Here is a 61901-nt window from a genome sequence, read left to right on the forward strand (position 1 = left end):
TTAATTTACTGATAGTTAGGACGCGTGTGCAAGCTGTCACCCTAATTAAAATGTGATCTTGATGAAGGTTTGAATTAATACCGCATTTACGAGTGTAGTTCCCGTGAATGTTTAACATAGAAATCTGTGTGTTATCTTAACATTTTTAATAAAGAAATCTGTTAGTTATCATAACATTTTATAACCCACGTGCAATGACAAAATTCATCATGGAATTTCTAACGGGATATACGTGTACCGATGCTTCACATCGACACGTGATATTTCTTCGCTAACCAAGAAATTTATCATGCATTTGTTTTGCCACTTCATTTGTTTTGATGTCGGCACAACATTGATGCACAAAGCGATGTTGTATGATACGCTGCACTACATCGCTCCTCATCAGAAACGTTGCCCTTCATCAGGAACGCTACCCCTCATCGGGAACGTTGTCTCTCATCAGGAACGTCGCTCCTCTTCAGGAACGTCGCCCATCATCAGTAACGTCGCCCATAATCAGGAACGTTGCCCTTTATCAGGAACGTCGCCCTTCATCAGGAACGTCGCCTCTCATCAGGAACGTTGCCTCTCATCAGGAACGTCGCCCCTCATCAGGAACGTTGCCTCTCATCAGGAACGTCGCTCCTCTTCAGGAACGTCGCCCATAATCAGGAACGTTGCCCTCTATCAGGAACGTCGCCCCTCATCAGCAACGTCGCCCATAATCAAGAACGTTGCCCTTCATCAGGAACGTCGCCCATAATCAGGAACGTTGCCCCTCATCAGGAACGTCGCCCCTCATCAGGAACGTCGCCCCTCATCAGGAACGTCGCCCAGCAGCTGCGTGTTGCAGGAACTACAGCTGCGTGTTGCAGGAACTGCTGATAACGCCTGGTGTAGGTGTTGCAGGGCAGCTGCGTGTTGCAGGAACAGCTGTTATCGCAATTGGGTGTAGGTGATTTATTGAAATAGAAAAGATCTCACTGATGCTATGGAATGTTACGGGCGTTTTCTCCCATGACGTGAACGTCTAACATCAAAAATACATCGTTGTTCAAACTAACAAAAATTAAGTTGTAGTTTAGGCCCATGTGAATGAGGTTTAATTTTGGGTGAAATGTAGTCCAAAGAAACCTACTTATGCGCACATCTCTGCTCGAGATGAAATTCATTATCGCTCACACGTACGTATACGTTTGTGTATTAAACATTTTTGTCACTTGGAGTAATTTTGCTGTGATTTTTACAGCCTCTTTTCTGTTCAGACATTTGATTTGAAGTCAAATATTGAATAGAATTTAAGGAGGTATATAAGTTTGTATCTTGCTTGGTTTCAAGTTATTACATGAAAAAAAGGAACATGGTACCGATTCTAAATTTATATACAAATGAATAGATTTCTTACAAAGGCTTCATATGGTACCTATATTTTGTTTTGACCTGCCAAAGTCCACAAACAATCAAGCTTTGACATGAGTCTCAAGAACTTAGCAGAACGGACTGCAGGGATTAAAGTCTGAACATAATATATGCACCATTACGTTTAGACTTCAAATCAGTTGTGGTATCAGTCTCACATCTAAGATTCAGTAGTCAGTGGTCTGTCCATCATGAAGTAACATCGCTGTGGATCGTTCCCTGTAATGAATGGCTTCATTATTCACCAAAGCTCTCTTGCAAGGAGCAGAGTTGTCAATTAACATATTATGTGCAGTGCTCATTTAGATGAGTACAGTCAGTATACAATCCTGGACCACATCTGATGGAGGGCAATCAACGAAATCTCGGCATCCTCTTCATGATCTCGTGCAGCGTTGCTTGTATAATAACAACCGCTGTTTGCAGACGAGATGAGGAATGTTGCAACTGTTTAGATGCACTACTTATTACTTAATAATTTGTGTGTTAATTTGTAGCCTGGGCACGTGAGTTATGTTCTTCAGAGTTTTCGACGTCCATAAATAAGGAACTTTGGCTATAGGTTAGAAAGTTAGGCAATCACAGAGCTAAAGAAATCAAGCAAATGAGTTATACGTAGTTGGGAGCAGTGGGTAAAGGTTACCTTTGCCTCAGATCTTTACTTGACTGTCATTTGCCATCCTGAATTTGAGTTCAGATTGGTATTAGCATGAAGTTTCCCGAAAAAACTCAAATGAACCGACAAAACTCAATTCAATTAAGGGTTGTTGCGGAAGCAAACCATTTAGTTTTAAATTACTGCAGATTATCATGAGGTCACGGGAAAGTAATTGAAAATTCCCAGTGATGAAGATAGCATAATGTTTCAGAAAATATATTATCTCCTCGTAGAGTTTCATATTATAGTAATTTAAACCAAACTAATCATGTAAAATTACGAATTAATAACTCGATGAAAGTTTGACAGCATTGAAAAAGACAGAAGGCATCTCCTTCGAGCGAGTAAATAACATAAATCGTTATAAGCTTATTATCCGTGATCCGAGGTTTATTATACAACTGTAATGAGTTAATTTATTTTGAATGCAGGAGAAGAAGAACATTCTGAACTTTTTCTTACATTCGGCTCCTGATTTTAGTTATTTTGAATGAAGATCACATGAAAATTCTTTCAATTTTTCGAGCAAATTTTCTAGACACGCTATTTTAAAGCCAACCAGCAGCAATACTTGTTTTGCCACTATTCCAAGCGAACCTTTGCTTCAAGTCAACAGTAAGCGGAGTCTGGCAAAATACTGAAGAAACTACGCGTGCTAAGTACCTTAAAGGTTGGGAGATCGAGCTCGTATGTACTCCGTGTAATGCTGCAGCAGCACAGCCTCTGTGATGCGACAGTTTTTTACTGGCGATGGTATCAGACCGGAGCCTTGCTGAACACCCGCGCTCCGGCACCACTGGCTGGACCGGCGCCAGCTACACCATGAGGCGGTGGTTGCTGCAATCCGGCACAAGCGGTGCGTGAGGAGCGGTTTTATAGGGCCGGCACAAGAGGTGCGTGAGGAGCGGCTTGATAGGGCCGGCACAAGCGGTGCGTGAGGAGCAGCTTGATGGGGCCGGCACAAGCGGTGCGTGAGGAGCAGCTTGATAGGGCCGGTACAAGCGGTGCGTGAGGAGCAGCTTGATAGGGCCGGTACAAGCGGTGCGTGAGGAGCAGCTTGATAGGGCCGGTACAATTAAGCGGTGCGTGAGGAGCAGCTTGATAGGGCCGGTACAATTAAGCGGTGCGTGAAGAGCTTTCTTGATGGGGCTGGCACAAGCAATGCGTGAAGAACTGATACGACTGCCGGCCATGAGGTAAGGCCGGTAAAGCCGTGTCAAAAATCGAGGCTATAGAATTCAATTTGCATTCGTCCTAGCATTTTGCTACGAGTTACAAAGCTGAAGGTCCCCGCTAAGGAATAGTGGGGTAAGTGACATTACCTTATCCTACTTATTACATTTAATACACACGCAGAGCGAGGTATGTATGTGTTGTACGAAAAATTTTCCTTGGATGAAGAAAGATTAGACTTCATCAAAGAATTTGATTGAAGTAAGAAGTTGCAACAAATAGGTCATGGAGTTTTAAGTACATCGTGCAGGTAAAGGAAAAATACCCTGCGCAACTTGAGGGCCTGCAGGAGAGTAAATGATATCAATTCATCGTTTTCAGTTAAAGGAATTGAGAATACAACATGGCAGTTATGGCGAAAATGATTACCAGACATTCCATTCATATAATCTATTACTAAACCAACCAGTCGTTAGGATAGACCTGGAGATAATGATTATGAATCTAATGTAAAAGCAACGTAAACTTCCTGAGCGGTGTTGCCAGGTAAAAGGAAAGGTGTAATTTATCAAAGTAATAACACTCGTAGTTTTGATACAATACAGACACGACAGACCAAACCAGGTAATTACAGCCAGAATTTATGGTTGTGCTCGGGTCACTTGTTCAGCATCGTTGAATTCCCCTTGAAGGAAGAAGCGTCGTGTGCTGTCGGTGAGACCAGCGAGACCTGACAAGCTCAGGCACATGATGGTGCTGCTGTTGTGACAGTACTGTTACCAGGCTACTGCTACTCAGGCACATGATGGTGCTGCTGTTGTGACAGTACTGTTACCAGGCTACTGCTGCTCAGGCACATGATGGTGCTGCTGTTGTGACAGTACTGTTACCAGGCTACTGCTGCTCAGGCACATGTTGGTGCTGCTGTTGTGACAGTACTGTTACCAGGCTACTCCTGCTCAGGCACATGTTGGTGCTGCTGTTGTGACAGTACTGTTACCAGGCTACTGATGCTCAGGCACATGTTGGTGCTGCTGTTGTGACAGTACTGTTACCAGGCTACTGCTACTGCCGCTGTAGCTTGAGCTTCTTTAACTATGGTGGACTAACTGATAAGGCTTATACTCGTGCAACTGCTGCATCTGATATTATTCACTAATACTGAGGTCGTTAAATATACATAGACTGCTACGTGCACGCTAGTACATGTAGCGATTTTTTTGTGTATATGTACTGTACATGTACTGTAGCCCCTGAATGAGAATCTCAGTCAGGATATGGCAATGTGTACTGGGCCGATAAATTTAGATCGAAATCTTGTTATCAGCCTTTAAAGATTGTAGGTTGGGTCGCTCGTCTCGCATATTTATTGCAGCCATTACGCCGTCTGAGCGTTGCATCTAGGAGCAACGACTTTATAGAATTTCTACAAAATGTAATCTCACAATTATCATGCACAGTAAATGAAATAAAATGACACTTACCGGAGAAATTCCTAATGATAAGACTCTGAAAAACAATAAACACGTTTCTTTTTTTCATTTTGATCCTCTCAACCTAAAAAAATCAATCCTCTCAACCAACGCTACATTAATTTGTTCACTTGCTGTACTGAGCATCATATTGGGAAAAGTTTAAGCCTGCTATAGTTTTAGTCGTTGCGTAAGCCGCTGAGATCTTCAGCGCATACAAACTAACTTCAAATTTATGCGGAGCACGAGTGCTTGCACGCTTGACCTACTGCAGCACAGTGCATTGCACGAGCCAGTCACTGGATCTAACTGCACGCACCTACTGCAACACAGTGCATTGCCCGAGATAGTCACTGGGTCTAACGGCACGCATGCCCACAAATGCAATAAAACAGGTTATTTTTACGACTTTTGTTGGTACGTCGCCGCTTTCGGTATTTATTCATTCATTACAAGTTGATCTAATCAAACAGAATCTGTCTTGCAAATCGTATTTCCGCGCTCCAAATAAATTATAGGCAATTAACACAATCAAATTATGATTATAAACACAGCTGCCAGTGCCTGGGTGCAGCTGTAACACGCAACGGCGCTTTGACGTTGCGATTACCTTTTGCCTTAGCTAGCAACTGACCACGACTCGTATGGAATAATTAGGAAATTATGTTATGAATTTCAGCGTGGATTGATTTGGTGATTTATCCTAAAGTTATAATTTTCACTGATATAATAAAATTGAGCTATGGTTGGCCTTGTGTTTTCTACCATATTACAGCAGCGACCTGCGGGTTTGAAACCGCAAGCAGAGATGAAAGTTCTGTTTGTAACCGGCGAAGTTATCTGAAAATTAAAAATTAGCGATATGCCAATATTGCCCAATAAATGTAGACAAAACCATACTATTGTAATTATTATTTTTAATAATATACTTTAAGTCAGCATTTTTAACCAATCCATTGGTCACCAAAGCCTAAAATTAGGCGTACGTATTTCTGCACACTTTGTAGCGTTGACCAAATTTAAGGTTATAGGTTTCTATGCACATTTACTTATTTGATCTCAGAGACGAATTAAACCTTAATGTGGCCTCCTAATTAGTTGGGTGTGTTGAACTTAGAGATACAATTTGGTCCTGATGCAGTGAGGTTGCTGCTTGCGTTGAAAACAAGCCCTAACACGCAAGCGTAATTCGCTAATAATAAGGTCTTTACATTCTCATTAGGATATAACGATCTGTGGGCCCAAAAGTCTTAATACAAATAGATTCAGATATTGTATCTCTTTGAGATGCTAAGAGGTAAGAAATTATTTAGTATTCTAGGCTACAGAGATTAAACCATTTTATTTAAAACGGGGAATAATCTCTCTATAAGGAATTATAGAAGTAATGTCAAAAAGTCGGAATTTTGTTTTTATTCTCATAATCAAAGTTCTTAATAATATTAATAATAATAACGATGATGATAATAAATAATAATAATAATGATAATAATAATAACAAAAAACATAACAGCCGCATAATATTGTCTTTATTACCAGCGCGATGAGTGCCTACGTATGATGGCACAGCTTAATCCTAAATTTACGGTGAGCGAGAAATTTATAGGAGATTTGTTTTGTATTTTGCATTTCACCTAACCGAACTCTTCGTGTGTGCGGTCCGAGTTTAGGGAGTAACATGCGTATTTGCTGCAAATAAATCAAGAGAAAATTTTGTTTAAGTACTAATTTCTAAACTTCCCTCTTCTGATCATTTTAATTCTAATGATTTAACTTGTTCCTGCGCAGGCGATGCTGCGGACGCTGGTGCTGGTGGCGGCGTGTGTGGCGGTGGCTCGAGGCTCGCCACAGCCGCTGCCGCCGCCGCTGTGCCGCCTGCCACGGTCGCCACTCGGCGGCCACGTGTCGCTGGGCCGTGGCGGCGCCGTGGCTACCTTCACGTGCCGCAGTGGCTACGAGCTCACTGGCCGCCGTGTGGCGGTCTGTATTGGCGGACGATGGTCATCTCCGCCACCTGTGTGTTCATTACTCACCTCGGCAGGTGCGTGCACTCATTACTCACCTCGGCAGGTGCGTACACTCATTACTCACCTCAGCAGGTGCGTGCACTCATTACTCACCTCGGCAGGTGCGTGCACTCATTACTCACCTCGGCAGGTGCGTGGACTCATTACTCACCTCGGCAGGTGCGTGCACTCATTACTCACCTCGGCAGGTGCGTGCACTCATTACTCACGCTGAAGATCCTTGTTTTTTGCCCCATCGCTAGACTTACCCTGAGATGAGTCATCCAAACATTCTCTGGCTGTCATCCTGTGATCCTTGCCTGCTCATTCCTATCGTAGACAAGATGTAAGCTATCGCATCCACAAGCTGGTCGTAAGTTTTGCGACGTCAGGATGGAACGAATAAAACAGATTGCGATACGCCTAGGAATTCACAATGGTGATATACTGAAGGGCTCACTCACTGCGGGATTTATTATAGAGTTTCACTTGGTTATTCTTATTTTCATGCCAATAATAATTTTGTGAATCAGTTGTATAATATACAAATATTGTACGTAATTTATTCGCTGGCGCAAGTTTTTGGTTGTTGATTGAACATCAAAGTGCAGCGCTTGACACCGTGGTGAGCGTCAGAGTTTGAATCACATTGAAGCGATAAATAGCACATCAATAGCCGCTTATTAGTAGCAGCTAATCAATAACAGATCCTCAGTAGCAAATTGTCGTTGGCAGGATGAACATTAAGTGGCCGGATGGTGTGACGACGAATGCGGAATGCTAATCGCAACGAATGTGGAATTCATCCTCATACAATTTTGGAACGCGCACTCTCTGTTTAAAGTTTGACTATGGAGCGTTAACTGATATAATTAATGAAGTCAGACGGACGGATCACTATAATGCTAATATTGATTTGGCAGCTTATAAGGGCAGAGGCTAATTCAGGTACAATATGTGTTGGTAGTGAGCGGAGGCCGTCAGAGAGAGAGAGAGAGAGCGCCGCTCCCTACCTCGAACGATCCCTCGCATATGTCACTGTAGAGGAGCTGTATTGATGCATGCGATCCCTGCGAAGATATGACAGCGGTAGACCGCTCTGCACAACCCGACTATTGATTATAATTGATCTCCAGACGAGTATTGCACTGTCCGCCTTCTAAATCAGGCGGAACAAAGACCAGCAAAACTCCCGTGGACCCAATGCATAAACAGCGTCGTAATTTGCGACTTTCAGTATCAGATAAGCTGCCGATTGCATACATTCGAGCTTTGTAGTCCACTGTGATCACCACGTCCAGCACAATTAATTGAGCAGTGTCTCCTTTCTTGGGAAGGAGACTCTATTGTTGAATAACTTACCATGACTCGTTTTCAATTAGCTATACGACCCAGACGATCAGTACTTTTTTGAACGAAGATTATTCGTTCAAACTTCAATTAGCTTTGGCCATTTGATGGTAAGCACAGATCTAGCCTTGCAGACGTAGGAGATCGTATTTTGTTTCTGCACGTGAGTCGAGTGCATTGCTGGGCGTAGTTTCGGAGAACTGACAGGAAGTAGCTTTAAATTATAAAAACATTACCAGAGATACATAGAATTGCAGCGATGGTTAGCGCAGCCATCACAAATTTGTTCCCCTGCACTAATAGGACTGCATTTCAGTAACGACTGAGCGTGGCGAGGCCTGATGAGAATTTTTAAGACCGTATACCCGTGGGACGAGACTGGTGCTTAGCAGCCCCCGCCTGCAAGCACCACATTTGTATACAAATTGAAGTTCACTTCAATAACATGTAAAAACTATGAGACGTGTGAGCTCGAAATCAAGTTTCCCTGAGACTAAACTCGGATCAAACCAATATTGTTAACGATATTTATGGTCGCTTATATGCGGCAGAAAATAATTTCTGACCTTTAAATTACTGATCAGGGCTGAGGATAATGAAGTCTCAACTTGACTTAGTCCTAAATGAAGGCAAGGATATATATCAGTCTATTCATTGAGGTCTATAATGAGAAGTGGTATTCTGTCGAAAATTTCCCTTCTATTTACGAAGGCCGTTAATATAATGACGGAAAGTGAACGAGTAGTTTAGCGATCATATATCTGCCATCTTTGTAGTAATTCAGTTCGTTATTTTTAAAACTTATTTGTCGAAGTTGCTGTTTTCAGATTATCTTCGATCAGGCAACATTTCTAATGTAAAGCAACATTTTATAACTAAGACAATGTTTAAAGATAGTAATGCTGTGAAGGTGTTTATAGGTGTTTAAACACCTTCACACCTTTTCACACTACTTTTAAACATGTTTAAAGGTGGTAATGCTGTGAAGTCTACACTAAAGGTGGTAACTCCAGGCAGACTTGCTGCCGGTCTCAATGAATATGTATAATATATCTTCGTAACTAATGAACGCCGCTCAATAAAAGGTTTTACATGCAGTTCTTAGAACCTTAAGGTTATGTTCCTCTCGTGATCATTTTTTTCGATATAGCCTTCGTTTCCAAGTTATGCGGTAAGTTTCGTTCAAATCCGTACTACAGCATAGAAGAAGTATCAGGCTCAGGACTAATTTACAACACTTCTCTTTAACTTCACTTCTTGTTGTTTGTTTGTCTGCTACAAATATTATAATCGATATTTAACACACTTCTATCTCTCCAATCGATCTGAAATTTTGCACACTAGTGTAAAGTTGGAGACAATGCATGAATCAATTGAAAGAATGAATAATTTTGAAGATTTAGAAAATTACATTTTTAATATTAAAAAAATTGAAGAAATAATCGTGACTGCTACATATCTTATAATCGATATTTAACTCTGATCTGAACCTGTCCAATCGAACTGAAATTTTGCACACTTGCGTAAAGTCGAAGACAATGCATGAATCAATTGACGTAATAAATAATTTTGAAAAATGTAAATTTATTTTAAATTTTAAAAATAAAATTCAAAAATTTTTTTTATATATTTGATAACAAAATTAGAGAGTCATTGTACATGTGTAACATCGGAGATACTGGATTCTTTGGAAGTGTTGTCCTTAGAAGGTAATTTTTAAACGCATATTATTTTTCACCGCATGACCGTATTACTAGGAGACGAAATTGCTCTCTCGGAGAATACACGGGTGCTCTACACACGCACGCTTCGTTCGTGGATTATTATGAGTGCAACAATTTTTCATTTCATTATGAATAAAACAATTTAAATAGAACATCGGTCAACTTACATTCATCCTCATAGTTCATACTAAATTTTACAAACAAGTTACTCTTTGTGAACTTCTAGCTTTCTAAATCCATTATCATAAAATACGTTAGAGTCCACGCGAGAAATACTTAAGCGGTGCGGAACACGTTTCAGTTTTAAGAATCACTAAAATTGCATGCCATTATTTTTATTTTTATATTAGGAAATCTGAATGCGCGCTTTTTGATTGCGCGTGCGTTGGCAAGTTTCTCGGGCTTGGATTGCGCGTGTGTTGGCAAGCTTTGCAGTCTTGGATTGCGCGTGCGTTGGCAAGCTTTGCGGTCTTGGATTGCGTGTGCGTTGGCAAGCTTTGCGGGCTTGGATTGCGCGTGCGTTGGCAAGCTTTGCGCTCTTGGATTGCGCGTGCGTTGGCAAGCTTTGCGCTCTTGGATTGCGCGTGCGTTGGCAAGCTTTGCGCTCTTGGATTGCGCGTGCGTTGGCCGGCTATGCCCGACGGTCGTTAGAAGGTCGCCGGGTAACCGGTTGTCGGTCACGCCTTGCGTGCTCTGATATGGCAGCTCTCAAGTGACAGCTGAGAGTCTCCAGCTAATCTGGAGCGCTGATGCGCGGGATAACCTCTAAACTGGGCAGTCTGGACCTGTCCTTACTTGGTCACTGGCGCCGGGGCCTCTTCTACTCTTAAAGATACTTCAAACTTTTTCTGAAATGTTGCAGCCACACACAGTCCAGTCAAGAGTGGGTCTGACGTGGGACAATGTTTGAACACAAGTCATTTCGTTTGCCTCTCGAAGTTTAAGTGAATTTTGTGCGTGCCAATGTGCGCATCCAGATCACTGAAGTGCGTTGCATTCGGAATAGCCGTAGCGGAAAGCCGTTACATATAAGGCAGTCATTATCTTGCTATATAGTCAACGTAGCGCTGTATTCTCCTTAGAATCCTTTACATTTAACGTCATACGTTCTCTGATACATTTCAGCGATCGTGGTCAAAAAGAATTAATCAACCGCAATTTTTTATTAAAAGTCTTTCTTGAGTACGATAAAATAAAAAATATGTACGAAAATTCTTACACTGGGAATATGAATACCGAAAGTAACCATGAATATCATGGGGATACCTTGGTATCTTTCGTATGTCTGATTTACAGGCTTCATTTTCCGAGTCTATTTCCTGTAGCTTTTCTTAAATTATCTTCATCAAATTATCTAATATCAAACCAAATTCATTGAAATTTGGTTTGATAAGTCATAAAATTCAGCATATATTCTCACTAAATCGCAAAGCTTTGTTATAACTAAATTTAAAATGGGTTGTTCTGCAGCGCTACGAACTAAAACGTTAGTGTAAACTTCTGCTCAATTATGTACGAGAGAAATGAATAATTAATAAATCCTCTTGGGATAGTTATTTCTGAAACACTGAGATACTAATCTCATTCACCATAAGATAATCGAAGCATTTCAATGAAATTTTTATCATTTATGGTTTAATCGATGCAATTCGTAGCAAATAAATGGCATTAAAAAAATTTTATACTAAAATTTGTCGTCCTAATTACGATTCAAAAAAAGGAACTCGGTAACTTGCCATTTATTTAGTGAGTGATTCAACCCGGCGAAAACTCTAAAATTCATAAAGAGAGACAAAGGTTATTTTGGCGCTGCTGCCGCGAAATAAGTATTCAAAGTGAGCGCTGGAGTCAATATAAAGCGTGCACACTCGCGTCTTGAGGTCACTTGCTTGCCGCTCACTTGAATCCGGTAAAAAGCGCTGTCGTAACGTGCACAAAATTGACATGAAATTGCACTATTTTTATATAAATAATTTCTTAGATGCATTGTGTTTGTTTTTTGTATTCAATTGCCAACTGGATGAGACTTTATTTCAGTAATTTTAAGAAATGAATATTCCGAGTATTGTTTACTTATCTCAACATTAGCACGAGTTTCGCGTTCTCATTGGTGTGAACCTGGTTGCGGTACAAGTAATTGTTCAAAATGTTCGGCACAATTTGTTCCATTTCCTGTCCTTACCAATCATCACCATTTACTTTAAATTCCAAAATGACTGAGGATTTGTAACTTAATCTTTTCAGATTTTCCTATTCTAAGTTAGCTAGTAGCTCATTAATATTTTGCTGAGAGGGTGTCCGAAGTTTTAAAATATGAATATGTAAAATATAACTCAATAATGTATAAAAATAGCAGTATAAGAGTTAAATAGACCATTGACTCCTAGATACGGATTTTTATTTAATAAATTCGCCAATTTCATAGTTAATGACGAGTATGATAGCCGTCTCGTGTGAACATCGGCTACGTATTTGAAGGCTTCTGTTCTGCCGGCTGCTGTGCGACTGCCGCGAAAAAAATTTGAAGCCAAGTGAATAAGGTTCCCGTTAAGTGCATGAGTAAGTCAAACTGTCTGAATGCCCGTGAGTTTGAATACAGCACCAGATTCATTTTTTGGCGTTCGATATGATTCTAGATTCAAATTGGAGAACATGAGGCCCAAAAAATTGGTTTACTCCTATTAACGCCAGCCAGTCTTTGTTGCCAGGGCTTGTCACCTTCCCATACATGCAGTGCATGTTTGGGTCTACAGTGGAATTTATATCGTGCGTTGTTTTGTTGTTACTTATTCAGCGATTACAAAATCCCTACTATTGGTTCTACACTTTTGCATATTGTCAATCATACCAAGCAATACATATACAAGAATTAACTTAATACAGGTAATGCTAATTCGATGAGACATAAGTTTTAAATGTGTAATGTGATAAAGTATTTCCAGCTATTATATATTGTTCTTTATAGAAGCTATTCGCAGCACAGACTCGTTATTTCTTCAACTGCAGCATCCAGATTTAAATTATTTATTCGTTATCGCAATTTTCAAATAAAGCCTATAAGAGATCGCGTGATTGCTGGAACCATTTGATGCGAATTGTCTCAGGCAAAGAGTATTTAGATGTCGCCCATGTCCTTGGTAGGTGTTTTATTACGCAGCTTAAATAGCTCAATCATAGAGCTGGGACGCATTTTATATCAGTTTAATGAGGTTTTCATGTTTACTGCAGGGACAATAAAAGCTGATGGGATTCGCTGCACGTCTCCATACTGGCAGCAGACGCACAACAATGATATTGCATTAATTAATTTTACCCGGCGATGCCTTGTGCGGAGAACGCTGCATGTGGAGGTGCTGTCATAGTGCAGTAGTATGGAACATTTTTTCAACTTTCGTTTGAGTTCACAATAATACGATAAAGTTGTGGATGTGCAAAATAAACAATGTGTGCAAAATATCAGACATTTAAATTTATTTTTTTCATGACTCGAAGGTCGTTTGAAAGTTTCAAAAATGTGAAAAATAGCATAAATAGGAAAATTTCCTTAAAATTCAGATATCCTCTTTGAAGGTCACAATGCGCAAAAAACATCATAAAAACGTCTTTGAAATATGTGTTCCAAGTTCCAAAGATCTATCTTATTATTTTCATCAATAGAGAAAAATAAAAAAATATGAGGGTAAAAGCAAATGTACTGTATGTGTATATATTTCAAATTTTAGCCGAAATAATTAGTTTGGTTACTTGAGGTTCGCAATATGTTAAAAACATTACTCTTTCATCTTTATAATACATATTTTAATTTAAATCGTTTAACATAATCGCCTTCAGTTCAGAGGGTCACTCCAAAAGTGGCTAATACTCCAAAGATTGTATTTTGAGTAATTATGCGAACAAAAGGCGTCAGAACTCTCTTTCTTTACTATTATCAACCTAAATATTGGATTACAAACTACTGCACCTATATAATATGAACTGGTAACGTGTTAATACCTTCAAGACGTAATCCAGAGACAAAATTTTCGAGAATCAAGTCATAAAAAGAAAAATACTACGTGGCATATATTTTATACGTATGCTTTACAATCATATTTCCTTATAATTCTGTAATAATGGAGATGATAAGGTAGAGCTTTGAAACTCGGAATATATATTCTAAAAATGTTTTTGTGATGATTTTTGCAAATTGTAACCTTTAAAAATGATATATGAATTCAAGGCAAATTTTTCGTTTATGTGCTAAATTTTCACATAATTGAAAATTTCGAGTGACCTTCGCTCGAATTATGAAGAAATCAACCTATGAGTTTGAAATTAAGCACACATAATTTCGTTTATTTTGCACATCCACAACTTTTCCGCACTTGTGAAAAGTTGAAAATAGCTCCACCCTGGTGGAAAGTTGTAAAAAGCTTGGGATATATTAGAATATAAATGATATTTGATAATTTAAAACGAGTATTGGACGAAATAATTTGTATATCCGTAGCGACATGAAATTAAAACGTACATTCAAGCTAGGTACCTTGTGGAATTACTACATCAGTTTTACTTAAGGTAACACACAAGGAGCACTTAACACTGCTTCCCATTTAATTTTCGTTCACACTTGAATTTCTTCATAGTTAATAATACACTGGGAGCTTTTTACTTCTTCGTGTTCCACAAAATCAGATTTTTCGTCTGCTCTCCAGCCCAGAATTGGGAATAATCGGATTCTTGACCTCATGACCTGGCCGCTGGATTGTTAGTACATCCCCACCAGGCAAAATGTCTTTGAAACAATATTAATTTCAAGTTCATTATGTTGTAGCGACGTTGACTAAATGTCGAGCCAACATCATGTACCTTTTGCCTTGTATAACATACCACCGGCTAAACACTTGACCTCATGACCTGACAGGGGATTGTTGGTGTACTAAGGAAGGTGCCGTTGAAACAACTTTGATATCGAGTTCATTTATTTAAAGCAACGTTCAATAAACAGCAAATCAACGTCATGCGCCTGGTGTGTTGTAACACATCTCAGGCGTAAAAACTTGAGCTCATGACCTGGCAAGGGATTGTTTATTGGTGTACGCAAGAAGGTAGGTGCCATTGAAACAACGTTGAAATCAAGTTCATTTAGTTCAAGCAGCGTTGCAACAACAAATCGACGTCATGGCTTGATGTAACACACCCCCGGCTACAAACTTGAGCTCATGACCTGCCAAGTGATTGGCAATTGGTGTACCTATTCATGCAACGTTGATATCGACTTCACTTAGTACAAGCAGCGTTGGATAAACAACAAGTCGACGTCATGGCTGATGTAACACACCTCCGGCTACAAACTTGAGCTCATGACCTTACAGGTGATAGTTGGTGTACTCAGAGAGGTACAATTATGTACGAGTTCAGCCCCACGGAGTGCCCGGCAGGTTGAGGTGTCAGCGGTCGGAGTGGGTCGCTGGAGAACGCGCTGGTCTGGCAAGGTCGTTGCAGTTTGTTCGGAGTGGTGCTCGTTTTTGTGGCGCCTTATTGGCGCTGATTAATGAAAGTGAAAGGGTGGCGGGAGGTACGGCGCTTCACACCAACGAATGCAGCTGTAAACTATGGACTTCATTAACCTTGTGCTAAAAACCGAAGCTCGGCCAACGAAGTGATGAGAGTCAGTCCATATCTTCGACGTTTAACCTTGCGATGGCATTAGACAGAAAATTGATGCTCATGCGGCGGAAAAGTGTATTAGGTTTTGAAAGCGTTTGCGGATAAACAAAAAATTTACAGCAGTCATTTATGCTTTAGAAAGAAGACAGACTGCAAGTTGTGATTACTTCTAAACTATTGGACATGTTGAAAAAATCACAAACGTCTCGAAGATATCAACATTTTTATGACGCTTCATTTTTTATCGATACTGTAGGAATAATGAATATTAAGTATTTGAAAAATAATTCACCTGTTTGCATTCTAAATAATAGTGATAATGAATTACAACTGTATCATCATGCGTACCACATGCTAACATTAAAAAATACATTGCTCCGCAACTAAAATTTTTGTGGCTTCTTTTATGCCGCAGAAAAGGTGACATTAAACAACACATTGTTATCAATACTTCAATTTTGTGGCTTCTTTTGAACCGCAGACAAGGTCTAAATGTTCGCCCCTGAGTGACGTCACGCGACGCTCCTGTCAGGACTGCCCTGCATGAGTCACAGGCGGGCCACGAGCCATAATAATTGTCGAGGTGAACTGTGCGAACGCTTCTGCTAATCAGGCTACCCATCGTCTTCTCGTGGCGATTGGCAGCCTGATTATGGATGATAAATAATAACATCCCCGATGCTCTGTGCATGGATGAAGACAGACTGGCTGATCAGATTTCATTTAGTTGAAGCTCAGTGCAATTTTGCGGTCAAATATTTAATTTAATATATTCTAGCTTATGAGAACCGTAATCGCTCAAAAGTAAAACAAAATCTCTGAAAGCTTATTTCCAGAAATCGTATATTTATTCTTGAACGAAAGTGCCCGAATAATCTGAAAGAACTATGAGATAATATTGATTGATATATAATCATGAACCCGATCTAAGCTTTTCCTATTGAATATGGTTCACCCCAATATAAGAGTGAGTCTCGCATTGAAAAGCAACTGATAATTTTTGTTGGTTGGCACAACTAAGTGGTTTATCGAAACCATTTTGATCAATGTTATAAACAGCTCATTCATGCTTGCATGTATCCGTACGGAGATGATGATTAGTACAATATTCACTGTAAAAATAACTTGAGAGTACTAGGAATTATTTAAATTTAAGTTCTTGAACTGAAAAATCTCCGTTACAAGTCGCGGTAGTGTCCAGTCTTATGTCAATATTATGGTTTAACTGCTTTCAAGATACGAGAGCGATTTAGCAATTATTTGGTTGATCGTCGATCCAAATTTTCTTTAATCGCTGCATAATTTACACAGTGTTTGAGTTAAAAAATGAACAAATCAACTTCAGGCCACTATTGCACGAGTTAGTGGCAAAATTCATTTTTCCGTTGAAGGAATAGAATCTGTAGTCATTATGTTAATATCCAGCAATAATGTTGGGTTAATTAGTTAATTAGTTGTTGTAGTGGAGAAACATTAGCTCAGCTGCAGCCTTTATAAAGGCTCTATTTCAGAGCTCATGCATAATGCGTCATGAGACTTAACATTGTCATTGGCATGCAGCGGACGTCGCTGTTTAACATCCCCGCTGCTATTGTTCAAACGTCTGTATGTCACTCATCAGTTTACTTAGCTATTGTTATAGCTGAATTAATTCAACCTACACATTTTCCAAATGCTAGATAAATTATCACTCTTGTGTGATAACCATATTGATGAAAGTATACTATAGAATTCGTTACTACTGACGGATGCTTTACTACAGTACCTGGCAAAATATTTACGATTGAATAGTTGAAATCTTAAACGTATACTATGAAGCATAAATTTTGTTTGAAATGCCTTTATGATTTTGAAATCAACGAACGAGACCCCAACAAGAGTGGACTGCAACAGGTTGCTGTATAAGGACCAGCAGGTACGGCACACCTGTGTGGGCTGCAACAGGTTGCTGTATAAGGACCAGCAGGTACGGCACACATGTGTGGGCTGCAACAGGTTGCTGTATAAGGACCAGCAGGTACGGCACACCTGTGTGGGCTGCAACAGGTTGCTGTATAAGGACAAGCTAAAGTTCTACGTTGCGTGGGGCCGCATTTCACCGACTCGAGGGTGGGACCACGGAAGTTGCTCTCACTTTTTGCGGTGGCCATTATCTGTCGCTGTTTATGGGGAGTTTTTGTTCGCTGTGCCGGCTTAGTCTTGATTGTCTGTCGCACTTGCAGCCTCTTGGTGCTCACATGTGTGCCCCTTTTAAACGTCTTGCCGCATCTTGCCTTGTGCTAACGAACCCTCCCCCTAAAGTTGCGCTCATTCTTTTCTTGCATCGAGTTTCTTGTGCGGTGACACTTTGCATTTGATGTGATGTAGGTTATGAGGTCATCTTACGGCTTTCCTTGAGTAGTAATGGTACTGGGGCAGTGCAGTCTGGACCACCTCTCACACCGTCATTGTTTGCTTACCGTTCACCTTGGAAAAGTTTATGACATTTTTACATCCTTCCAGTTGCGGAAATGCTCCAGTATCCATTTTAGCGACAATAATAACTCAAATGAAAATGTTAATATTAAATAATGCTAAACGTTTTTGTTAAGAACTCCGGTCAAGCATTTTCAAAGCGCGTTGTCATAGAATTTGGATTTCGCTTTCAAAAATAAATTATATAATTTCAAAATATTATCTTGTGTGTTCGGCAGATATGAACTTATATTATCTGTAAAATAAACACCGAATCTCAGTACGAAGTTAGGTCAAGTTGAGTGAAGTGTAATCGTTTCGCTGAAATTGTGGCGGATGGTATAGGTCTTGCTATACATACAATGGAATTAACCCAGGTTCTGTAAGTCGGCGATGGTTTAGAATGGTTTATTTACACATGACGGACAATATGAAATATTGACAGGCATATGAATGATTACACACAGATTGAATTAGTTTGACACGTGCCATGGACGCTTGCTAGTGATTGACTGACGGAGATGAGAAGAATGGACGACGATCCCGTATGTTACGGTCGGGCTTACGTTAGTTTCCCCGACAGAAATCACCAACAAACTTTTAATGATCTTCAATAAAAAAATTTTTTCGCCTTAATTTTTATTCATGTTAATGAAAATGCCGTTTAGGTAGGTACGTGCATGATGGAAGCAGAAAACTTTTATATATAGAATTATTGCTTTATTTTTCTAACATAAGCTGGATTTCTCCCTAATTTAGAGCGATTACTCTCAATTAAAAACACATAATGTCTCTACAAATCAACTTTACTGATATTGTATTGTCTGATTTTATGACGAACATCGTCAAATCATTGAAGAGACGAACGAATCGTTATATATATTTTGTGATGACAATGAGTTTTTATAGTACGACAGAGTAAAGAATTTGTGATAATTCGATTAATTCGTACCTATTCATTTTAATTATATACAACAATAATAAAATCTACGTTAGTCCTCCGGTTAATTTGTAAATAGTTACAACTCTGTCTATTTTCTCCAAATGAAAGCCTATTATTACATAAGTTAAAAATTTCTTGTTTTTAACACAAAATTCCTAGTTAAACATTGTTACCGAGCCACTGTTTTAATGGAATAAATCTTACGACCTGACTTTCATGCTTCGTCTGCCGCTGCAAGATGAGACTGCCGAGCTACAAACTTCAGTGGCGCCATTTTTTGCGGCGCTTAAGAGCGTTTAAATCCGCAGTGCCGCAAACCCCGCACCCGCCGCACGCAATAAAAAGTGACGCTATCTCCGTCACTCGACCGTCCGTCCTAGGGCAGCCAGACGTGCGACCACGCGACCTCCTGTGTGGTGACATCGCCTCCGTTATTGTTGTGGCTCTTATTGTTGCTGTTCTTATTGTTTTTGTTCTTATTGTTGTGGCTCTTATTGTTGTGGCTCTTATTGTTGTGGCTCATATTGTTGTGGCTCTTATTGTTGCTGTTCTTATTGTTGTTGTTCTTATTGTTGTGGCTCTTATTGTTGTGGCTCTTATTGTTGTGGCTCATATTGTTGCTGCTCTTATTGTTGTTGTTCTTATTTTTGTGGCTCTTATTGTTGTGGCTCCTATCGTTGTTGTTCTTATTGTTGTTGTTCTTATTGTTGTTGCTCTTATTGTTGTGGCTGTTATTGTTGTGATTCTTATTGTTGTTGTTCTTATTGTTGTTGTTATTATTGTTACTGCTCTTATTGTTGCGGCTCTTATTGTTGTTGCTCTTATTGTTGTGGCTCTTATTGTTGTGGCTCTTATTGTTGTTGCTTTTATTGTTGTGGCTCTTATTGTTGTTGCTCTTATTGTTGCTGTTCTTATTGTTGTGGCTCCTATTGTTGTTGCTGCTATACTTGTGGCTCTTATTGTTGTTGTTATTATTGGTGTTGCTCTTATTGTTATTATTATTATTGGTGTTGCTTTCATTGTTGTGGCTCTTATTGTTGTTGTTATCATTGGTGTTGCTCTTATTGTTGTGGCTCTTATTGGTGTTGCTCTTATTGTTGTTGTTATTATTGGTGTTGCTCTTATTGTTGTTGTTATTATTGGTGTTGCTCTTATTGTTGTTGTTCTTATTGTTTTGGCTCCTATTGTTGTGGCTCTTATCGTTGTGGCTCTTATTGTTGTTGTTCTTATTGTTTTGGCTCTTATTGTTGTGGCTCTTATCGTTGTGGCTCTTATTGTTGTGGCTCTTATCGTTGTGGCTCTTATTGTTGTTGTTATTATTGGTGTTGCTCTTATTGTTGTTGTTCTTATTGTTGTGGCTCCTATTATTTTGGCTCTTATTGTTGTGGCTCTAATTGTTGTTGCCCTTATGTTGTTGCTTTTATTGTTGTTGCTCCTATAAATTTAAAAGCGAAGAAAACTCCACAAAAATTCAGCATTTCTCTGTTGAAAACGTTTCGGAGACCAGCTTCACCGTCAGTTCGATAAATCTAGAACACAAATACAGTCAGAAAATTAATAAAGTTTGGAGTCATAAGAAAAAAACAACAGAAGTTAAATCCTAAATTTACCGGCAAAGTATTGTGTTTGCCTGTAAATTTAGGTTTTTTTTCTTGACTCCAAACTTCATTAATTTTCCGACTGTATTTGTGTTCTAGATTTATCGAACTGACGGTGAAGCTGGTCTCCGAAACGTTTTCAATAGAGAAATGCTGAATTTTGTGGAGTTTTCTTCGCTTTTAAGTTTCTAGTGAATCGGCGATTCAAGCAATCTAGTGAAAGTATTACTGTTTTTGCTCCTATTGTTGTTGCTCTTATTGTTGCTCTTATTGTTGTTGCTCTTATTGTTGTTGCTCTTATTGTTGTTGCTCTTATTGTTGTTGCTCTTATTGTTGTTGCTCTCATTTTTGTGGATCTTATTGTTGTTGCTCTTAAATTGTTGCTCTTATTGTCGTTGTTCTTGTTGTTGTGGCGCTTATTGTTGTGGCTCTTATTGTTGTTGCTCTTATTTTCGCTGTTCTTCTTTTTGTGCTGGTTGTTGCCTTCGTTGCCTTTATGTTATTAAATTGTTGAAAAAAAACAAGAAGCGCCATAGACTAAATTTAAAGAATGAGAAATATGCATTAATATTATGCGGAACAGAAGGCTTCTACATGATTAAGTTGTGCAAGCAATTGTTGTTGTTCCATGTTGATATCAATCAGTTCTTGTGGCAATCGTTCGCAAGGTTTCTAATAAGCTGCTCCTAACTTTTCAAAATTTTAAATTCTGCAATCTCTCTGCAAACGAATTTCAGGTGTTTGGAACGAATGAAAAGTGAATAAAGTTCTCAGTCATGTGGTGACCTCAATTTGCGTTCGGTTTTTGTGTTTCTTTTTAAATAGTATGAAAAAATTATTGAAGCCAGCTACATGTTTTTATTTTTTTTTGGTTTTGAATTTCCATGAACAGAAGCCGCGTGCAAGTTTAACTCGTTGTTGTGAAGGCAAAGTGAGTTACATGGATGTAGTTAGGGTGATTAAGTTACAAATATTAAAGAATTTATATTGCATGGTAGGTAGGATGCGTGATCGCTGTCAGAGTGTAGTGAGGACTTGAAGGAACAAGCCTAACTGGTTCAGTCGAGGTTAGCCAACGCGTGGGAGGCGGAACACAAAGCGGAGATAAAAACTGTTGTATTCTTCAATAATTAATCGGATAAACAGTACAAGTCAAGCCACATTATGCTATCGCAAGGTAATTATGCCCAAGTTATGCTACGTTGCCAGGAGCACATGAGGACCGAATACACGAATTCTAACTTCGTGGCGGAGACAATTTTTTTTACTTTAATTTGTTTTGCATGAGTTTTTTAACATGATTTCCTGCCAGCAGGAATAACTATTAATAATTTCAGAGAATTGTGTTATACCTTCACGGATTTGCGGGCGTTCCTCAATTGCCGTGACTGGCTTAGAATGTTTCTATGCCTGTTATGCCTGCTTGATGTCGGAATTGTTCATCCAGCTGTTGAAGGATCCGCTGTAGGATGTCAATAATTTACTTGCTCTTTTCTCTCAAAATTTAAATGGATTTAAGCGCATTTCCAGTACCTTAATATAAAAGGCTTCTATGAATCATAGTATTTTTTTGGGTACGGGATAATTTTAATCTATTTTATTAAATAGTAAAATTTATTATTAGTCGTCTGTGTGAAAATCTCAGACTGGTTAACCTAATCAATAGTTCCCCATTCGAGTTTTAAATGTCCTTTCAAAAATTTTACTTTAACTTAAAACCTTAATTTGATCTTGCGGAATTTTCCAATCGTGATGCATTCGACTCAAGTACTGATTGCTCACCGTCAGCACCGCGTTAAAGATCTCAATGTTTTTATAAACGACTCACTATCTTGATGCCATTCAATTTGGTGCTTGTTTTCAGATAAGTTGACGATTTGCCTTCGTGAATTATTCTCGATTGATGAGAGAAGCTGCTTACCGCGTTTAACCCTCTACCGCCTGACATGAGTAACCTTAGCAGTATTGTCACAAGCCTACTTCCCAAAATGGATACGTTCTAGTGAGCGTAAAATAATTTGCAGTGATGGCTGCCGCCATGAACGATAATTTTAAAATGTTCTCTGTTGCGTACAATTGTCCTCAGTCTGCTTTACTCAATAGTTTACGAATAATTCAAGTTGAAAGTTATGTTCCCGAAAAGTGACATACGGCGTTAGAGGGTTAAATTAAAATAAACTCTTGGTTGGCTTTGTCCAACATTCCATCGGGTTCGCCCTCCAATTCTTGTCCCAGTCGTAAGCCGCGGCGTCCCTTAGTTTCGTTCAAGCTTATCACGTTTTTAGAGCAGGAACTGTCAAGCGCTTAGTCTAATTAAGTCTTCAGCCTGCTGACTAAGTCTTGTCTTTGAGACTATAGGCCTGTGAGAAGATAACGATGCTTGTGTGTTGGCAGCCGAACTTTAAACAATGGATTTTAGTGGACTTAATACAAGAGTCGAATTAGTCGATAAATTTCGGAATTTTTGAACAAGTCTGTTAAAATTACGGCCAATGTTTCTCAGGTGCCCATCAACGAATGTCGCTCCCGCGTATAAATCTTCAGAGTATCAAAAATATCCTTTTCGTCCTCAAATCTGATTTCAAAGTTGTCATGACATTCGTTACAAGCTGTACGTAGTGGTTCTCAGAGTTCGTGTACTGAATAGATTTAGTTTATTCCATGTTTTGCGTTAATGCAACTACAAATTCACACTATCCATGCAGTTTAGGATAGGGACAAAATCCATATTATTCAGACTCATTGGTGGCGCCTACATTTTGCTCATCCAGCCACGTACGTTACAGTAGCTGAATGTTTGAGTTTGAGCGAGAAACTGCTTCATTCACAACAAACTAAATTTTCATGTCAATTTATTATCCTGTGATTAGAATGACAAAGATTTCAAACCTATTATCCTGCTTTGAAAAATTTTCCTTATCATGTACGTTTACTTTCAAATTATGTGTTTCAAAATTAATGTGCTGAATGTAACGGATAACTTTCCTCTAGCAAAAGCAACAGACACTTTCGTGCATGCAATACGTTTACTTTACGCGAAGATGGTTAGGCATATCTTTACTTTGGTGATCGGACTTAAGTTTATAAAATTTAAGAAAACTTCTTGGAAAATCTTTGCCTTATCCTTTACGACCAAAGATTAACGTCCATTTGGTTGACTTGAGTAATCATTATCAACTGGGAGCTGTCGGTCCTGAGTTGTAAACTCATTTTCCTCTTCTTTTAATGTTCCTCGCTTTCGAACTTCTAGTAATGTCATTGCGAATTAGACTCCTATGTGAGTTATCACTTCCGTATTTTATTTTATTATTCATTTTATTATTCCCCTCTGGCTTTTCAATGCGTTATGAGAGGTCAGGATTGATTATTTACATTAATTAAGACTCGTATATCAGCACCGCACAGCATACCGTAAATTGGAGGAAGTTCCTCTGCTTCGCAAATATGTCCTACTTGAACAGGCGTCTAAACTAAAACTTGTTCTGCAGTGAATTAGTTTAAGGGATTTTGAATTATTCACCCATAACATTTTTCATTGTCGTGAAGGTTATCGACTCCCCGAGCGAACTTGTCGTTGTTTTGACCCGGTTGTCCTTCTTACAATATTGGCGTTATCTGGATGTGTTTTTTTCATATGGATTATAATATTTCACGGATTACTGTGACACTGAAACAAATCTCAACACCTCCGTTACATTTAATCTCCATTTTTATTTATTATATATTTTGATAATATCAAAATATATAATAATATAAGAATTACGGTTTGTAATCGATCTCTGTCAACCGAACTAATATGTGATTGTAATTTTCAATATTCCAGAAGCTGCCGAGGTTCCAGGCGACGGCAAGGAGGCTCTGGCAGGGTAAGCAACTCGTGACAGAAATACTCTAATTTTTTCTCACTCGGCGATTGAACTTATTTTGTGGAGCAAAATCTATAAAACGTCATAAAATTACAATGGCACACGACAGCATAAATAATCTATTTAATTTAACCGCTTTATGCTATGTACTGACATCATATCCTCCTACGGTTCTGTCGATAATTTATTTCTGTAGTTTACTTGCATGTATAATTTCACGATTAAAAATTGATCCCAGGCAAATTTTACTTTACAATTAAATTCGTCTAACAACATGGATAAAATTTGGCACGTTTTTATGTCGGTATTTCTTCAGACCTTTTTGACGCTACATGAACTCATACATGAATAAGCTATACGAAGTGTGATGTACGTAGTGTGTCTACAGTGATAAATGTGATGCTATGTTGTTTCGAATAATTGTTTTTTTTTAATTGCAGTTTTTCATCCGTTTTGAATTTTTATCGTTCAGTAATAATGGACACAAATGATTAATTTCTAGTCCCGATATTCGATCAAGCCATGATATATTATGATATATTAATCAAAATCGAATAAAAACTAATCAGAGTCGAAAAATCTGTAACTGTATTTAGTGACATTTCTGAAGTGAATTTATACGGTATTTAGTGTGGCTGCTGCAATATTCATGCAACCGTATTCAGTGTGATTACTGCATTTGATATTCAACCGTATTTAGTAATATTAGTGCAAAGAACATGAAACCGCATTTAGTGAGATTACAGCAAAGGATTTAAAACCGCATTTAGCGAGATTATTGCAAAGAATATAAACCGTATCCAGTAAAATTACTGCAAATAACATGAAACCGTATTTAGTGAGATGTCTGCTGAGACGGAATTTTCTCTGCATGGGATTTCTTTTTATAAACGATGGTTCACTCCCACAAAATAAGTTCCTTCGTTATTCATTAATTTGTGTCTCTCTTTTCTTCACGCTCTAACAAGTCTCGTTCATGTAGCATCACAATGTCTGTGCTTGCCGCCCTGAGCTTCTTGTCTTGGTAGGTTGTGGGATTAAGGATAGTTGCGGGGATGCCACAACAACACGTGTCGGCACGCATCGGTCTGTTCTTCGTAGAAACCCTTGACTTTGGGGATCAGAATTCTCAGAAATTTTGGTGTTTCGGCCAGTAAAGCACAATCGTTCGCAGTATTTTCGTAATTCAATTTCATCCGAACGATTTTCACATGTCTATGAAATTAGTCTCATTGATTTTGGTTGCTAGATTTCCACTAAAATTTGTATTCCCTCGACGGGAAAGTGTTTTACTTCTCTTTGACCGATCAAAGCAAACTCAACTCATAAATTTCGAACCTAAATTATTTTCTTCATTAAATTTTTTCCATGTGAGATATGCTAAATTCAAAAAAGCATAATGGAATCGTACCTTTGGTACTAATTGACCTTACAATCGACTTCAATACGTTGAAATTCGCATTTATTGGTTTAGCTGTTTTCTAACAATAATTAAATCGTCATTGCATGATTGGGAGGTGCGTAGTTTCCTTTGACATTTGCACGCGGTATACGCTTTCTGAAAACATAAAGATAGAAGAACATTAAAAAATATTATGAAATACGCAGTTCATATGCTAATATTCGACAAATAATAAGACAGGCAAAATAATAAAAATTTCTTTCACCCTATTTCTCATATCTACTAACAATAGAAAGCCTTTCACCACACACTTCTTTTAGTCTAATTGAAGGAAATTTCCCCTTCCTAGGATCAGCTCTACTTTCTTGCAGTTTGGCAGTAATTCATATATATTTTGTTCATCCGTTGTTTTCTCTGTGCATTTTTTTGCGTTCAATGCTGTTAAATAAACCACATGTTCGTTTTACCTGAAGTGTGTATCAGCAATAATGATCACGACGATATTTTGAATACGTTATAATAAACATTAAGTAATACATCAATCTAATCGTGATCAGTATTAACAATTTGCATAACATGCATGCACCTACACCACTTTCGACCGCAAGCATGCATAATATTATGCCTGAGTGTAATGCTTCAACACCTGAAGCAATATGAGGCCTTGTAAGCTGCGGATGAATACCATGCAACAGCTGACACGAGAGACAAGGCAACGTGAGAGGCTTGAGCTCCACGTGTATTGTATCGTCCTATAAGTACGCTAGAAGGATGCGCGTTTGGCTTGGCAGGATATGCAGCTTGCTAAGGATTGGTAATGGGGTTGTGAGGTGCAAAGGTGTGTTACAGTACAGTACGCACTGAACATGGAAGTATAAGCGTGTGTTACAGCACCTAAAGAGCATGGAAATATATGCGTGTTTTGCAGCAAGCAGTGAACATGAAAGTATAAACGAGTGTTGCAGCAGAATATGTGTGATGCAACACAGTGATAGCTTGGAATTAAGCGCTTTTTGCTACACGCAGATTGTTTGGAGGCAGATCCGCGTGTCACAATTTACTAACATCATTCACTCATTGCCTTCATATTGACTAGTACTCTATGCAACCTATATAATCTCATGTTAAAAAAGTCAGTGCGCATATATTTTGCGTACCATAATTCATTTAGTATCAATTTTTCTCATTTTCGGTAAAAGGAATCCCGCGCTAACAGAACAGCTTCACGTTGGATGTAGCCTCTTGCATGAATATTCTTTTCCAAGTTGAACGTTATAAACGCGTTGCTGAGTTTGGTACCCAATCATTCAATTATGCGATGGAAGCGCTTTAGTTTCTTATCTTTCCAATATTCTATAAGATTGTGTCTGGTTCACAGGACGAAGGAGCCTCGTCTCATGGACCAACAGATCATTAATGCCTACCAACCGCCCGACGCTGCCATCCTGAGACGGATAAACAGCAAACTACTGCCTGACGACAAACGAGTCAAGATAAAGCCAGAGACAACCACCAGCACTGAGCCGGTGACTGCTGCTGTCCCCACGGTCGCCCCAGGGGTCCCTGAGACGCATAAACCTGACCGTCAGCATCCGCACAGAAGGCGGCGCAAAAGGAAGAGAAAACGCGGAAAAGGGAGGAAGTTGATTCGTAGCAATTATAATTCAACGCAACTTTCTGAGGTGACAAAATGGATTGAAGTTAAAAAGAAATTTTATTTACAAATTTATTTTTACACGCATTGTTTTATATCTTGGGACAGGTTATGGGTTCTAATAAACATTACCTATAATTTTTTTGAACTAACATGAAATGTCGCAGCAGTCAAGAAAATATTTCAACTTCGGTTTTATTTTTCAGAATTAAATCATAACTGAGTGTCAAACCATATCGCAGTTACAATCAAATGAATCTATGTATACACTGTATATTACTAGTGAATGAATTGTTTACCATATTCTTTTTTACTTTTTTGCATATTTTGTGGATTTTTGATTCGTTTTAGTGTAAAAATACGCCTTTACCTGATACTCTTATGTCTACAGGGCCCGTTATCATCGAATAGATAAAATCGGTAATGTAAAATGTTTAGAATGGTTAGTCGGATGAAAGTTGAGTAGAACAACCGATCGGACGGACCTTAGTAACCTGTTATTGAGCGAACACGAAGATGAGTAAATCTAGCTTCTCCGTTGAAAAATAATTTCAAATCTGTGCATTTTTCATTGAATAATGTTTTGAATTGTTGCAAAACATATTTTTATTTATAGTGTATGAAGAATATTTCTGTTCTGTTCTGTTAGAATATTTTTAGTGCAATTTCTCTAACTAATTATATGACATCTTTGGTGATGATGCTACGATAACTAAAACGTGATCTAAATTAAGTATAGAAGTCTACCAATTATAAAAATCTGTGCTATTCTATTTCGGTAAGAATTTTTAACACTAGATTTTCTTCGCAGTTTTTCGGGATATCTTTTCTATTCTCAATGTTACGTGGCCATCCATCGTGGCATGGGACTGCTACGTCCCAAACAAATACAAAGGAAACTATTAACTCCTTTATTTTTCAAAAAATCCAAGGCCACGATGCGATGTTCTCAAACAAACGTAATTCCCTCTTTTGAGAATCGAAAATCGTGTTAAGAAGCTTGTTAGTGCACTTGATGGCAGCAAGAGACAAGAAGTGTACCTCAAACCTTTTTATCTCTCACTCGCACAATGCTATAATATCTTGTATCTCACAAGTTTTTTCTCGCCTCGGGGAAATTCTTGTTGGCCTTTGAAGCCTTGAGTGCGATTTTTCCCCTTGAAGCTTTTTGTACAATTTTTTTTCCTTTGAAGACATTTGCTTGATTTTCCCTCACTTTTTGCCTCTAGTACGATATTTTTGCCTCTACTGACAGAACAACACTAGACGAATGCCGCGAGTCCGCACCTCAACCACCCAAGCACCTCCACCCTCATCGTCAACCACATCCTCCACTACCGTCACCACCACCACGCCACTTCCAGCCTCTACCTCACCAAAACCTACGAAAGGTCTTTATCGTAAATTGAAGTGGTAATGGTGCATTATTTATAGTACTTATAAAAGTTACATTTTTTAATTTATGGTAGTCAAATTTCTAACTATCGCACGTTTTCGTCAGCAAAAGTTTCCATATTCCGCATAAACTATTACATTTAATAAAATAATAAAATGGGAGAATTAAGCTCGAAAAATGAGCGGAGGTGGTGTCTATAGTCTAATTAATCGAGTAATTCCCTGCAACCATTGTATAAATGTAGACACAAAACTTTAACCTAGTACGGTGTTACTTACAAGTCGTATCTAATGTTATGCCCATCATCGTTTAAAAATGTTCGCAATCATGTAGCATTTGATTATGTTGAATTTATTTGCTCGAAATTTTGAGCTGAAGATGAAGCTGATCTTCAAATCGTTGTCGCTAAAATTACGATGAATCTTCTTATCACTTTATTTGTTATAAAATTCGCAGTTTATTTCCGATTCAGGCAATCTTGTGATGGATTTCGTACTATCTATATAATTTAATCATTTAGGGAAGTGCCCGGCTAACTAATCTTACCAGTTCAAGTGAGCGATAAAAACATTTACCTCTAAATTTTCCCTTCTGTAAATATTTCAGGAATTGATCCCTATGCGATGAATTAAACAAGCTTTTCATCATAGCTGGAGGTTAGGTTAGTTTCGGAAATTTGTTCTCTTTTTCATGCTTGAATTTAATTCAACGATTATTAGATTTTAATTTGTATTGAAACTCATTATAATAATAAATAGTCTTCTTTTATTTTGGCTAACGGCGGACAAATCAAAGTGGCCAAAAATAATTCATTTTAAACTTTAATCCTCGAATTTCTATCAAATTTTCAGATATTCTGCCTTTTAATAATGCATTTATTTCGTTGTAGCTGGTCGAAGAAGAAAGGAAAAGTCCAAACTGCGACCACTAACATCGAGCGATGCGACTTTATCAACGGACACAAACGACGTCATGGAGATGCTAGGGGCAGGAGCCAGTAGGGGTAGCGCCACCAAGAAGCTCAAGCGACGAGGTCAACGACTCAATGGCGAGACTCACAACCACAGGAAAAAAGGGAATGGAAGGAGACGTAGGAGAAGGAAAAACCGAGTGTTGACCACTCCACCGCCGACTGTCGCTCATTCCGAGGAGATGCAAGTTATCAGTCACGACTCATCTAGCGATATTGTAGGCTTCCCCGAGAATAATGAGGTTAGTACTTCTCCGGAAGATAATGAGGTTTTAGGGTCACATATTGAAGCACCTGCGCGTGAACACCGAGGAAGCGGAGGAAGATCCTCAGCACCAGAAAGAAGTCGCAGCCACAAAGCTCAGGAGCCCGGTGCTAACCCCTTGCTGCTGCTCTATAAAAAAATCGCGGATAAAAAACGTCAGAACAGAGAAGAAATGGACGGCCAGCCAGCTAATGAATACAATGGAGAGGAAGGAAATAAAGGTGATGAAGAAAACAACTCCAGTACTGAAGGAACAGGCATTGAGGACAAAGACTTGCCTACACGAGCCCATGCAGTAGACCCGGTGGTACAAACCAGCGAGGATAGTTCTTCGTCAGCAGTACGTAGGCGTAATAAACTGCTGGACACTGGAAATGCTATCATTCAAACGGACACGGAAGACAGGGATGAGGAGGGTGACAGCGATGAAATCCTTAAGAAGAAAACTCGAGGAGAGTCGCAGGAACTCCCAGAAGGATACCCCACGGACCGCTTTAATACTGAGGATGCAGGATCCCTGAATACACGGTTGGCTGAGACATAACCAGACACACTCTAATATAAAGAATTATTTCTATAAGAATTAATTGCCATAAACTATGAGGCCGTTTTCCTAAATTGGTTGTATATATATCACCTGATTTCATCGTGCTAACGGTTTGATGCACAATATTCCCCTTTTCTGGACAGATTTGTTGAGACGGATGAGATTATTTTCGGTAACCTGGATACGAGCTGCATCATCTCAGCCACAGACGAGCTTTACTTGCCACCTCCGCGCGTCAATAACGCCAGGGTGGCTTCCTACCGCACGTGAGTCCAATACTAGCGGCAAAAAATGAAGGATTTAAGTATAAGGCTAACAATGCATGGATGAATAAATGCTTTCTTAATTCAAGCCGTAATTATTCCTTGCTAGTTACAGTTTTGCGCTAGTTGACGTTACTCGGTTTAACTTCACTTCATCTACCATGAATTTAGCTGTATTAATTAAGCTTGGTTCGGTTAATATTATTCGGTTTTTATTATTTAATTTGTATCCATTTTACATTTTTTCGAATAATAATTTACGTTACATTCAAGTATGTTACACAAATTAGACTCAGCACAAGTTTACTTGATTCAACTCGGGCTATTTCAAATTAAATTGAATGTTTTAACTGCATTCGAATTGCGTGCCTATCAAAACAAGTGTACTAATACATGTATCAAGTTAAATTGTGTTCTGGGCAATAATGTGTTATGCACGATAAACTCTAAAAAACATTTTCATGTAGCCATTCGTCAAATTTAATCTCATGTCCTGATTTGTATGGACTGCTGGCGGATAGAAGGTAATTTATAACAATTATTGCATGCAACTGAAGGTTTTTGATGACGATTACTACATGCGGCTGAAGGTAATTAATAAATATTATTGCCTGTGGCTGAAGATAATTAATAACAATTATCGATTATGGCTGAGGGTAAATAATAACGATTATTGCTTATGGCTGAAAGTTATTAATAACAATCATTCCTTGTGGCTGAAGGTAATTAATAACAATTATTTTTCATGACTGAATGTAATTAATAACAATTATTGCTGGTGGCTGAAGATAATTAATAACTATTATTTCTTGTGGCTGAAGGTAATTAATAACTATCATTGCTCATGATTGAAGGTAGTTAATAACAATTATTGCTTATGGCTGAAGGTAATTAATTACAATTATTTCTTATGACTGAAGGTAATTAATAACTAATACTGTGTGAGGCAGAGTGACCAACCCTCTGGCGCCGCACAACTCGTACCTGGAGGCCGTGTACGAGTGCAACTTCAACCACGAGCTGCGCGAGGGCACGAGCAACAGGCTCTTCTGCGAGCGCGACTCGTGGCTCGGCACTCTGCCCGTATGCGAGCATTACCGTCAGTATTTGATGTGTTGCGAGATATTTGTTGATTGAATGGTTATGATAAAGACATATATTAAAATTTTTCTAACATCATTAGTTATGATATCACCAACAATAAATAATTTTTTACCTGGTTGGTTATGAAATCAGCAGGATCGAAGATTTTTCTCACTTGAATAGTTTCAAAACTTACCCAAGTATTGGAGTTTTGGTATGTTATGAAATCGATTTTAGTGAAGAACTTTGAAGATTTTCATGCGATTTTACAGATTTTCTTACCTTTTTCTCTTATGTATTTTTACTATCAATTTTGGATCAATTTCTTATTTATGTTTCGGGGTATTTTTGCTGCTACTGATATTCTCTCAGATATTCATTAAGTCAAAGAACATTGCTTGCAACTTAATGTCAGTGAATTGCCTATAAAATTATTCATGTGCGTGAGCAGTGGCTCTTAACTAAAAAATAAAAATTTACCATTTCCAGTATAAAGAAAGCTTTAGACACTACGCCTAAGTCAATGACTGTTGCCTTTAAGTGCGGTCATATTATATGAGTCATATTATATATTATATTATTAGGTACATTACAATTTACCTGCTGGAGAAAAATAAACTTCATAGTAAATCATTAAATCCAAAAAATACTTAACGAAGAATCAATAGAAATAAGAAAAGATAGAAAATACTTAACTTAGAATCAATACTTATTATTGATTCTAAGGCCAAATTTACAATAAGAATTTAAAAAAAATGTTACATTTTTACCTTCGCAAAGCATTTTTTGCATGGCAATCAAGCTTTGAACAAAACGTAAACGGGATTTTTTAGAGCGTATCATGAGAAACAAATTTTTGATAGCTATCATATATTTATTCGAAAGGCTAACAAATATCTGCCTGAGCATAATTGTTAGTTTATAACTATGACCGTCAGAGATTCGACTCGTTTCTAGTGCGGCAATGAAAAATCACTGATAATAATAATTTATTTTCCCCTATGACAATTAGCTTAGATTGTACAAGTAGCGAGTACGGTAATATATATATCACAGTGAATACAAGTGTTTGTTACAATTTGCAATTATGACGGTCAGATTCAACTCGTCGCGAGTGCGGCGACAACAACGGAGGCTGTGAGCAGATCTGTGAGCGCTCAGAAGCAGGCGCCTACCAGTGCTTCTGCTACGCTGGCTTCAAGCTGCGCGACGATCGCTTCACCTGTGAAGGTGAATCTATTTAGCTCTTCGGAATATAAGATATTGATAATCACTATGATTGGGCTCGGCTTTTCGAAATTATATGTAATATTTCAAATATAATCTGAGTGATTATGAAGAGTGTTGCAGATGAGAACGAATGCGAGGTTGGGAACGGTGGATGCGACCAACTCTGCGTCAATGAGGTTGGCACACACGCTTGCTACTGCTCCCAGGGCTTCAGACTCGCCACCAACGGCCGCTCTTGTGTCGGTGAGAGGCAAGATCTTTGTTTTGTTGGTATATTATTATTCTTATATATTATATTATTCTATTATCGATATTATTCTTCGATGTGGCAGTATTTCCAGTTGATTTTTCTCATTCTTCTCAAAATAAGAAAATTTATTTCCAGTTTGGTTTTTGTTCTAAATCTGTCATTTCAGCATTCAGTGTCGATTTGTTGTAGATCGAATTTAATTTGTGAAACTTTTTTCTGAGAAGTAAATGTTTCGAGCTTCGTATACAATTAGTAGATTACCATTGAGATCCAATATTCTTCTGATAAAATCTATCTAGGATCTTATGTGAAGTAAATTGTACGGAACCTATATACAACTTATCGAATACAGTTGGGAGAATGAAAATTTATCTAACTAACGTTACGAGCGTAGTCATGGGAAGTCTCCGTGCTTGATAATGAAAATATAGGTTTCAACAAATGATCCTAAGAAATTTAAACAAGTCTATGTTAGATAATTTAATTATTCGAACTGGTTCTCACGTAGTTTTGACTGATATCCCGATATCAAGTTCTAGCTTATCGTTGATGTATGAGCTGGAATCTAACAAGTTTGTCAGTTAATTGTCAGTTCATTGCCGGATCTACACTTGGCAGCAATTGATTCCTTGCAATTTGCAATCATCTCAACTTCAGGACTTGTGGATACCTACAGTTTATTTTGGTTGTCCTCGTTTATAGTTTTTGCGATTCATGAAAATTCAAAGCAAATAATAATTTGTCTATGAATCTCGCAGATAAAAATGAGTGCCTTTTACGCAACGGTCACGGTCCCTGCCAGGACCGCTGCCACAACACCGAGGGTTCTTACTACTGCTCGTGTGACTCCTTCCCAGGTGAGTGATGGGTAGGAGCTCTTCTAACTTTAGTCATAATTTAAGATGATTTTATCTACGAAATTAGTCATTTCTGTGCATAATATCTTAAATCCGTTCCTAAAGCACTTATTCCGTTGATATGCTACTGACCGCCCGCATTCTGTTTTCATGAAAAACGCTCACAGCATATTTGTGCACATGACTTGGTATTCTTCCAATAAATAAAGGCTTTTCGTCTCTCAAACTATCCTAAATTAGGCATGAAATACTGTCCTATTTTGCGATGCAAACAAGACGGTTAATGCTCCAGGTACCCACTTGGGAGCTGACAACCACACGTGTGCTGACGTCGACGAGTGTCAGAACAACAACGGCGGCTGTGACCACATCTGCCTCAACACCTTCGGCCAGATCTTCTGCACGTGTCATGACGGCTACCAGCTCGGCCTCGACTGGCAGTCCTGCCATGGTGAGTTCTTGAAAAAACAACTGGAAGTGATTCTTGTTGTACAAGATTAATTAATTAATTAATCTTTGATAAACCCGAATATAATTTGATATTGATAAACACAACTCGAATTTATACCTGATCTACACGACAAGTATTGATTATTGAGGAACATGACCGGAATTAATACCTGATAAAAAACACGACAGAAATTTATTTCTGATAAACACGATTCGAATTCTTTCCATGCTGGGGGCTAGCAGATCTAAACTTATTTTTTTCCAAAAGAGCATGAACACTAGAATATTCTCCATTTTGAGTGATCTTAAAAAAAGTAATTTAGTAATGATATCATTAAATTGAATACTAATAATAGATTTCTTAGTAAAATGAGATATTTTTCTAATATGCATGAATTTTGGGGGGTTGAGGTTGATGAGATAATGACAAGTGACGACCATAATACTGTTTAATGGGTTCTGGGTGAGATGTGGACGAATGCAGCTTCCCCCACGTGAAGGCGGAGTGTCCCCACGGGTGCATCAACACCCCCGGCAGTTACCGGTGTCGCGACCCTCGCCAGACCGGTCTTGAGGATGTCTTCGAAGTCCGTGAGGAGGAGAAGCGAGGACGAGAAGCGGCAGAGGCTGAGGAAAGAGCAAAAGAAGCCGCAGAGACCGAGAAAAGGGCACGTGAAGCAGCAGAGGCCGAGGAGCGAGCACGCAAAGCAGCAGAGGCTGAGAAAAGAGCACGTGAAGCAGCAGAGGCTGAAAAAAGAGCACGTGAAGCAGCAGAGGCCGAGAAAAGAGCACGTGAAGCAGCAGAGGCCGAGGAAAGAGCACGTGAAGCAGCAGAGGCCGAGGAAAGAGCGCGCGAAGAAGCGAGAGAAAAAAGAAGAGCAGAAGAAGCTGAGAGGAGAGCTGCAGAGAGACGAAGAGCTGCGGAGGAGGCCAGAAAAACTGCAAGAGAAGCAAGGAGGAAAGCCAAAGAAGCTGAGAGACAAGCAGCCGAAGAGCAGCGTTTAAAGGCTGAAGCTGAAAGAATCAAAGAAGAGGAAATTGCTGAGCTTCTAAGAATTCAACTCGAAGAAGAAGCGCGTGATGCTGAAGAGAGAGCTGCTCAAGAAGAGGCAGAGAAAGCAGCGGCCGAGCGATGCGGCAATGGCACCATCTTGTCTGATGATGGAATCCAGTGTTTAGGTCAGTCTAATGTTGAATTCAGTAATTTTGTCTGATATTTAAAAATAACTAAGAACAGTAAATCTTCTAGTACCACCATATGTAATTTACGCGAAAAATAATGCGAATTTAAACATAATTTTGATCGTTGAAACATTATAAATTACCTAATTGTCAACGCGGCTGGTCATTTCGACGTTAAATATTTCAGACGTGAATGAGTGTGAGTCGCTCACCCACGGCTGCTCGCATGCGTGCGTCAACACAGAGGGCGCTTATTACTGCGACTGTCCTCCTGGATACGAGCTCGGCTCTGACGCGCGAGTTTGTCAAGGTTTGTGTCCATCATTCGTTCATAAATTTATATTATAATCAGCGGAACAAGTGTTGACTGCAAACATTCGTTGGTATAGGGTGTAGGCTAAAATCATTACAAAGATCTTAAATCAATGTTATAGCCAGAGGAGCTTGCGTATGTATTGAGCGTAGATTTAAAACGTTAAACAGCTCGTAACTCACTTTCACAGCCAGGGGAAGATGCATAGATAGCAGGAATAATACAGAGGTATAAAAGTAGAATAGATTCACTGCACAGATCGTAACTTTATATCCTAACAAGAAAATCTGAGTAGACAGCAAACATTCATAGGTATATGGTTAAGATTAACTCTTCTGCTCGGGCTGCAATTTTAAACATCTCGGATTATATCTGCAACTGTACAATTAAGGTTTCAAGGAATGTGGTGAACAAAGGAGATGCAGGAATTAAATATAAGTACATATACATACCACTTATTGGTCTGTAAACAACTGATCACTTTAAGAAAGCATCTTTAAAAGTTTTATAGACCCACCAACTGCAAAAATTTCATTATCTGATTATTCAACTATTTTCAAGAGGTAAATTTTGTGTTGAAAGTCTTTGGAAAAGTCTACGGGTTTTAAGTAGAATATTTAAGTAACTTCTGCTCCTATTTAAAATGTCATGAATGCTCATGTTAAAAATTGTATCATTGCAATTTCAAAGTTTTGGACGTAATGAGGTTCCGATGAATTTCAAAATGTACTTATTTTTATTATAAATATATTTGTAGTTCAATTTGAATATCTTGAATGATGCTGGCGTACAACAAATTTTTAAGTGATACACCTACGAATAGTAATAACTTATAAATTCACCCTCAAATAGATCTAAAAATTATATATGTTAGGAATTTACCTAGATAATACCATTCTAGATGCCAATTGAACCATTAAATTGAAAACCAGAACTCATGTTCATTATCATCTTAGAACTTATCATGATCGGTTTTGGCGCTCAGTTTTCATCTTCTTCACTGAATTTAATCGATTCTTTACACTTAGGAAACAAGTTTAGAGCAGAAATAGTTAAATTTACAGGCTAATTATGCGAAGAGCAGTATTTTGAAACTTTGAATTAATTTCTCCTGCAACAGCGTAGAATACGGAAGGGATAATGTATTAACAAATATTCATATCAAAATATTGCATTGCTTCGAATATTTTAAACTAATATTTTCATTTATAACTTAGCTCATATTTGAAACTGACCAAGCTCTCAGGCTGGATTGATCGCGAATATGCGAACAACAATTCCCAGAATTCCATCATGCCCTGCCTGCACAGACAGAGACGAGTGCGGTGAAGGCAGCAGCGGCTGCGCCCACGTCTGCAGCAACACTGAGGGCAGCTACAGCTGCGCATGTCAAGCTGGCTACGAACTGGCGGCCGACCTCCACGCCTGCCGCGACGTGGACGAGTGTCTCCATCTCAATGGAGGCTGTCAACAGGTGTGTTCTTGCCTTTTTTGGCTCCAACTAATTACTCTAATGGATTTCATTAGATTATTCGCCTACTATTGTTTCTTTCATTCGTTTATTGGGAATGAACTTCCAAAATTCCCTTTGAAAATTTTTCTCTAACCTTTTTGAATATAACGCCTGATGCATTCAAAGTTTTTCGATAAATATTATCAACACATGCAAACTGAGATTAATATGCCAACGAAATGTGAAGATATTCAGTTATTGAACCATATTTTTCACCATTTCTCTAGTTTACTTCTCTCTTTCTCCAATAAAAATAGTCAAAATAAGATAACTTTTATTGGATAGAAAATTCAGGGAGTTATAATTAATTGTCTGCATTTCCAGGAATGCATAAACCTGCCCGGCAGCTACGACTGCTCGTGCTCCTCAGGCTACGATCTCGTGGACGACCACAACTGCGTCGACGTGGACGAGTGCAGCCTGACCACGCACGAATGCGAGCATGCGTGTCATAACGAACCAGGCGGCTATCGCTGTTCGTGCTATCCTGGATACGAACTTCATGACACCTACAAGTGCAGGGATATTGATGAATGTGCTACCGAGTCGCGATGCTCGCACTTCTGTTCAAATGAGGGTGGTTCATATAAGTGTCACTGTCCCCCCGGCTTCGTGTTGGGGGAAGATGGCTTCGCCTGTGAAGACGTGGACGAATGTAGCTCTGGTGTAGCTAGCTGCACCCAGCGCTGCAATAACACCGTGGGCGGCTACGACTGTATCTGTAAAGAGGGTTTTGAGCTCACCACCGAGGGGTCGGTCACTGAAAACCAGCGCGTTTGCGTCGATTTGGATGAGTGCGAGCGTGGACTGCACAACTGCAGCCACAAGTGCCTTAACCTAGAGGGCACCTTTGAGTGTGGATGTCCAACAGGTTACAAATTCAATTCGACTAGTGATGATAAATTTAAACAACAATGTGTAGACATCGACGAATGTGCAGAAAATAACGGGGGTTGTGGTGGTGAATGTACCAATCTGATCGGCAGTTATGAGTGCAATTGTCCAAAAGGAATGAGGGTGTCGGAAGGAGTAGTCAAAGAGTGCACAGATATCGACGAATGCGCTGAAAACAACGCTCTGTGTAGCCATATTTGTATCAACCTCATAGGATCGTTTGAGTGTAGTTGTCCTGTAGGATACGAGTTCAATATCCCCTCAGATTATTACGATGATTATGCGGAACCCCAGCAGTCTGCCGAGGCTCAGGCTGGACTGTGGTGGAATACTTGCATCGATGTCGACGAATGCGCCTTCAACAACGGTGGTTGCAGTCACTCGTGTACTAACGATGAAGGATCGTTTGCTTGCCAATGTCCTCTTGGTTGGTCCCTAGATACCGATCAAAAAACTTGCATTGACATCGACGAATGTGCGCAAGGAAATGGTGGTTGTTCTGAGTCATGTCGCAATTCTCTTGGATCTTTTTCATGTTCGTGTCAGTCAGGGTACGAGCTTAGCGGAGGCCTTTGCGTTGACGTGGATGAATGTCTAGCAAATAAATCAGACTGTAGCCACGTGTGCACAAACCAAATGGGTGGATACGAGTGCTCGTGCCCAACAGGTCTCGTACTTGAAGACAATAACCGTACGTGCTCTGATCTCAACGAATGCGGTCTTAACAACGGAGGTTGCTCCCATTTCTGCACCAACTCGCATGGCGAGTATGGGTGCTCGTGTCATCTGGGTTACTCGCTTGGCAGAGACAACCACACGTGTACAGACATCGACGAGTGTGACCTGGAGGACGATGTGTGCAGCGAGACTTGCATCAACACGCCAGGCTCATACGAATGTCGCTGCAGTGAAGGTCTTAAACTGGCAATTGATTTGCGTAGCTGCGTCGATGTCAACGAGTGTGGTGACAACAACGGGGGCTGTTCGCACGACTGTATCAACAGCGAAGGTCGCTACTCCTGTCTTTGTCCTCTGGGTTACGAGCTCGCAAACGACAACCACACGTGTATCGACACCAACGAGTGTCTCGTAAATAACGGAGGTTGCGAATACAAGTGCAGCAACCGTGATGGTGGACACGAGTGTTCTTGTAAACCTGGCTACCAGCTCAAGGCAGGCAACCGCTCTTGTGAGGACATTGATGAATGCCACTTCTACCCCGGTCGGTGTAGGGGCGAGTGCATCAATACCCGCGGTTCCTACAAGTAAGCATTGGCCAGACTCATGCTATTTTTACTCATTGTAATTTCTATCAAAGGAAGAACAGATGAGATCCATATTGTTCAGATGAGAAAAACCGCTTGTGTTATGGTTGTCATACAGGTTTAGTTTTCAAAAGTATAGCAATTTCAAAGAATAAAAAATAAATACTGAACAAGTCACGAAACTTTAAAGTCAAATTGAAGGCGAAATATTATTAATTTATTCCATATAATTTTTCTGTCAGGAAATTTTCAGCAATATTTTTCATTGTTTCAAGATGCACATGCGGCGCCGGCTTCCGCCTGGCTGCCGACGAAGTCTCGTGTGAGGATGTGGACGAGTGCAGCGCGGGCAACGGCGGCTGCTCCCACACCTGCGTCAACTCGATCGGCTCCTTCGAGTGTGGGTGAGGTCTCGACTGATCTCTTCATCAACAAGAAATGGAAAAATTTATAGATTCACTATAATTAGAAAATTTACAGTTTTTATGCTTTAAGTTTTTATATACTGAATATTTTTATTTTTCAAATTTTACATTTTCAGGTTGACCTAGTTTGAATTTTTCGAATTTTGAAATTTTTCAATTTTTAAATGTCACAAATTTTCAGTTTTCAATATTTTAATTTTCTTCAAGTTCGAATATTTAAAATTTAAAATTTTAAATTTTTTTATTTTAAATTTCCCAAGTTGTAAAATTTTTATTTTAGAATTTTTCAAATTTTCAGCTTTAAATTTTTCAATTTATCAGATTTTCTATTTTTAATTTTTCATTTCTCAAATTTAAAATTTTTGATATATACAATTTTTAACATTTTCAAATTTTCCCATTTTCAATGTCTCAAATTTTCAATTTCTCAAATTGTAAATTTTTTTAATTATAAATTTCTCAAATTTTCAATTTTTCTAATTGTAAATTTTTCAAATTGTAAATTTTTCAAATTGTAAATTTTTAATATTGTAAATTTTTCGAATTGTAAATTTTTGAAATTGTCAATTATTAAATTTTCAAAGTTTAACATTTTTGAATTTTAAAATTTCAAAATTTTCAAATTTAAATAAAAAAAAACAAATGTTTGTTCCATGCCGCATTCAGGTGTCCTGGCGGGTACGAGGCATCGAGCGGGGGCGTGTGTTTAGACGTGGATGAGTGCGAGTCCAATCCGTGCCACCACACGTGCATCAATACGCCGGGCTCATACACCTGCTCCTGCAACCCCGGCTACTTCCTTGTGTCAGTAACTACTCAATGTTTTGGCTCCTGCAACCCCGGCTACTTCCTTGTGTCAGTAACTACTCAATATTTTGGCTCCTGCAACCCCGGCTACTTCCTTGTGTCAGTAACTACTCAATATTTTGGCTCCTGCAACCCCGGCTACTTCCTTGTGTCAGTAACTACTCAATATTTTGGCTCCTGCATCCCAGGCTACTTCTATGTCAGTTACTCTTGTATACTCTTGTTCCTGCAGCTCCGGTTACTTCATCTTGTCTGTAATTATTCAATAATTTGACTCTTACAACCTCGGCTACTTCTTTGTGTTACCTTTTAATACTCTCAATACATGCAGCACATTCACTTCCTAATGTCTGAAACTCTTAATAACTTCTACTCCTGCAACCCTTGCTACTTGTCTGCGTCACTAACTCTTAAATGAAATGCACGTATTACTGAAATAACTGATACGAATTACTTACAAGCAAATGTTTGTCAAGATAATGATTACTATAAAGAACCATTTCTTCAGTGGTATGCTCACAAAGTTTTGCAATTCAATTGCTACTAAAAAACGTTAAAAAAACAATGCTTACCAATTAACGCAGGAAAATATAATATTAACAAACAAAAGTTTGTCAGTAAAATGTTTACAAACAAATGTTTTCATGAATAATTATTTTTATTTTATAAGTATAATGCTTACGAACAAACATTTATTGTAAAATATTTACGAACGATCGCTCGTAGGTATAATGCTGTCGAACAAACACGTGTGTCTAAAATAATTTCAAACAAACACGTGTGTCCAAAAGACTTTCAAACAACTACGTTTGCCATCGTAAACTAACTATTGACAGTATAATGTCTTGCACAAACGTCGGTGCATGAGTATTATGATTACAACCGATCGTTTTAAGTATATTTAGCGCCAACTAACTGATTTAGCGCCACCTAATAGCTACATCAAAGCAAAAAATTGGTACATCTGTCACCATGTCAAATGCTAAGGTTGTGGCTTCGAAGTCTCTCAATGTAAAGTTAAATAAATTCGGTAAGTTTGGCATTTGCTCTATCGATGTGTTACTTATTTGTACATAACTTTTGTTGGAATTATTTATACCTTTTATAGTTATAAATAATATGAGAATATGGCTCTTTGTTCGGGGGATTGTTCAGAATGAAAACTCGTTGTGGATTGTAACGGTTTCTGAAAACAAAGAAGGAACAATTTGAAAACAAAGTTGAGGTTATTCGAAATTATAAACAATATAGAGAAAATAATCGAGGTTAACACGCAATAAAATGATCATAACATAAGTAAATGATAACGTACCAAATTGCTGAACAATCTAGGGCAAGTTTGGTTAAAACTGAGTTTAGCCTGAGCTCATCAACTCTGGTCCTACCTAAAAGGTCCCAAGTTCATGTACACGGGAGAAATATGTTCAGTAAAATTCTTAACAATAGTTATCAAATTGATTAATGTAATATTTTACTATAGGAAATTTAATATTATATTTTTGGCACTACCGTAGTTCGCTTCGTTAAGTGTAGATTTTTTGCTTCACTGAGCTTTTCTATACGTAATACATTCTTTCAAAAATCAGATAATTGCGTTGAAATGAACGAAAAAATAATTTTTTAACGAAAACATACAGAGATGCATTTAAATTACTCTTGGCTAAAAATTTATGAGACTAATTCTTTTTTCCGATGGTATTTCGTCCTCATTTCTTCATTTCGTTCTCGTCATCGCTTAATTATCGTCTTGCATGTCTTCGACGAATCCTTCAGTGTTCAAATCCCTGCTGCTCTGCTCTGCTGCTGCTCACAGATTTTATCATTAATCAGAAAATGGGGGTATTTTCTCTTTGCCCACTATGTACCAAAAGTCTACCCATATTTTTTTACTCTCCTATAACTCTCGCATTGTTGCACGGCTTCACTTTTGGATTTTTTGAAATTTATTTACATGAATTTGATCAGGGTTGCAATGTCTTCGACATCATGGTTGCATAATTTATTTTGGGTCGTCGATCCTAAAGGCATATGCTTCAACTGTCGCATGAACGGTATCTATCCACATAAAGCGTCATTTCATCGGATATTATAAATTTGCTTCAGCGCTTCCATGAAATTTTTTCCAGTTTCAATTATTTGTAATTTGTTCAAAACATTGTTTTCCTCTGCTTCTTCTTTCGTAAATGCTCGCCACCGCAAAATACTAGACCATCATAAGACTAATAATTCACTGTCAGGGTTGCCAGAAAAGCCTTTACCTTTTCACGGCCAAATTCAACGATTTGGGCCTTTCAATGATTGCGTTGGCCGTTTAAATCTATGAACGCCTTAAACTTATCGCATTTTTAATTGCTAAAAACAATTGAGGTCAAATTTTAAAACGTTAAAATTGTATTTTTGCACCGAAAATTACAAATTTATGAATAAATAATTAATTTTGGATATTTTGGGGCCTTTTTTGAGATGATTTGGCCGTTTTCTTTTGCCACCTTTTGGCAACCCTGGCACTCGTAGTTACGTAGCGTAGACTCTAAGTGGTTGACGTTCACCAGTGCCCCCAGTCAGTGCTGGGACGTCAACGAGTGCGCTGACAGCAGCAGCGGCTGCGCGCAGCTCTGCACAAACACCATCGGATCCTACAAGTGTTCCTGCAGGCCTGGCTACATACTTGCTCCTGACGGACATTCTTGCGAAGGTGGGTTCCTCTAATGAAGATAAATCATATGCATCTCCGAAGCAGGTTAAATAAATATTCATCATCGAAATGGTCATTTTTAGCACATTTGCTCATTTATTGAAAAAATGCACTATTGTGCTCGCCATGTCCGTCTGTCTGTCCTTGACTTCATGTTTTCATCGACGAGAAAATGCGCTCTCTGTCACTCACTGCAGTGAGTAATGACTTATATTTTTTATTTTAGTACTTGTTTATATATTTTATGACTGTACGACTAGTTTCACTTTCTAGAGAACATTTTTACCTTTCCTGCAGTTCATTCAGCCTCGCATTTACATTTTTCCCTAAAATTTCATAGTCTAAATTTTGCAGCCAGATTTGTTTGCATATTCCATCAATGTAAGGAAATTAATATTAAGGTTATTCATGAACATATGAAATTTTTGCAGAACCTTATACATCTATGCAGGAGAAGTACTATGAAATGATTTGAGTGTGACTGTTGTTGTTGGTAGAAGAGATGATATGCCTGTGGACACTACATCGATCTGTCTGATTTTTGGTGGAGAGATGGAAAAAACATAGGAAGCATATCCTGACCTTCCAATTTTTTTAACTCGATTATTTTTCGAGTTACAGCCATTCAAAGTTGAATAACGTTTTTTTGGGACACCCTGTATATGTGAACCCAATTAATGTCATCCGAGGTTAATTAGGCATATGATCTTCCTGTTGAAAACATTCCTCATGACTACAGCGGAGGCAGTCACATGTGCACCTCCCCACGAACCTGAGGGAGGCGCCGTGAGCTGCGGGGAAAGCCAGGCCCGGTATCCTGCAGGAACAGTCTGCAGCTACAGCTGTGCAGACAACACGACTCTGCAGGGCAGCCTCCTGACCTCCTGCACGACACACGGCACCTGGAGCGCCAGCGCCCCCACTTGTGGTGGTACGAACTGGCACTGCTTGGTATGAATACCATTACTTTTGTCTGACTCCACGGCAGTCTGGTAGGAATAGCACTACCAGGCTGTGAAGTCAACAGTTTTTAATGAACTGAAATAAAAAAATTATTTTGCATCTACGCATGCTAATTTTTTTGCGTTTGCTTCACTATTCACGCAAAGGACTGTTGGATCTGTACTTTCGGGTATTCGAGGAGAAAACTATTTGTATGCGTTAACTAATAGTTATACTAACATCCGAGCTATTTTGTTAATATTGCAGCGAGCATATAGAGATTTCAGAATAAAGAAGTACCTAGTACAAGATACACTATTCATGCGATTTCAGTTTCAAATTTCACAGCTTCTCATGTTCAACGAAGGCAGATTTGATAATTTGATAATATACGCTTATTTCTTCAATGACTAACACCGTACATAAAATCGAACATCATTCCTCACTTTTACGCTGTATTATTATTACAGAACTTTAGCACCTACGAATGAATGAGCTCGACAGACGAGCACAGTTCAAATGATTTTTGTAGAGGCCTCGACAGTGATAAAACTTACAGGATATTTTGCCTCGCAGTGACGAAATGTCAGCCGCTGGCCGCCGCAGTGCACGGCCGCATTGCACCGTCACGATGCACGACCCGAACCTCCACCCCCGGCCAGCACTGCTACGTGTCGTGTGATCCCGGCTACATGGTACGCGGCAACCCGGTCATCACTTGCCCTCACACTGGGACCTGGCCAAGCGTGGCAACTTGTGAGAGGGGTGAGTGTCCAGCGTGGCAACTTGTGAGAGGGGTGAGTGTCTTGCATGGCTACTTGTGAGAGGGGTGAGTGTCCTGCGTGGCAACTTGTGAGAGGGGTGAGTGTCCAGCGTGGCAACTTGTGAGAGGGGTGAGTGTCTCCTGCGTGGCAACTTGTGAGAGGGGTGAGTGTCTGGCATTGAAACTTGTAAGAGCAGTGCGTGTCTATTCAAAATACTCTAAACCTATTAAAATTTGCATGCCATGACACAAACATCATCGAGTTGTGTTCCGAGCAGCCAGCGTGAAGCCGTTCATCCAGTGCCCCAGCGACTACACCGTCCCGCTGCAGCCAAACCAAGGCTCGGCGTACGTCAGGCTGCCGGCACCTAAAGCTAACGTCGACTGGTACAGGTCAGCGTCTTGTGATGTAATTCTAAGTACTAATTTTATTAATTTTCGATAATGGAAAATGAGAATCAGCTGTTTGAATTTTTATTCTGGAATGTTGAACGCTATTTATGGGATAGTTTGAGACTGAATGTGTCTTGTTGTTGTACCGCTTCCATCTTGATGCTAAGATTAAATTCCTTGGCTCCAAAAATGAAACACATTCTGTTTTGGAGAATCAACTGTTGAACTTTCTTGCTCTAATATTTGAGCTTTGACGCTACAGTGATCCAACAAATGATCTTTATGTTTTTATCTAGTTAAAACTGATTTTGAATTGTCATACCGTTGTGATGAATCTTAAATACAACCAAGATGCAAATTTTGGTGCACATGCCAACCCAAGATACAATATCACACGTGAATATATGCCATGGTCGTTGTTAATCGTAAGCATGGCACGCTAATACAGCATTGGTGACTCGAATTTTATAGCGTATCTGGGATTGATTTACTGATCTATAGTAGAAAATATTCTAGTTTGAATTCAATTTATAATGACATATCAGGGTTTGCCATGAATTTTATGTAGAAGCCTTTACCATTAGTAAAAATGTTGTATATAATGAACTTTTGCGCTGTCAAATGCTGGTTTGAATGCATGCTACCAGCAGAGCCACTCAATTCAACTGATCAACGAGGCAGCTGGCGGAATTAGGTATTATGGACCATATTGTTAAATTCTATTCCTGTTCGTAGTAATATCATATTATACGCGTGACTGAAAGTGTTTATAAAAGGATCAATCAACATTAAACTCAACTTTGAAGCGTGAAAAGAGCCATGAATTACACCGTTTTTTCCATCCTGAATGGACTCATGCACATCGGCAAGATATCATGGAAATCTTAATTTAGCGCAATAACTTTGGTAATTGTGGTCGCAAACTAGAACATTATTCTTGAAGGACTAGAGCAGTCTTCAGTTGAGGAGCATCACAAGAAATGAACCTACCTGACTTAACCATATAATACTAACTTTTCGTAAAAGTTATCTGGGATAAACCGTTTTTTTGTACACCCAAGGTGATAAATGTTATCCAACCAACAGATACTCATATTTTAAGAATGACTTACTTGCAGAATTAGGACCCTGGTTCTCTGAGTCAACAAGTTGAAACGAACTCGTAATCGAAAGCGATATGTGTTGAAAAGTGGATAGTCTACCAATAGTTCGCCCTAAAAATAACTCCTGGTCGTTTGAATTTACTTCATTTTGAGTAAATTTCCCTCCCTAATGGTACGTTTCTCAGTGCAGTTTTCAGATAAGATCCGCAGAAGGTCATCTTCGCAGCTCAGGCATTCACAGCCGCAGGTACACGCTTGCCTTTGCGTTGCCCCATGAAGTTTTCTTCACTTGACACTCCATTGCTACCACTGATTTCAACACCACTTATAACATCCCAAAATATTCCTTATCTAAACCTCCTATCTCAAAAGTAATTATTATCTTCTACTCGCTTCATTGATGTTCATGGAGCTTATAGTTTCTTCTACTTAAGATTCAGCTACCATCATTGATGTCCTTGTTCTTGGAGCTTTTAGTTTCGTTTAATTAAGATTCAGCTACAAAAATATCGGAAATGACAAAATGTACTGAAAATATATTAGCTGAAAGTAAATAAATAAAATTTTAAACTTGAGCGTATTTAAGTATTTCCTCTACTGGTCAAGATCGATAATTTGAATGTCCCGGTCTTTCATGACAAACAGTAGGTTCTTCTACCATGAATTTATTGCGTTCAATGAACCTAATGTGTTCACTTTGCGATATTCAACAATGAACGTAAAATTCTAATATGCAAATAAAGAACATTATGATTGATCAATTTTTTTACGGCTCGTCTGAGCAGATTTCCTCACTATAGCTTCGAAAGTCTTTTCATCTTCTTTTTATGTTGCTCTGTTGTAAAATGCATTGCTTACTGTCTTTCTTTTAGGTTCTCTCGACCACTAATTTTTATGTTAAATTCTCCTATTAAATAACTCACACTTCCACAAAATTTTTATCCTGGTGCCTTAAGCAGTTTGACTTCTTGCCCCATGTACCAAGCAAGCTTCCATTTTTTTCGCATTTCCATTTTTCAACAACACTTCAACGTCGTACCAATAAACAACATTCCTAATGTACGTCGCTCGATAAAGGCATGCGTGATGAATATTCTCTCTAAATCTTCATAATAATTATAAAAATCGCCCCTGCTTCGTAGTAATTGATCAAGCGTAGTAATTGATCAAACCTTCTTTGATGACAGCCCTGTGTTCTAAAATGGAGGTTACTCGTGGCTTCTTAATACATCGTGTTTCTCTCTGTACTATTTTCTGGGTATAAATTGTAAAAGAATGGAAAGGAGCCTTCAAAATTTTTACTGCTTCGTTTTACTTCGGACAGTAGGAAATTTGGAAGAAAGACTTCAGATGCAGTGAAATAAAATCATATATTTTAGTGTGGAGTCTTGGCTGCAGGACTGAATAGGTTTGTCATATTCTTTAACGAGAAAATAGTCTAATATATGCATGGATAATCTCTCTGGCAGATGCGTGTGTATCAAAGCGGGATAATCGATCAAGCCAAATCTTTGCTGTAAAACATCTGATACCGTTTTCCATTTAATAGCTGCTGCTAAGACCGCTTTGTGACACCGTGCCTTGTGAAGAGTTGAGGTGAAACTTAAGTTTATTGTTCACGCTTAAAAATTTTTTGAATTCCATTGCTGTTAATTTGAACATTCCTTAACCTGATTAATGTATGATATTGAAGAGAAGAACCGGAATACAAATTTTACAGCTCCGATCGATTTAGTGACTTTTCGCAACAATAATCCGTAGCACAATCAGCTGAGGAGTCGGTGCAAAGAACAACTCAAAGGTTCTGGGGCTGGAGTGAGAAGATGGTTATTGTGACATCCTTAAACCTGTAATGGAGTCAGTCACTCACCACTTGGCTCTGTCAGGAAAAAATGTAGGAATATAGCCGCTGAACTGCTGAGTCTGCTGGCCTTCCGCTGATCCGGCAAGACTCTGATGCACGTGATACTACATGGACTACATGGACTGCTGCTGCTGCGTCCGTGACAGAGATCAGGCTGGGAGTTGCCTCTGACACCACAAGTCTCCAAACAAATTATAAAATAAACTGGACCGCTGCATGTCGCTGACATAGCTCCTTCTAGTTGCAGAAAAGATACTGAAAAATTTCTCGCTTTCCAAAAAATCGATTTTTCACTTCAATTTACTGGAATTTTCATCGATTCTACTGGAATTTGATTTTTCAAGTCGTTCTATTGTAATTTTTTCTTGTGTTCCTCTACGGGCGATGCTAGTCAGTGTATCAATTCATTTTGTAGTTGAATAATTTTCACTACTTTTTTGCCACCTAATTTTTTCTTGCTTGATTAATTGAATACTTGAATTTTTTACAGCTCCGAAAATTTTCTACAATTTTTATCAAGTTTTTAAATAATGTTCTTAAAAAGCTAAGTAATTTTTCTGCTTCCAAACTCACTGCATTTTCAACCTCAAACTATTTGTTTCATTTAGTAAGTTGCTCATATTCTATAGAATATGTTCGATTCTTTAAAAAATGTCATATGGCACGACCAGCTTGGTAGCTACGACATTAAGATACCATAAACCTGATATTAAAAACTGCTGCGTTAAGTGTACTCTTTTTCTTATCTGTAAAAGTTACGTATTTAATTCCAAGAATAATGCTGGAATTAATATGCCGTTAACAAATAAAAAATTAAGTTACTTCTATATATTTTTCATGTGTAGAACTTATAACGATCTCATTGACTCAGTCCGCATCTCCTTTTTTGTTGCTTAATTGTAATCCTTCACTTATCAATTATTTTAGGTCAAAGCTATTAACAGTGCAAAAAATGAACAAGGTTTTGTTCAGAGTCAATGATGGACTACAATTTAAAACCAGTTTGGAAAATCAAATGTTAATTTTTTTGCTGATTCCATTGTCTGCAGAAGCATCGAAGAAGAAATATTTTTAATCAGTTTGGCAAATAAAATATTAATGTATTACTGACGCCATCGCCTGCAGAGGCAACGATGGAAAACCATTTTAAATCATTCAGGCCAATTAAAGATTAATGTTTTATCGAAGCTATCGTCTGCAATGGCGACGGAGAAGGCCCATTTTTTAAATTTAGCCAATTAAAGATTAATGTTTCCTGACGCCAGGTTCGTGGAAGCAAGTCCGTCGTGGGCCAAGGAGCTGGAGGCAGAGCTGCCGGCTGGCCGTACGCGCGTCTCCTTCACCGCCAAAAGCCCCACAGGCGACGACTCGGCCACCTGCTCCTTCGCTATCGAAGTCGTAGGTGGGTGCTTTTTATTGAATCCTTTCTTATGTAGTATTGACCATTTTCCTATGTCTTATTAAACCTGTTAATACCTGATATATAACTTTTTACCACGTTTTTAACGTACTTTCTCATTATTTGTTGACTCCTTTCATATATATTATTTAGCCCTTTTATTGAGTCTCCCCTCCGGCAGACGCTGAGGAGCCGCGCGTGTCGCAGTGTCCGGTGTCGTTCGCGATCTCACTCGCCCCTGGGGAGAGCAGCGCCGTGGCGTCCTGGCAGGAGCCTCACTTCAGGGACAACGTTGCTGTGACTCACGTCTGGAAGTCCATGGTGAGCAAACGATACGAACGACCTCATAACGCCGTATTTAGTCAATCCGTCAAAAATATTTTCGACACGAACGAATTTTTTTACATGTTTAAAATTTGTTTTCGTTATGAACGAAAAATTTTTGATCAGATGTCAAAAATGTTTTCAAAACGAACGAACTTTTTACAAGTCGAAAAAATGTTCGATGTAAACAATCTTTTTTGACAAGTCGTCAAAAATTTTACGATACGAATAAACTTTTGCCAGTTGTTTTTCAATGATTTGACTCGGTTTTTCAATTGACGCTTGAGTTTCTTTATGGTGAATTAAATTAAATAAATTGGAAGGCAATTGGTCGGTGAAAAGAAATAATATAGCAGAGATCATACTTTTTGCTCTATCATATTGAGAAACAAATTTTTCCATTTTTTAAACAAATTCATCTTATTGGTTAACAAATCCACAATATATACAAATATTTAGTGAAAGGGAGCAAATGTGATCCACTACGAGCAGAAGCTGAAAATCTCATACTGCAGGCTCCTCACTAACAGCAATAGAACAAGTTATGAATGGTCGAGTTAATGATATTAAACATTATTTAAATTTTGATTAGAATCTGAAGCCTGAATTGTCTCACGGCAGGAGCCCGGTCGGCGGCTGACTACTGGTACATACCCCGTACACTATGTGGGCAGCGACGCTTACAAGAATCGGGCCAAGTGTTCATTCACAGTAACAGTCCAGGGTAAATCTAACTTCCTATTAACCATGCCAATAGTGATTGATTATCATTAAACCACCATACAAAGGACGTTGATGTAGCCGTTAATTAACGTTTAATGCATCGAAACAACGTTTAGATCAATGTCTGATGTCTGGTGGGTTGTTAGTAGTTTAAACAGCGTGTAAAGTGATCTTAGTAGTTCACTCTAGTGCATTTCTATGTTTCGCATGATCTGTTTTTTTTTCATTTCCTCGTGATTGAAAAATGTAGACGTATTCTTTTTGATAGTAACTTAACCCTAGTATTTATCTCAGATACACACATTCTTTGAAGTAGATCTTAACATAATCTTTCAGTTTCTTAACGTTGATGTTTTTTCCCTGTGACTTTGCTGTGCGTGCAACATGATAACTTATTTGGCGGTGACGCGTCTCGAACAGACTACAACTCTGCGTCTGAGGTGAGCATCTTCTAATTAATACTCCCTAATTATTGTTATGAACTTGAGTGTAGTATAAACCTGATAGTAGAACCTGAGTTGCACGCGAATTTCGTTGTTTTCTATTAATATAATTATAAACTGGTTTATTTTATTTATTGATGTACCCTTATGCATTCGTTTGTGTATACATTCACGATTTATCTATGGGAGCATTGTACTTTAGTTTCACATTTTCTTTAATCCTGAAACAATGATGTAATACTTTGATCAATTAATATTTTGTGTAGCTTGACTAAAATTATAGAATTCTTTAATAATCAAAACCACCGAATGGGAAACTGTGAGCTAATCGAGAATTCTTCCCTAAAATTATTGATAAGGGTAAAGATAAGTCCGTCCAATGTAAGAAATAATTCTAGCTATTCTTATACAATACTTCCATCTTGTTCGTGCGTAGGTAGGTGAAAAAGTTACATATGATTGCTCATGGCCTTTCTTAATATATATATGTAAATCTAAGCAGAAGAATAATATTGAACATTCTAAATTTTCTCCTAAATACTCATTTTCTCACGTGCGAGGCTAATTCAGCTTGAGATAAAACTGAGGATATGCATGGAAAGAGGCAAATTATTAGAGGCACGCATGACAATTTGTTTTAATTTAAATGCCACACTTCACCCGTATTCGTTTTTATATTTTATATTCACTAGTTTTAAAATAATGTATTAATCATTTACTGCAATCAGAAACATGATCAATCTCTTAAAGAATAATTTTTAAATATATAATTCTTTTCAGTCTGTTGGTTGACATCTAGAATAGGAAATTTAAATTAATTTTTAGTGCATTTTCTCATTTATGGAAAAAATACACTATTGTGCTCGCCATGTCCGTCTGTCTGTGTGTCTGTCTGTCCGTCCGTCTGTCCGTGACCTCAAGTTTTCGTCGACGAGAAAATGCGCTCCCTGTCACTCACTGCAGTGAGTACTGAGTTATATTTTTTTTAATATGGCCACTGAAAAATATTTGATAAATACAAAATTATCTTCGCTCCCCAGACAGAGAATTGCATCGTCACTTGCTTCCTACCAGGCATTTGACGTTGAAATAACGTTGATTAAACGTTGTTTCAACGAAATCAACTCTTTATATGTTTTTCAACTTCGGTCACCTAAAGGAAAGTGTTTAAATTCAGCTCTATCCACGCGAATCATTACCTTCCCATCAGTAATTTTTGTTAAATAATGTTGGTCTAACGTTGTTTGAACGTCATTTGCGTGGAATTTTTACCCCGTTTAATTTGCAGGGCTCCCGAGAGTCCAGCCGTGTGATGGCAGTTTGTCCGGGCCTGAATGCTGGAAAACCAATCCCCATGTACTCAGTAAGTCCAGAGGAGGAGTATGTCACTGCATTTTGTTTTTATTTCACGACATCTTTTTTCGCACCACGTAAACTTTGTCAACTGTGTATTGTGTTCATAGTTCACTTTGTACTGTATAAATTGTTCTCTTCTACATATTAGCTCGTCGGGAGATTTAGGAATCATAATTCAAAAATTGATGAGGACGCAGACAGAGATATACGTGTTATGAAGCAGTTCAGGGCGTATCCAAGATACTCATCTTGTCAGAAAAGTACCTGGACCTGCAAATTTATTCTTAATGGGAGAAATGCAAAACATTATAAAACGTGGAGGAAATTAATTGGCCCAAGTTTTTTTTTATTTCGGTCTCGTTTATTTACCATAAATTTGACTTGAGGCGGGAAATGTGAACGACAAATTTTACAAGCGCAGGATATCATGTGCAATGCTTTTTCTATACCTTATATTTTGTTTCGAAAATCGAGATGAAATTGAGCTGAATCTTCTGATCTTACACATTTGTAGGATTCACTATTGTTCGCAAATAGAGTTAAAGAATCAAAATTATTTAACAGGGTATGACAATTATGTAATTTTAAATTGAGCGTCAGGATTAGTTAGCGTCGAATATGAGTCTTTATAATTACTTTTTTTGGTGGGGGGGGGGGAGAAGCATGAGTACTAGTGTAAGTTAAAATCTCACTAATATTAACATCTTAACAATTCAAAACTTTTTTATATGTTTCCCCTCTAAATATATTCCCTGTGGATTCCAACACGAATTCACTTAGGCTCGATACAATTCACAATAATTTATTAGCCAACTTCTAAATGATTTAAGATCAATTAGATAATCTATAAAATACCAATCTTAATATTTGTAAACAATCAAAGCTGCAGTTGACGCTCTTTGTATATAAGTTCAAGGTAATTAAAAATGTTTTTCAACAGTGGCGGGTCCCTCAGTCGTGCACCGTGGTGTGGCCCGGCGCACTGGCCACTCAACCCTCATGGGACTCTTCCCCTCACACGTCAGGTAACTGCTGCTGCACCTCGCCAGGCATCAAACGTTGATTAACTTTGGTTAAAATAACATTGATTAAACGTTGATGAAAAGACGTTGAGTGAACCTTAACATTACTTTAACATTGTAGTAGTTTTGTAAGGTAGTTTACCTAAATATTGGAGTTGTTTTATAAGCTAGATTACTCTAACATTGTAGTTGTTTTGTAAGGGATTACTCTAACATTGTAGTTGTTTTGTGAGGTAGATTAGTCCAACATTGTAATTGTTTTGTAAGGTAGATTACTCTAACATTGTAGTTGTTGTGTAAGGTAGATTACTCTAACATTATAGTTGTTTTGTAAGATAGATTGTTCCAACATTGTAGTTGTTTGTAAGGTAGATTACTCTAACATTGAAGTTGTTTTGTAAGGTAGATTAGTCCAACATTGTAGTTTTGTAAGGTAGATAACTCTAACATTGTAATTGTTTTTAAGGTCGATTACTATAATATTGTAGTTGTTTTGTAAGGTAGATTACTCTAACATTGTAATTGTTTAGTAAGATAGATTGCCATAATATCGTAGTTGTTTTGTAAGGTAGATTACTGTAACATAGTAGTTGTTTTTTAAGGTAGATTACTATAATATTGTAGTTGCATAGTTAAGTTGACAAATATTATGTTGTCCTCAAGGCGGCGGTGGCGGCGGTCGCTCCGCGGAAGCACAGGAGCAACACAAGGCGACCACGGCAGAGAGGAGCGAAGGCTCGGCGAGGTATTGGTCAACTAAGTTAAACTGTGCATAAGCTTTTTAACTTTTTAATAACACATAAAAAGCCTTTAAGAAGTATGTGATTTTTTTGGTGACGTTGTTGTCGTGAATTAGTGGTTGAGGTGTCGTATAAATGAAGGATTTGAGAACGATAACAGGCTCTCGTTTGTTCGATAATTCGCTGGGCCATTATTCAGTATCAAGTTTGGATCCATAAAATTTAATGTAATTAAATTTAATGTAATTAAACATATAAACTTAATCACATACTAAATAATAAAATTTATGCCAAATTTATAAAATTCACATCAAATTGTACAAATGTGATTTTTTGTTATTACTTTGAGTTTGAGGCATAATTTCTGGAATGCGAAGCTGGAATAGAATGGGACAATAAATATTGCAAGGAGAATTTCACAAGCAATGCAAGGAATAAATGTAAAGCGGATTAATTTTAACAGAAACGCATACCATTCTTATGGCATTTGAAGCTTTTATACACTATTCGATATCATGACACTTACTCGACCACAACATCGTGAACAACGCGCTCCGTCCGATATGGAGTTGAAGTCGGTAAATTTTTTGTTTCTTCACGTATGCGATCATGCATATAAAAATGACGTTGACAGTTCGGGAAACTTATTTAGAATTTGTGTTGAGAAATTATTGCTGAATTTATAAGCGTTGCCCGTTTTCAATGAGGCAATTCAAAATAAAAATCCGCTCAAGGCTGATTGTTTTCTAATACAAAGCGAAGAGATGAGTTTTCTCCCAAATGTTTTTTACTCCGAGAAACTTTCTTGTTCAGTAAATGAGAAATGACTTTGTGCTAGTTATTCTTTTCATTTGTTGTAATTTGTATTTGTTTTTAGGTATTATTCATTTGCAAACTCTCCTAAATATTTTGCAAACAAGATACATCTGTACTATATATAGCCAAGAAACTAACCATTTATAAAACATTTTTTCGCTAAAACTGATGACTAAAAGCCTGAAAAAAAATGTCATATGAGGAATTGCGATTAAATTATCGGCATCTGCGTCGTGTGCGATTTTCGTGGTAACTTGAAGCTTGCATGGCATCTGTGAAATATAAGATATTTAATTGGAGGAAGAATCTATTTCACATGTTTGTTCCAAGTCGACTATTTTTATTCATTTCGAATTTTCCGAAAATTCGTTTCAAATGCTTTATTTTTTAGAAAGGGCCAGTATCAATAGATCCTAAGTTTTTTCAAGTTTTTTATGTGGTCGTTTTGAGTTTTTATATACGTTAACAAATGAGTTGCAGTTCGAGAACAGTTCTGAATAAAAATTTATGAAGCAAAACCAAACAGTGACCCATGATGAATTTAAATTTCCCAGTTGTTGTCATGATTTTATTCCCAACAGCTCGTGGTTGCCGCACCAACGACGAAGCGACCACACCAACACTACTAGCAACGAGCTTCCTCTACAGGAGCCTACGACGGGGAGAAGACGAGCAGCTATTGGTGGCCATCAGTCTTCTACGGCCACCTTAACATCGGCAGACGGACGAACGTTCCAGTACCATCACCACAGCATAACACCGAACTTCCCCTTCTCTTACTATTCCCACCGGTCCACTCCCCGCTCGAATGAAATCTCCCACGCGAGCTGGGAAGCATCGCCCACAGCATCGTCTTCTCGTGAGTCCAGTCCACCAGCGTCGTCGTCTCCTCGACGTGCTCACTCAGGAGACGTGACATCAAGTCTGCTCGAGCGGCTCTTCCCGCACTACGGTCATGGCTCAACCCCGCTAGGCTCGTCTTTGGCCGTCGCCCACGCTCATGCTGGCCACGGCAGCGCGGTGGCTCAGGCTACGAGCTCAGGAGCCGGAGCCGCCTTGGCGCACGCTAGGGTTTACTCGCACGGTTAGTGGCGTCACTAGTGCGGCTAGTGCAGGTGAAGGTCTTCACAAAGTTAGTGGCGTCACTAGTGTGACTGGTGAAGGTGAAGGCCTCCAAACAGTTAGTGGCGTCACTAGTGCGGCTAGTGAAGGTGAAGGCCTCCAGACAGTTAGTGGCGTCACTAGTGTGGCAGGTGAAGACCTTCAAACAGCTAGTGGCGTCACTAGTGTGGCTGGTGAAGGCCTTCAAACAGTTAGTGGCGTCACTAGTGTGGCTGTTGAAGGCCTTCAAACAGCTAGTGGCGTCACTAGTGTGGCTGGTGAAGGCCTTCAAACAGTTAGTGGCGTCACTAGTGTGGCTGGTGAAGGCCTTCAAACAGCTAGTGGCGTCACTAGTGTGGCTGGTGAAGGCCTTCAAACAGCTAGTGGCGTCACTAGTATGGCAGGTGAAGACCTTCAAACAGCTAGTGGTGTCACTAGTGTGGCTGGTGAAGGCCTTCAAACAGTTAGTGGCGTCACCAGTGTAGCTGGTGCAGGTGAAGGCCTTCAAACAATTTGTGGCTTCCGACGGACGAAGAATGTGTTGCGGACGAAGTCGTCCTCATTCTATTGCAACTGGTACGGATAATGGCTGATCCGCAGGCGGTAATCTCAATTTAATGGCCACAGGCTATAAACTGTAATTATTCTAAAAACAGGAGATTCGATTCACCAAATGACTAGACTTTTTTTACATGAAACTCCTGTTATTTGTTTATCAAGTTATATTTTTATTGAAAGACTCGTCGCAGGTTTTTGGCGTGATTATTGCGACTCGTGGTTGTGTTCGTAACTTCTATGAAATCTTGTCTGCATCCTGGCCGAGCTAGAAATCTAGATCATTTAATAAAGCCCCAACCGCCTGTCATTGAGTTAGGACGACCAGCCTTGGCACCAATCTTTATCACCAGCTGCTCCAAAGTGTAGGGTCTCGAAATTTTCAAGGTACATTAAAAAATTAGCACTGAGAAGTAATTTTACTCAATGTAGTGTCAGAGCCAGCTGAAATTGTATCGCTTTTGTTTCTTAATTATTCAGGCATGGAGTATTTTGAGCATGAGCTCGGCTGTCAATGAAATGAATGAAACTAATAAAAGTATGCGAGCGTCCGTTGAAAGTTGTCCCTAAAATATTTATTGTTCATAAATCAATCCTACAGTATTCCTTGAAACAAGTCGTCTCTTTCTATTATGGGTTTATATTGCAGCGATGCTATTCTTGTCCAATGCGATTAGGCCGGACTTCATCAAGCACGATTTGTTGTACCACATTAAATATTTATGATGATTTGGGTTAAGAAAATCTTCTAACTTTTCGTATCTATAAAGCTTGACCTGCTGTTGCCCGATGAGTTTCTCAATGTTAGTTGTGTCCCGATACATGACGGTTCTCAGGTCAACTGAACTCTATGCATACCGGGTGGAATTGACAAATTGATGAAAGATTGTATCTATAGGCAACATTATCTATATATAGATAACATTATATGTATATGCAACCACGTCGATTAAATTACTACCTGAAAAGGATTTGCTTACGGATAAAAAACACGTTAGGTTTGATCTGTTTTTTTTTAGCGTCTAAATTGATTTCAGGAATTAAATTGAAGGAAAAGAGTGATTTGACTGGCTAAAAGTAAATCAGTATAAATTATGGGTGACCGATTAGAACCTGGTTATGTAGCCGGATCAGTATATATTATAATGAACATTAGGACTTTAAACTATTTTTTATACATCTTATTCAGCATTTTTGTGAAATATATAATACATTTTCATGACATAATTTTTGATGTATTTTTCGTTCTACTTTGAACTTTCAGTTGTAGTTAGATAAAAAACTTAAAAGGGGCATTTATTTTCGAACTTTCGTTGACAGCGCTGTTTATTTTCAAACTTTCGTTGACTAGACAAAATATCACTAATTTATATTAATTTTTTTATATTATGCCATTTTAATCGTTTTGTTCATTTTATCTGATGAATTACGCGTGATTTCCAAGTTCCTCGACGAATTGCGTTCGTAATGTTTAGGTAGTTTAATATATGATGCATGTTAGATGCATAATTATGGGCGGCACTGTAATTAGGTATACAAGGTTATATAATATATTTAGGGAACCTGCCATGGTTCAAGTACGAGTGAGTTAAATTTCAACGGATCAGACCACCGAACTACTATGTTAGAACACGACCTCATAGTTTGAATTATTGTCTGAAAATTTATCTAATGTTTGAAAAAATTGTGATTAGAACAATGATGAGAAAAAGTAGAATTGCCCGAAAATTATAGTGCTGCTTATCCACTTGGCAGTTTGCATCGGTGCAGTTCTCTGTGAAACTTCAAAAAGTTATTAACTTGCCACATGTGCCACCGTTGTCACTGATGCAAATCTATCCTTATATAACAGAATATATATGCTAAGTGAGTCACCTCATATTGGAAGGATCGAAAGAAAAGATTGTTTTCGCTATCCGTCTTCGCACTTGTAAAGATTTCTCTTTCTTACGTTCACAGAGTCGTGATCTTTAAACCTAATCTCAGTGTGGCTTGTCTGAGCTTGTGGCGATCACTTTCTCACGTCAGTATTGATTCTTTGGAGACCAAAATGTTTGGTTGTCGTCAGAGATTCGTGATTTTCAGTCTCTTGTATTATATATCGATATTATCTTAGATTATAGTTCTAGTTAATCTATTGATAGTTTAAGGTTAACATTTGGTGCTCTCAAAGTGATGCTAATTGTAAGTAATAAAAACTTCTAATGATGCCGCTCTGATTTACTCTAGTCCACTACCACGCAGTGTTTTCACATACCTCGTTGGCGATGGTAATGAGAAATAATTTGAGTTGTCAACACTCGCAACTGATTTCGATATTCATTCCATACATGTTGCGCATGTGCTGCCTGTTCACAATAAATGGATTTAACCACTTACATATTTTACTAACGCGTGCAATTTCACGGTGACTCGTGTATTTCTATGATTTATCTATTCTCTGCTCCTTAACTCCTTCTTTTGATTGTAAGAAACAACGTACAGCAGCGAAAGGAGAAAAACGAGCTATGGTCATTAACGCATTTTTTTAGGCATCAACATTGTTGCAGCGACATTCCATGGGTCAATAAAAAAATGTTTACCTTCGTCTCCCGCGCAATCGCCGTGCATTTTACATCTTGCTTAACTGTGTTGCTGCCATGCTAATTGTAATTCTTCTTTCTGAAGCAGAATTTCATTTAAATATTTGTTAATGTAAAAAAAGCGTTTATAAATGAAATTTCAAATCGAACTATATCAGTAAATGCTAACGAGGAAGTAAATGCTAAATGCAATCAAAAGTTGCAAACTACTAGACCATGCTAACAAAATATTTTAATATATGTAGAAAATGATGTTTCTTCTCTTTATATACGCTTCATTGATTTTCTTTAGAACATGTATTTTTTTATTTGTTCACTCTTTCACTTTTATACAGTGCGTATTCAAAATCAACTCTCAAGTATTGCTTTTAAAATGACTATTCCATATTTCGTCTCGTCTAAAACAAAAAAAAAAATCAAATATTCCTGGGAACATTATATTTGATTTATTGATCGCATATAATCAGACAAAATGCAACATTGAGAAAGTGGATGTGAGAGCTTCATGCGAGTCAGAGCATCTTAATTAACACTGCCAAGAACATTTTTTATCGAAATTGTCTATTTATTATCCTCCTTTGTTGTGTAATGTAATCATGGTAATGTTTTTCCTTAATCATTTGCGTTAATATATTTTTGTACCCCGTTGAACATAATTCAGTCATCCAGAAGTAAATTCCTCTTAATATTGCAGATTATTTCATAGTTTCCATGAAAGTAAAATGCGCGGCGGTGCATATTTCCCTACTGATTCTCACTCAGATCCTGTCATATATAGCGCTAATGATGTATCAAGACACACATCAATGTAATATAAGTTATTTTCATATCATAAAAATATAAAAATGTCTAATTCTTTCATATTTTCAAATTGTGATTCAATACTGAAGTACAGTATAGTCCGTCCCTATCAGGAGTTATAATAATTGGTGAAATTACATCACAAATCAGAACCTATAAAGATTCCAATGAGTCCCATGCCCAAAATGGAAGTTTTGGATATATGGCTACTCTAAAATTGCCCAATCGCACCAAAAGCCACTTACAATTAGTTAAATGTAATAACGCCCCTGAAACAATAATTATGAAAGAGACTTGAAGAAATTTAAACATACCTCTAAACATAAACAACACAATCCGTTTCGCGACTAGGCCTTTTCGTTGTGAGGCCGAGGAACTTTTTCAGTGAGGCCAAGGAACTACGTGCCTGTCGATTTCATATCGAAACAGAAAATTATATTCACTTCTAAACTATTAGTACCTTGCGGATAGAAAAAAGACTGACTTTTTCTTATAAATGACATGGATATTGAGAGATACATATATGTATATGGTACAAAATATCTTAATTTTTTGGCGCTATGCGATTTCTTCTATTCTAAAAGCCTTACATCACTCTCAATTTCTCATAGAAGCCGTTACTCCAAAAACAACGATTTTTAGGAATACATTTCTGCGTGTGCATATTTTCTGGCTTCAAAACCATTAAAATGTCCAATGCGCACCTATATTCCAGAGTACACCGATGTCATGACACACCTATGTTAAACCAATATAACCTGAGGATGGTCACTGTAACCGAAAAACTCTTCTTCCTCCTATAATTACCTACAGGCACTGATGGTGCGTAGATGAGCCATCATGGCCACTTCTCGAATAAGTTTGATAATATTTATCCGTTATATTCAAATCCTTTGACTGAGCTTTCTCACCTTGACCGACAATCCTTTCATACGACCACACATTTTAAAGGTTACGAATAGATTTTAAAGGTTACGTCCAGCTTGGCAGTGCAAGCAACAATGTTGGGAATGTGGCAGGACCAAATCATCCCCGAAAATATACATGCCATGTAAGAAATCGACTTGAAGGAAAGTCCCTGAGTGCTGGAATTGAATTCGAGTCTCCCGCGCGCAAAGACAAGCCTCTCATCAGAGTGGAGTCAGCAAACGAGTGAGCCAATTTGGGAGATTAGCCTGGAGTATTACAATTATTAATTCAACAGAGGAAATAAATATAT

At 38.4% G+C, this 61901-nt stretch overlaps 1 protein-coding gene across 1 annotated transcript; it reads left to right on the forward strand.

Moving 5' to 3' along the window:
• The first annotated feature begins 6510 nt into the window (after positions 1–6510).
• Positions 6511–58484, forward strand: LOC108670108. The gene is made up of 29 exons (XM_018157558.2): positions 6511–6745; positions 24252–24294; positions 27075–27378; positions 28606–28741; positions 29636–30509; positions 30672–30794; positions 31742–31890; positions 32973–33104; positions 33225–33347; positions 34113–34211; positions 34504–34662; positions 35130–35840; positions 36031–36153; positions 37467–37630; positions 37994–39828; positions 40104–40232; positions 40920–41057; positions 43613–43755; positions 44495–44686; positions 45274–45462; positions 45739–45853; positions 50086–50222; positions 50401–50540; positions 51165–51267; positions 51687–51706; positions 52998–53072; positions 54006–54090; positions 54751–54832; positions 56225–58484. Exons 3-29 carry the CDS (start codon positions 27094–27096, stop codon positions 56730–56732), a joined length of 6969 nt encoding a protein of 2322 aa, XP_018013047.2. The 5' UTR covers positions 6511–6745; positions 24252–24294; positions 27075–27093; the 3' UTR covers positions 56733–58484.
• The last annotated feature ends 3417 nt before the right edge of the window (positions 58485–61901 follow it).

The sequence above is a fragment of the Hyalella azteca genome, unplaced genomic scaffold, assembly GCF_000764305.2.
Source record: "Hyalella azteca isolate HAZT.00-mixed unplaced genomic scaffold, Hazt_2.0.2 contig15055, whole genome shotgun sequence".
In the NCBI taxonomy this organism is placed as follows: Eukaryota; Metazoa; Arthropoda; class Malacostraca; order Amphipoda; family Hyalellidae; genus Hyalella; species Hyalella azteca.

Bases quoted from the DNA above. Each gene is read 5' to 3' on its own strand.
- LOC108670108 (XM_018157558.2), top strand. From the start codon at position 27,094: ATGGACCAACAGATCATTAATGCCTACCAACCGCCCGACGCTGCCATC. The intron at 30,510-30,671 runs GTTGGCTGAGAC...TTTTCTGGACAG, and splicing joins GCAGGATCCCTGAATACACG to ATTTGTTGAGACGGATGAGA. The intron at 45,463-45,738 runs GTGAGTGTCCAG...TGTTCCGAGCAG, and splicing joins CGTGGCAACTTGTGAGAGGG to CCAGCGTGAAGCCGTTCATC.